This window comes from Rutidosis leptorrhynchoides, chromosome 1 (assembly GCF_046630445.1).
Source record: "Rutidosis leptorrhynchoides isolate AG116_Rl617_1_P2 chromosome 1, CSIRO_AGI_Rlap_v1, whole genome shotgun sequence".
NCBI classification, from domain to species: Eukaryota; Viridiplantae; Streptophyta; class Magnoliopsida; order Asterales; family Asteraceae; genus Rutidosis; species Rutidosis leptorrhynchoides.
Window position 1 is genome coordinate 50,377,899 of NC_092333.1, and position 72,089 is coordinate 50,449,987.

General features: G+C 33.6%; 3 protein-coding genes across 5 annotated transcripts; 1 reads left to right on the top strand and 2 right to left on the bottom strand.

Moving 5' to 3' along the window:
- Positions 1 to 29,130: 29,130 nt before the first annotated feature.
- On the top strand, positions 29,131 to 31,210 carry LOC139886434 (UBP1-associated protein 2A-like). Its single transcript, XM_071870256.1, has 2 exons — positions 29,131 to 30,612; positions 31,131 to 31,210. Exon 1 carries the CDS (start codon positions 29,263 to 29,265, stop codon positions 30,610 to 30,612), a length of 1,350 nt encoding a protein of 449 aa, XP_071726357.1. The 5' UTR covers positions 29,131 to 29,262; the 3' UTR covers positions 31,131 to 31,210.
- Positions 31,211 to 37,524: 6,314 nt separating this feature from the next.
- Positions 37,525 to 41,004, bottom strand: LOC139859769 (rhodanese-like/PpiC domain-containing protein 12, chloroplastic). The gene is made up of 8 exons (XM_071848544.1): positions 40,683 to 41,004; positions 40,026 to 40,142; positions 39,698 to 39,789; positions 39,211 to 39,311; positions 38,987 to 39,097; positions 38,649 to 38,757; positions 38,117 to 38,167; positions 37,525 to 37,859 (listed from the first exon to the last, which is right to left on the bottom strand). The coding sequence occupies exons 1-8, from the start codon at positions 40,933 to 40,935 to the stop codon at positions 37,779 to 37,781; spliced, it is 915 nt and encodes a 304-aa protein (XP_071704645.1). The 5' UTR covers positions 40,936 to 41,004; the 3' UTR covers positions 37,525 to 37,778.
- Positions 41,005 to 42,934: 1,930 nt separating this feature from the next.
- On the bottom strand, positions 42,935 to 52,048 carry LOC139859775 (rho GTPase-activating protein 7). Of its 3 annotated transcripts, none has more exons than XM_071848555.1 (22): positions 51,708 to 52,048; positions 51,331 to 51,367; positions 50,083 to 50,159; positions 48,950 to 49,020; positions 48,792 to 48,870; positions 48,530 to 48,674; positions 48,297 to 48,416; positions 48,138 to 48,215; positions 47,967 to 48,022; positions 47,643 to 47,712; positions 47,263 to 47,350; positions 46,751 to 46,994; positions 46,437 to 46,658; positions 45,987 to 46,316; positions 45,800 to 45,849; positions 45,560 to 45,620; positions 45,388 to 45,471; positions 44,759 to 44,872; positions 44,493 to 44,662; positions 43,953 to 44,022; positions 43,367 to 43,576; positions 42,935 to 43,203 (listed from the first exon to the last, which is right to left on the bottom strand). In XM_071848555.1, exons 1-22 carry the CDS (start codon positions 51,759 to 51,761, stop codon positions 43,027 to 43,029), a joined length of 2,607 nt encoding a protein of 868 aa, XP_071704656.1. In that variant the 5' UTR covers positions 51,762 to 52,048; the 3' UTR covers positions 42,935 to 43,026. The 3 variants fall into 3 exon arrangements, with proteins under 3 accessions (XP_071704656.1, XP_071704652.1, XP_071704662.1); XM_071848551.1 differs by having other exon boundaries at positions 43,334 to 43,576; XM_071848561.1 differs by lacking the exons at positions 51,331 to 51,367; positions 51,708 to 52,048 and adding an exon at positions 50,252 to 50,301 and having other exon boundaries at positions 43,334 to 43,576.
- Between the last annotated feature and the right edge of the window lie 20,041 nt (positions 52,049 to 72,089).

The following is a 72,089-nucleotide window of genomic DNA, read 5'->3' on the forward strand; positions in this document are numbered from 1 at the left end:
GATTCAAGATAATATTTATCGATTTATTTCTGTACATCTAACTGTGGACAACTAGTTGTAGGTTACTAACGAGGACAGCTGACTTAATAAACTTAAAACATCAAAATATATTAAAAGTGTTGTAAATATATTTTGAACATACTTTGATATATATGTATATATTGTTATAGGTTCGTGAATCAACCAGTGGCCAAGTCTTACTTCCCGACGAAGTAAAAATCTGTGAAAGTGAGTTATAGTCCCACTTTTAAAATCTAATATTTTTGGGATGAGAATACATGCAGGTTTTATAAATGATTTACAAAATAGACACAAGTACGTGAAACTACATTCTATGGTTGAATTATCGAAATCGAATATGCCCCTTTTTATTAAGTCTGGTAATCTAAGAATTAGGGAACAGACACCCTAATTGACGCGAATCCTAAAGATAGATCTATTGGGCCTAACAAACCCCATCCAAAGTACCGGATGCTTTAGTACTTCGAAATTTATATCATATCCGAAGGGTGTCCCGGAATGATGGGGATATTCTTATATATGCATCTTGTTAATGTCGGTTACCAGGTGTTCACCATATGAATGATTTTTATCTCTATGTATGGGATGTGTATTGAAATATGAAAAATCTTGTGGTCTATTATTATGATTTGATATATATAGGTTAAACCTATAACTCACCAACATTTTTGTTGACGTTTTAAGCATGTTTATTCTCAGGTGATTATTAAGAGCTTCCGCTATCGCATACTTAAATAAGGACGAGATTTGGAGTCCATGCTTGTATGATATTGTGTAAAAACTGCATTCAAGAAACTTATTTTATTGTAACATATTTGTATTGTAAACCATTATGTAATGGTCGTGTGTAAACAAGATATTTTAGATTATCATTATTTGATAATCTACGTAAAGCTTTTTAAACCTTTATTGATGAAATAAAGGTTATGGTTTGTTTTAAAATGAATGCAGTCTTTGAAAAACGTATCATATAGAGGTCAAAACCTCGCAACGAAATCAATTAATATGGAACGTTTTTAATCAATAAGAACGGGACATTTCATACTGTATCACTTGATACAAATATAGTTAGAATATATGATAGAAGATTTCTTAGGTTTATCCTTGGCGGTAGGATGTACAGAATGTCCATGTTGGACATGGCCAGGGCCTTACAGATATATACTCCTGGTGAGTTGCTACTACCCGATTGTACAAATTTGATTCATTATGGTGAAAGGTTAGATAGCAACTTTGACGCTGACGCCATTTGGAGGCGTATGTCACATTTTGATGTTTTTACACGAGCGGGAGGACACTCTGATAATGCTAAAAACGAACATATATTGCATAGCATTATTCCTCAAGAAAGACAAGCTTTTAGTTGCAATTGTTCTATTTACAAGTAATATTCGTTTAAAATAATAAAAGGTGAAGACAAAAGACAGATTCGACGAATTGAAGACGCAAACGACCAAAAAGCTCAAAAGTACAAAATACAATCAAAGAGGTTCCAATTATTGATAAGAAACGTCTCGAAATTACAAGAGTACAAGATTCAAAACGCAAAGTACAAGATATTAAATTATTCGCAAAGACGTTCGAAAATCCGGAACCGGGACCAGAGTCAACTCTTAACGCTCGACGCAACGGACTAAAAATTACAAGTTAACTATGTATATAAATATAATATAATATATAATTAATTATATAAATTATATATATATATTATATTTATATAATAATCCGTCGGCAAGAAAGGCTCCAAAATGGTGTGAGCTGTAAAATCGAACTCCGCGACTTGCGGAGTTCAAAGAGGGAAAAGGCCGCAACTCGCGGAGCTCACCTGGACTCAAATCCCTATAAAAGCAAACGCAGTTTGATCGCAAAAAGATCCAAAAAAAATCTCTCTATATATATGTATACGTAAATATATATAATTTATATTTTAATTTTAATTTTAATTTTAAATTCTAATAATAAGGGTATGTTAGCGAATGTTGTAAGGGTGTAAGTCAAAATTCTGTCCGTGTAATGCTACGCTATTTTTAATCATTGTAAGTTATGTTCAACCTTTTTAATTTAATGTCTCGTAGCTAAGTTATTATTATGCTTATTTAAAACGAAGTAATCATGATGTTGGGCTAATTACTAAAATTGGGTAATTGGGCTTTGTACCATAATTGGGGTTTGGACAAAAGAACGACACTTGTGGAAATTAGACTATGGGCTATTAATGGGCTTTATATTTGTTTAACTAAATGATAGTTTGTTAATTTTAATATAAAGATTTACAATTGGACGTCCCTATAAATAACCATATACACTCAATCGGACACGATGGGCGGGATATTTATATGTACGAATAATCGTTCATTTAACGGGACACGAGAATGGATTAATAGCCACTAGAATTATTAAAACAGGGGTGAAATTATGTACAAGGACACTTGGCATAATTGATAACAAAGTATTAAAACCTTGGGTTACACTCAGTCGACATCCTGATGTAATTATTAAACAAAGTATTAAAATCTTGTTACAGTTTAAGTCCCCAATTAGTTGGAATATTTGACTTCGGGTATAAGGATAATTTGACGAGGACACTCGCACTTTATATTTATGGCTGATGGACTGTTATGGACAAAAACCAGACGGACATATTAAATAATCCAGGACAAAGGACAATTAACCTATGGGCATAAAACTAAAATCAACACGTCAAACATCATGATTACGGAAGTTTAAATAAGCATAATTCTTTTATTTCATATTTAATTTCCTTTATTTTATATTTAATTGCACTTCTAATTATCGCACTTTTATTTATTGTTATTGTATTTAATTGCACTTCTAATTATCGCACTTTTATTTATTGCAATTTCATTATCGTTATTTACTTTACGCTTTAAATTAAGTCTTTTATTTATTTTTAATATTTTACATTTGGTTTTAACTGCGACTAAAGTTTTTAAAATTGACAAACCGGTCATTAAATGGTAAAAACCCCCCTTTATAATAATAATATTACTTATATATATATATATATTTGTATTTTTATAAATTTAAACTAATATAGCGTTAAGCTTTGTGAAAAAGATTTCCTGTGGAACGAACCGGACTTACTAAAAACTACACTACTGTACGATTAGGTACACTGCCTATAAGTATTGTAGCAAGGTTTAAGTATATCCATTCTATAAATAAATAAATATCTTGTGTAAAATTGTATCATATTTAATAGTATTTCCTTGTAAAATATAAGCTATTTTATATACACCTCGCATAACATCAAGTATTTTTAGCGCCGCTGCCGGAGAACTTAAACGCCGAAAGCGCAACGCTAATAAAAAGAGAAAAAAAATTATTTTTAGTTTGCTAATATAAAAAAAATACGCTTTTGTAAAAATACGTTTTAAATATTCAAAAATATAAAAAGAAAAACAAAAATATAAATATTTTAAGAGTTTGTTAAATATTTAAGTTTTATAAAGTTTCTTTATTTTTATTTTATAAAAAAATTATAAGTTTTATTTAAATATTTTGTTTTTATTAAAACATAAAAAAAACTGAAAAAAATATATATATATAAATCTAGTTTTAAGATTTTTATTTATAAAATTATAAAGTATTTTATTTCTATTTTAGTTTTTTAAGATAAGTTTTATTTAAATTATATAAATATATTAATTAAATTAAAAACAGAAGAAAAAAAATAATTACGTCGAAAAACTGAAACGAAACAGCGTGTCATCTGAAATTTCGATCACCGCGACTCGCGGAGTTTGTTGCCTGGAATACCGCAACTCGCGGAGCCGTCTGACACGGGTTACACAGAACCCTTATTTCGCATTAATTACGTAATTATTATTATTATTATTAATTAAAAACCCTAATTAGGTTTTAATTTTTAATTAATTAAGTTTAGTTTATTTATTTAATTTGTATATTTAGTTTAATTAATTTAAATAAATTATAAAATTAACACTCTTAATAAATAAATAATATAAAAATAATATTTTTATAAAAATTGTACTTTTTACAACTTTTAGTATATTTTTATATTTTGTCCCTTTTTAATTGTTTTAACGTAATATTTGTGTTTTTCGCTAGTTTTTAGTTTTAAACATAGTTTTTGCCATAGTTATTTTTACTTCTAGATTTTTAAGCTTTGCCGTAAAATCCCTTAAGTGCCTTTTCTTTAGACTAAGATTTAAGTGCTTTAGAATTTTGCGACGCCTTTTTAAGTTTTAGTTTCTTTTTAAGTTATTTCCATTTGGGATATAGTTTTACTTGTAAGCTTTAATATTTTTAGACGCCTTTTACCTATGTATCAATTATCATTCCAATTAGTAATCTCAATTTGCGATTATAATTTTAAGTTAGTGATAGTAATAAGGTTGGATTAGTCGAGTGTTTTTAAGTTCTATAAGTCATTTCTTTTTATTTCTTATTTTCCGACGCCTTTTATTTTTCAACCCTTTTCTTTTTCTTTTTCAACGCTCTCTTTTTCTTTCTTATTTCTCGCAATTCTAGTTTTAGGACATAGATTTTTATTCTACTTCTTATCTAAATTTCTTAAAATTGCAAAAATTTATTTTAATTGGTTAAATTGATAGACATCAAAATTTTCTGGTTCGTAGTAATAGTTGAATTTGTACGTGGACCGGGTTATTGGAGCCAAACAGTCCTCAATTATATTGAGACTAAACGAATCCTGCCCCTCTGCTGCATCTTTTGGCTATTCGAAACGTGGGCAAAATCAGAAAAGTCTATTAATTGGATAACTTATATAATTTTTTCTTCCCTTTTAAAAACTAATAGGATATTCAGTGAATGCACCGAGCAAGACGTTCACCACCTTTTGTACGTTCACCACCTGTAACTAGATCAAGACATCTAGCAAATATTACCGCCATTGATTTTCCTTTAGAATCGTCATCCAGTCGACCAAGTACTCCAATTCAAATTTCCGATAATCCATTTTTTGAACCCGACCTCACAATTGAGAATCCGGATAATATTCAGGGACAATTCATAGATCCTGAACCATTAAATTTTCCTCCGGAACCACCAATCATTCAAACAGAGATTGTTGAGGAACGAACCATTAAATCAGAATCCTCTAGTGATTCGGATTCAACAAATTCAATCATGGAAAATCTGGAACCTTTAAGTATGGAAGACCGAATGAGAGCTAAACGCACTGGCCAAGGTCACGCAATTACTCATCCAGACATTAATGCGCCAGATTATGAAATCAAAGGACAAATTCTACATATGGTGACTAATCAATGCCAATTTAGTGGTGCGCCGAAGGAAGATCCAAATGAACATCTTCGTACCTTTAATAGGATCTGCACTCTATTTAAAATAAGAGAAGTTGAGGATGAACAGATATATCTCATGTTATTTCCCTGGACTTTAAAGGGAGAAGCCAAAGATTGGTTGGAATCGTTACCTGAAGGGGCGATTGATACATGGGACGTTTTAGTTGAAAAATTTCTTAAACAATTCTTTCCGGCATCTAAAGCCGTAAGACTTCAAGGAGAAATTGTTACGTTCACACAGAAGCCAAATGAAACTCTATATGAGGCGTGGACAAGATTTGGAAAGTTATTAAGAGGATGTCCGCAACATGGTTTAGATACCTATCAAATAGTACAAATATTCTACCAAGGATGCGACATCACTACAAGGAAAGACATAGATATTGCAGCTGGTGGTTCCATTATGAAGAAAACCGAAACTGATGCTTACAAAATTATTGATAACACTGCTTCCCACTCACATGAGTGGCACCAAGAAAAAGATATCGTTAGGTCATCTAAAGCAGCTAGATCCGATTCTAGCCATGACTTAGATTCCATTTCAGCAAAGATAGATGCTGTCGAGAGACGAATGGAAAAGATGACTAAGGATATTCACTCAATACGAATTAGTTGTGAGCAGTGTGGAGGACCACATTTGACAAAAGATTGTCTCAGTATTGAATTAACAATGGAACAAAGAGAGAATATTTCATACATAAACCAAAGGCCTGGAAATAATTATCAGAATAATTATCAACCGCCAAGACCGATCTACAATCAAAACCAGAATTATAACAGAAATGTTCCATACAACAACCAACAAGGTCCTAGCAATCAACAAGTATCCAATAATACTTACAATCAGCAAAGACCTAATTTTCAAAACAAACCACCACAAACCGATGATAAAAAGCCAAATTTAGAAGATATTATGACGAAGCTAGTTGAAACTCAAACGCAGTTTTTCACATCTCAAAAATAAACTAATGAACAAAATGCTCAAGCATTTAGAAATCAACAAGCTTCTATTCAAAACTTGGAACAAGAAGTAAGTAACCTAGCAAGGTTAATAGGTGAAAGAAAACCGGAAAGTTTACCTAGTGATACAAATGCTAACCCCCGGAATGAAACAGCTAAAGCCATTACCACAAGAAGTGGTACAACACTTAAACCACCTGAAATACCTGTAACTTCTGATGAAGCTATTCCTACTCCACAAGAACCACAACCTGATCAATATAAGGAAAAAGAACCGGTAGTTGAAAAGGTTAATGAAGATAACACAGCTAAGGATAAACCTTATGTTAAACCATACCAACCACCACTTCCTTACCCGAGTAAAATGAAGAAAGAGAAACTTGAAGCCGAGCAATCCAAATTCTTGGATATGTTTAAACAGATAAATGTAAATCTTCCTTTCATTGATGTGATTTCAGGAATGCCTAGATATGCTAAATTCTTGAAAGATCTAATCACAAATAGAAAGAAAATGGAAGAACTCTCGGCCGTTACTATGAATGCTAATTGTTCAGCAGTGATGTTGAATAAGATACCAGAAAAATTATCTGATCCAGGAAGTTTCACAATTCCATGTTTTCTGGGTAGTCTTAGTTCAATAGAAGCATTGGCAGACTTAGGTGCTAGTATAAATTTAATGCCGTATTCACTATACGCTAAACTAGACCTTGGAGAATTGAAACCAACAAGAATAAGCATACAACTAGCCGATCGATCAATAAAATATCCTAGAGGGATAATGGAGAACATGCTAGTTAAAGTTGGTACTTTAGTATTTCCAGTAGATTTTGTTGTTCTAGACATGGAAGAAGATTCTCAAGTTCCTCTCATATTAGGAAGACCATTCTTAAACACGGCTAAAGCAATGATAGACGTGTTTGGTAAGAAACTGACCCTAAGTATAGAGGATGAGAGTGTTAACTTTTCAGTTGATAGAGCAATGCAACAACCGCAATCTGCAGATGATACATGTTATTATATTCAAACTATAGACTCACATGCAGAATTGTTAGAAGAATTTCCAGAATTACAAGGAACAGGAGAATGTTCTTTAGGAGAAGGTAATGAACCAATTGATGAAGCTGAAATGTTAGCTACACTAATAGCTAATGGATATGAACCAACAACAGAAGAAATTCAAATGCTAAAAGAAGAAGACAGATATCGATATAAATCATCGATAGAAGAACCACCGACATTAGAATTAAAACCACTTCCAAACCATTTGGAATACGCTTATTTACATGGTGAATCTGAATTACCTGTAATAATATCGTCTTCTCTTACTGAAAATGAGAAATCACAACTCATTTCTATGTTGAAAGCTCATAAACCAGCCATTGCATGGAAGATTCATGATATTAAAGGAATAAGTCCTTCGTATTGCACACATAAAATCCTTATGGAAGAAGGTCATAAAACGTATGTGCAACGCCAATGAAGACTAAATCCGAATATGCAAGATGTTGTTAAAAAGAAATAATTAAACTGCTAGATGCAGGTTTAATTTATCCAATTTCTGATAGTCCATGGGTAAGCCCAGTTCAATGCGTGCCTAAGAAGGGTGGCATGACTGTCATTACAAATAAAAAAAAATGAGCTTATTCCTACTAGGACTGTAACAGGATGGCGTGTATGTATTGATTATAGAAAATTAAATGACGCCACTAGAAAAGATCACTTTCCCTTACCTTTTATTGATCAAATGTTGGAAAGATTAGCCGGAAATAGTTATTATTGTTTTCTTGATGGATTTTCCGGATATTTTCAAATTCCAATAGCACCCGAAGATCAAGAGAAAACCACGTTCACGTGCCCTTATGGTACTTTTGCTTACAAACGCATGCCATTTGGACTTTGCAACGCCCCTGCAACCTTTCAAAGGGGTATGATGGCGATTTTTCACGACATGATAGAAGAATGCATGGAAGTTTTCATGGATGACTTTTCAGTCTTCGGTGATACTTTTGAAACATGTCTAGCTAATCTTGAACGAATGCTGATTAGTTGCGAACAATCAAATCTAGTTCTTAATTGGGAGAAATGCCATTTCATGGTTAAAGAAGGCATCGTTCTTGGACATAAAATTTCAAAAGAAGGAATTGAAGTGGATAGAGCGAAAGTAGATGTAATTGCTAAACTTCCACATCCCACCAATGTTAGAGGAGTTAGGAGTTTTCTAGGGCATGCCGGTTTTTACCGACGTTTCATAAAAGATTTTTCTAAAATTGCCACTCCTATGAATTAACTCCTAGAAAAAGATGCTCCATTCATCTTTTCAGATGAATGCATCAAATCTTTTAATATTCTTAAAGAGAAACTCACTAATGCACCGATCATGATAACACCAAATTGGAATCTACCGTTTAAACTAATGTGTGATGCAAGTGATTTTGCAATGGGAGCCGTTTTAGGACAAAGGATTGAAAAACGATTTCAACCTATATATTATGCTAGTAAGACATTACAAGGAGCACAAACTAATTACACAACTACTGAAAAAGAAATCCTTGCTATTGTCTTTGCTTTTGATAAATTTCGTTCATATCTCGTTCTAGAAAAAACGGTGGTCTATACAGACCATTCTGCTCTTAGATACCTATTTTCGAAACAAGATGCCAAACCAAGATTAATCCGTTGGATCTTACTCTTACAAGAGTTTGATATTGAAATCCGAGATAAAAAAGGAGCAGAAAATCTCGCCGCTGATCATCTTTCTCGTCTTGAAAATCCCGAATTAGAAGTTCTAAATGAATCGGCCATACAAGACAACTTTCCTGATGAATATCTATTGAAGATAGAATATAATGAAATTCCATGGTTTGCAGACTATGCAAACTATTTAGTATGTGGATTCCTTGAAAAAGGATTATCGTACCAAAAACGAAAGAAATTCTTCAGTGATATAAAACACTATTTCTGGAAAGATCCACATCTGTTTAAAAGTTGTCCAGATGAAATAATACGCCGATGTGTATTCAGAGATGAAGCTAGTAAAATTTTAAACCATTGTCACACAGGACCAACAGGAGGGCATTATGGGCCTCAACTAACATCAAGAAAAGTTTATGATGCTGGATTCTATTGGCCTACAATTTACAAAGACGCACACCTTCTTTGTAAATCCTGTGATGCATGTCAAAGAGCCGGAAAAATAAGTCAACGTGATGAAATGCCACAAAATGTCATTCAAGTATGTGAAGTATTTGACATTTGGGGTATTGACTTTATGTGTCCATTTCCAAAATCTCATAATAATCTCTATATTCTCGTAGCCATTGATTATGTATCTAAATGGGCGGAAGCACAAGCTCTCCCAACTAACGATGCACGAGTTGTAGTCAACTTTTTAAACGTCTTTTTGCAAGGTTTGGAACACCGAAAGCTTTAATAAGTGATCGGGGTACTCATTTCTGTAATAATCAACTTGAGAAAGTTCTCAAAAGATATGGAGTAACTCATAAAATCTCCACTGCTTATCATCCACAAACAAGTGGACAAGTTGAAAATACCAACCGAGCTTTAAAACGTATTCTAGAAAAAACCGTAGGATCAAATCCGAAGGAATGGTCCATTAAATTGGAGGATGCACTCTGGGCTTTTAGAACAGCCTACAAAACTCCAATTGGAACCACACCTTTTAGACTTGTTTATGGAAAAAAATGTCATCTTCCAGTAGAAATTGAACACAAAGCATTTTGGGCTTTGAAGACATGTAATCTTGATTTACATGAAACTGGACGTCTACGGTTAAGTCAACTAAACGAATTAGAAGAATTAAGACATGAAGCATACGAAAATTCGTTAATCTATAAGGAAAGAACGAAGAAATGGCATGATAAAAGAATCAGAAGTTTAAAAGAATTTAAAGAAGGAGACAGAGTTCTTCTTTTCAATTCACGATTCAAGCTATTTCCTGGAAAATTGAAATCAAGATGGTCTGGACCATTCATAGTCAAAAGAGTTTTCCCATACAGAACGATAGAATTAATAAATTCAAATGGGATTGAATTTAAGGTTAATGGTCACAGAGTTAAACATTACATAGATAGTCCAATGGAAGTTGACAATGAAGTTAATCACAATTTCGATACCACAGCTAACTAAGTGTGGGGAGAATCAAGTCTTTAAAGGATAATATGTATTTCTGTTAGAGTTAGATTTTCTGTTTTCGTGTAGTTCTCGAAAATGGAACCCGAATGGTCTTTCCCTAGCAGACCCTAAAGAACTAGTCTTTTCCCCCCATTCTGAATTTTTATTTTTGTTTAGGAAATGAAGACTTCCTGTGAACTAAACCATGGTCTAATGCTACACGCTTTGATCACTAAACGTAATAATGACACACTTCCGAGTGAAATAGTATCAGTAATCAGAGAAAGATTGGACGGAGTAAGAAAAGAATCCAGATGCGAAGATAATAAGTTACAATTTGGTAAAGGAAAATCAAAATCCGCAGCGAAAAGAAGAGCACGACACCTAGAAAGATGTCACAAATGCGGAAAATGGTCACATGGAGGTAAATGTTCAAATAATCAAACCTATTCAAACACCGAATTTGTTACTTTATGCAGAGACGGACCGTTCATATGTTTAGAAGAAAAAACACTGAATGCTCGAGGTTACGCCTTTGTAGCTATGGAAAACCAATTAAACCGACTATCTTATGAGTGGGATAGATCATATCACTAAGAATACTATCTCACAGGTAAGTCTGTACAGTTTTTATTTTTTTTATTTTCATTTTTAACCTTTTGATAATAAACGCTAATTTGTTCGCTATAAAGTATTAAATTGGTATTCGATAAAATTAGGTTTGGCGACCGAAATTATTGATATCATACAAAAATTTATTACATCACTGCGAAATTTAACGTTTATTCATAAGGTATAAATATCTTTAATCAATCAAACCAAAATATTTCAAAAATTTGTCATGAGTTAAATTAGGTCATGGAACCGAAATTACTTTACCGAAAAGAGGGGCGCATATTTTTGATAATATTTTATTGATTAAAGTGGGATAAAAGCCAAAAAGATTTTTAATTTTATTTTTACTTTGTTTTTAAAATTAATATTAAAATAATATTGTAAAATTTTTAAAATCAATATACTTAAAATTGTAAATATTTGAAAAATTAATATTTTTAATATAAGTTTGCATGTATAAAAACAAAAAAATAATTTAAGTTTGGTGTAAATTTATAATATTAATTTTTAAATTAAGTTTGGTGTGAATTTTTAATTTTTAAAATATGAATTTTTAATTTTATGCATTTTAAATTTAAGTGGTGTGAATTTAAAAACAAAAATTTACTTTATTTCGCTAAGTTAAAAATATGATTTTTAAAATTCGTCGTAAGTTGAAGACTAGGTCTTTAAACCGAAATTGCTTTACCCGAGGGAGGGACGAGAAATTTTATTATCATTATTTTTAATCTTATTGACTTAAAGTATGCCAAAAACATTTAAAAAACCCAAAAATCTTAGCATTTAAAACAATCGCTACAAAAAGACAAATTTTAAAATTTTGTCGAGGGACGAACTAGGACATCGATCCGAAACGACCTCGTCCTAAATAACAAGGGAAACAAAATTTTAAAATTAATTACTTAATTGTTTTATAAGTTATAGATAGTTAAAAAAAAAAAAAAATCAAACACCGCGACTCGCGGAGTTTGAAAGAGTCAAACACCGCAAGTCGCGGAGTTCCAAAAATACAGAAAAAAATAAAAGGGCCGAACAGATCAGTCTGCACACTACCACACACATAAAACTGCGAAAAATACCGAAAATCACCTCTAAAATCCGAATTTTTTCACCAAAAATCATCACATTTTTTACTAAAATCATGTTGAGAAGGATGCTATCAAGGAATTACTCAAGAAAAACGGTAAATTTCTACACCTAAACACCATTTAATCCGAAAATTAGTGTTCTTGAGCAATTTTTTACCCAATTCGATTTTGATACTTTTTAGTGTAATTATGCTTAAATTGCTTATGTATTATGCTTTTATAACCTAGATTGATGCTATTTAACATGATTAGAAGCCTTAAACTTCAAATTTTGAGTAATCTAGGTTTTGTGTTCTTGAGCAATTTGGGGCTTTTTGATATAAACAGGTTATGGCCAATTTTTGTCATGAATTATTGCTAAATTAAGTAGTGTAACATGTTTAGGTAGTTAAATGATCCAAACTTTGAGCCTAAACATGATTTTGAGAATTAAAGTGGACTTTTTCAAGTCTAAAATTTATGAACTTGATTTTTAAGAGATAATGCCATTTGAAACTTGTTTAATTGCTAGTAATGATTATTTTGACATGTTATTTAAGTTGAATGCTTATGAACTTGGCGAACATTTTCGTATATGCTTATTTGAAAAAGTGTAGATTTGATAAAAATATGAAAATGAGCTTAAGTTTGATATAAATTGAACATGTCATTGTAATTATTTTGATTGATGATTTTGCTGACACTAATGCATATTTGGATGCACAAAAATTGTGTTTGATGTGTTTTGCAGACTGAAAGGGGTGAATCTTCATTCCAAGCTCGCAATGCTCCTACTGAGAATGCGGAACAACAGGAGGTGGATAACTACTACAAACAAGATATACCTCATCCAGTCATGACATTTTCAGATATGCACTTGGAAGAGTTGCACCCGAACTTGAGATTTGACAGACGTTGGATAGATTATCCAAAATACCAAAGGGGTTTGCATACTCTTCATTCTAAAGCTGTTAAAGTACCTAGGGTAATAGAATGGGCACCGTTAGAAGCTGTAGAATTAGCCGAGCCAGTTAGAGAATTACTTACACGGAGGTATGGTAATTCTACTTTTAACGATTGGGTACGATTATTCAGCATACGTAGACCTGTATATAAAGTATGGTGTGAAGAATTATTGTGTAGTATAGAAATAAATGATCGGGTAGTTAGTTTAACCGATCGATCTTTTATTAGATTTTTGTTAGGAGGTTCGATGCGCCACATGTCTTTACTAGACATGGCTCAGGTCTTACGTATATATACGCCTGAGGAGTTAGCATCTGCCGATTGTAGAGGGTTGATATTAAATGGTAGAAAGATTGATGAAAATTTTGATACACATGGTGTATGGAGTCAAATGACTACCCATCACCGATTTAAAGGGGGAAATTACTCTTATTTGGATATAGATAGAGTAGAGTTAAGAGTAATTCATAGGTTTTTAGCTAATTCGATTACACAAAGAGGTAAGAATAAGGAAAAGGTAAATGAACATGATTTGTTTTACCATATGTGTATTCGAGACCCACAAAGCGCTGTAAGTATACCGTATTGTGTGAGTTATTATTTATCAGCTATGGTTAGAGGGATGAGACCGCACAGTATAATAGGAGGTGGTATATTTATTACTTTGATTGTTGAATATCTCGGTGTGGATATAAGTCGGGGGGGATTACTAATCGAAGAACCAGAACCCCACGATACAATTGGTTTAAATGTATACCATGGTGCTAAAGTTTTGAAGAGGCGAAATAACGCCGCAGTACGATATAATGGTAGACATCCACAGGTTGAGAGAAACCAACAGCCAGGTAATGTGGGAGGGGGAAATGAAATGACAGAAATGCAAAGGTTTATAGCTTCACAAGAGTACGAAAATGCTAGACATCGAGCATTTGAAGATTGGCAAGTTCATCAAAACCAAATCATAGCTTATTGCCAACAAATTGGTAGAAACTATATTCCTGCTCCATCGCCCGTATTTCCTCCCTGGTCTATAGAGATCCAACCACCGTATCCTACGTATAACCCAGCCGAAGCATTCTATAACACATACGGTTATGCATGGAACCCCTACTGGTATCAGTATCATCCCTAATCTACTTAGTTTTATTTATTTTATTATTTGTAATGTTGATACATTTAATACTTATGTTAATATTGTAATAGTTTTTATAATTTTCTAACTTTTATTATTAGATTTTAATAATTTTTGAATTTGGGTAATATACCAAACTTTAAAAAATATGTATATATGTTTGCAGTTTATCTTATGTACACAACAGGAAAAAACAACGCATTTTCAAAGACGGGCATTAAGTTCAGCAAAAGCAACTAATTTTGACGACAAGATGCAAAATATATGTGAAATAACAACAAGACGGAATGAACAAATAATATGCACCATTTATCATTCAGAAAACAAACGCCAATATGTTTGGAAACTTTGGTAAAATTTAATCATTTTTCTACGCTAATCACCCTCAATAATTTAAATTGTTACTGATTTCTTGCAAATGAGGGCATTGCAAGATCTTAAGTGTGGGAAGGGGTTAAATTCTTTCGGATTTTTATCTTAAACACTTGGTTACCATTAAAAATACTAGTAAAGCAGTAGTTGTATTAGAATCTAGTGCTCTCTGATAATAAAGAACAGCCCTAGTCTTATATACTGACTACCCAATTCTAGTAAAATTTTTCAAAATTTTCAATTAAATGAACTCAAAATCATGTTTATACATATTTATGAATGATAAAACTAGGTTTTAACACCAAAATTATTGTTACCTCGGAAAGGACATAAATTGAGAAACAAACCAAAATGTTAAAATTCATTTAAAATGGAATAGAGGACAATAAAAAGGAAAATAAAAGCCAAGTGTGGGAAAATTTACCAAGATATTTTAAACATATGTCACATATTTCTGTAACAAATAACTGAAAATACTTTTGCTTTGGACAAAACTAAACTGTTTTACCCGATGAAAGAAAAGAAGAGATGGATCTACACGATGAATCAATTCCATCATTAAAAGGAAGTAAAGTCTTCCGAAAAAGAAACGCGCTTCTTGATTTAGGTCAGGAAGTTGTCGTCCAGACCAGCTGTAGGTTGACGAAAAATCTAGAAAAGTCATCTCTAAAATCAGCAGGAAATCCACGGACCTCAGCATAAAACAGGGTCGCCAAGTGGTCAGATTTATCCTAACCATGAGAAGGATTTATCTCGTAAAATGGGGGGTACCGTGCAAATTAGCTGGATAAGACTAATGAATCAGATCCCCAGAAAGGATAATCTCCTTAAAGATCAAAAATCAGCTTTTAAGACTGATATTACTCAATCCTTGAGATTGACCTTAAAGATTGAGAATTCAAACTCATGGAATTCAATGATATCTAAACTCGAGCTTGAACGAGAAAATATTTTGATCAAATTATAAACCGATTTGTTTTCTGAAAACCCATTTTCAATGCGTTCATTACCTTTGAACGTAAAATTCTAGGAATTCACCTGGAATTCATTAGGTCACCTGAACCAAATCGGGTGTCAACCGTAAGAACGGTGGTTGCATAGCATGGTCAAAGACAGGACCTTGTGCCAGACCGAAAAATTATAAGGGTGAGCTTTACTATTACTCCTACAAAGGATAGTAATTGCGTCCGACACGTTATAGACCATAATTAAAAGCATGTCAGGGGACATTGCCTTAACAGTTGCTTGTTCAACGCTTTCCTTTACAACCGGACGGTAGTTTATCGAAAGGTAATATACGAAGCAAGTATACTGGACGTGTTGCTTTCCTAATACAAGGTTAGCAAGTGGGTGACACAAAACCGCAAGTTTTGAGCTAAAATTTTCAAATCTGAAACCCACCAAACCCACAAAAATATTTTGTAAACACCGGTGAAGGGTTATTCCGGAAAACTTATCTAGGGTAAAAGCTAGATTAAAATTTTCAAAAGATCAAATGTTTTCATAAAGATCCAATTTCCTTAAAGGATCTAAATTTTATAGTCATGTGGGACTGTAAACCATATCGTTACTACCATTGTTTATACCGCCGTATAGAAATCACTGATGTACAAAGTGTGAAGAATAAAGAAGTGATTCTAGTATTTCAAGACTATATTGCTTGAGGACAAGCAACGCTCAAGTGTGGGAATATTTGATAATGCTAAAAACGAACATATATTTCATAGCATTATTCCTCAAGAAAGACAAGCTTTTAGTTGCAATTGTTCTATTTACAAGTAATATTCGTTTAAAATAATAAAAGGTGAAGACAAAAGACAGATTCGACGAATTGAAGACGCAAACGACCATAAAGCTCAAAAGTACAAAATACAATCAAAGAGGTTCCAATTATTGATAACAAACGTCTCGAAATTACAAGAGTACAAGATTCAAAACACAAAGTACAAGATATTAAATTATTCGCAAAGACGTTCGAAAATCCGGAACCGGGACCAGAGTCAACTCTCAACGCTCGACGCAACGGACTAAAAATTACAAGTTAACTATGTATATAAATATAATATAATATATAATTAATTATATAAATTATATATATATTATGTTTATATAATAATCCGTCGGCAAGAAAGGCTCCAAAATGGTGTGAGCTGTAAAATCGAACTCCGCGACTTGCGGAGTTCAAAGAGGGAAAAGGCCGCGACTCGCAGAGCTCACCTGGACTCAAATCCCTATAAAAGCAAACACAGTTTGATCGCAAAAAGATCCAAAAAAAATCTCTCTATATATATGTATACGTAAATATATATAATTTATATTTTAATTTTAATTTTAAATTCTAATAATAAGGGTATGTTAGCGAATGTTGTAAGGGTGTAAGTCGAAATTCTGTCCGTGTAACGCTACGCTATTTTTAATCATTGTAAGTTATGTTCAACCTTTTTAATTTAATGTCTCGTAGCTAAGTTATTATTATGCTTATTTAAAACGAAGTAATCATGATGTTGGGCTAATTACTAAAATTGGGTGATTGGGCTTTGTACCATAATTGGGGTTTGGACAAAAGAACGATACTTGTGGAAATTAGACTATAGGCTATTAATGGGCTTTATATTTGTTTAACTAAATGATAGTTTGTTAATTTTAATATAAAGATTTACAATTGGACGTCCCTATAAATAACCATATACACTCAATCGGACACGATGGGCGGGATATTTATATGTACGAATAATCGTTCATTTAACCAGACACGGGAATGGATTAATAGCCACTAGAATTATTAAAACATGGGTGAAATTATGTACAAGGACACTTGGCATAATTAATAACAAAGTATTAAAACCTTGGGTTACACTCAGTCGACATCCTGGTGTAATTATTAAACAAAGTATTAAAATCTTGTTACATTTTAAGTCCCCAATTAGTTAGAATATTTGACTTCGGGTATAAGGATAATTTGACGAGGACACTCGCACTTTATATTTATGACTGATGGACTGTTATGGACAAAAACCAGACGGACATATTAAATAATCCAGGACAAAGGACAATTAACCCATGGGCATAAAACTAAAATCAACACGTCAAACATCATGATTACTGAAGTTTAAATAAGCATAATTCTTTTATTTCATATTTAATTTCCTTTATTTTATATTTAATTGCACTTCTAATTATCGCATTTTTATTTATTGTTATTGTATTTAATTGCACTTCTAATCATCGCACTTTTATTTATCGCAATTTCATTATCGTTATTTACTTTACGCTTTAAATTAAGTCTTTTATTTATTTTTAATATTTTACATTTGGTTTTAACTGCGACTAAAGTTTTTAAAATCGACAAACCGGTCATTAAACGGTAAAAACCCCCCTTTATAATAATAATATTACTTATATATATATATTTGTATTTTTATAAATTTAAACTAATATAGCGTTAAGCTTTGTGAAAAAGATTCTCTGTGGAACGAACCGGACTTACTAAAAACTACACTACTGTACGATTAGGTACACTGCCTATAAGTGTTGTAGCAAGGTTTAAGTATATCCATTCTATAAATAAATAAATATCTTGTGTAAAATTGTATCATATTTAATAGTATTTCCTTGTAAAATATAAGCTATTTTATATACACCTCGCATAACATCACACTCCTATACACATATTGACAGAGCCGGGCTTCGTATCATTCATAGATTTTTGGCTAACTCGATTACACAAAGAGGTAACAATAAAGAAAAAATAACCTTACATGATTTATTCTACCTAAAGTGTATTCGGGATCCTAAAAGCTTTGTCAATATCCCTTACTGTGTTGGTTTTTATTTATATAAAATGGTAGAAGGAATGCAGGACGGGAGTATAATAGGAGGAGGTATTTTCGTTACTCTCATTGGAGAGTATTTAGGTGTTGATAGGAACCAAGGGGGTCCATTACAGCTTTGTAGAGAACAGGTTGAGCCTTTAGGATTGAAAGTTTATGTGGGTGCTAAGGTATTGAAAAGTAGACGCAACCAGGCAGTACCCTATGAGGGCCCTCATCCACAGGTAGAAAGGGGCTCAGACGAGGAAATGGAGGAAGCGGAAGACATTAGGGATGTCTTTCGAGATGCTATTCTTGACGTCCACGTTCGTATAGATGAGGAATCAATGACGAACGCGGCCAGACATAGTATGTACGAGCAGTGGAACTCCGAGCGAGTATACGAGGATTATAGGCGACGCCAACACGATAGCTGGTTAGTTCATCAGCACTAAATCATGAGCCAGCTATCATATCACGTACCAAATAATTACGTGCCTACTCGACCTGCTCATTTTCCGCCACACAACCCCGACATTCGACCACCCTTTAACCGATATGACTATAACCAAGCATATCAGGACACCTATAATCAACAATGGAACCCACCTGACGAGATGAACTGGAACCTCTATCCAGACTGATTTAGTTCCATTGGTTATTTTTATGATTTTTATGTTTTTATCTTTTTACTTTTTCATGTTTAAACTTATGTTATTGGATATTTTTATGTAATTTTTATCATTTTTATTATTATTGTGTACTAATATTTCACATTTAGGATTTGAAAGTGGGATATTAAGTCCCATTTCAAATTGCCATACATGTTTATATTTGTATGTATGTATATTGTCGATTGTACAAGACAGGGTAAAACAGCGCATTTTCAAAGACTGGCATTAAGTTCAGCAAAAGCTAGTAATTTTGAAGACAAAACGAAAAACAAATGTGATGAAACAACAAGACGGAATGAACAAATGATGTGCATCATTTATCATTCAGCAAACAAACGACAATATGTTTGGAAACTTTGGTAAAATTTAATTATTTTTTCTACGCTAATCACCCGCAATAATTTAAATTGTTACTGATTTCTTGCAAATGAGGGCATTGCAAGATCTTAAGTGTGGGAAGGGGTTAAATTCTTTCGGATTTTAAAATTTTTAACTTATACACTTGGTTACCATTAAAAATACTAGTAACGCAGTAGTTGTATTAGAATCTAGTGCTCTCTGATAATAAAGAACAACCCTAGTCTTATATACTGACTACCCAATTCTAGTAATTTTTTTCAAAATTTTCAATTAAATGAACTCAAAATCATGTTTATACATATTTATGAATGATAAAACTAGGTGTTAACACCGAAATTATTGTTACCTCGGAAAGGACATAAATTGAGAAACAAACCAAAATGTTAGAATTCATTTAAAATGGAATAGAGGACAATAAAAAGGCAAATAAAAGAAAATAAAAGCCAAGTGTGGGAAAATTTACCAAGTTATCTTAAACATATGTCACATATTTTTGTAACAAATAATTGAAGATACTTTTGCTTTGGACTAAACTAAACAGTTTTACCCGATTTACTGTAAGAAAGATGGATCTACACGATGAATCAATTCCATCATTAAAAGGAAGTAAAGTCTTCCGAAAAAGAAACGCGCTTCTTGATTTAGGTCATGAAGTTGTCGTCCAGACCAGCTGTAGGTTGACGAAAAATCTAGAAAAGTCATCTCTAAAATCAGCAGGAAATCCACGGACCTCAGCATCAAACAGGGTCGCCAAGGGGTCAGACTTATCCTAACCATGAGATGATCTGTCTTGTAAAATGGGGAGGACGCCGTGCAAATTTATATGTACGAATAATCGTTCATTTAACCGGACACGGGAATGGATTAATAGTCTATGGAATTATTAAAACAGGGGTAAAATTATGCATAAGGACACTTGGCATAATTGATAACAAAGTATTAAAACCTTGGGTTACACGCAGTCGATATCCTGGTGTAATTATTAAACAAAGTATTAAGACCTTGTTACAGTTTAAGTCCCCAATTAGTTGGAATATTTGACTTCGGGTATAAGGATAATTTGACGAGGACACTCGCACTTTATATTTATGACTGATGGACTGTTATGGACAAAAACCAGACGGACCTATTAAATAATCCAGGACAAAGGACAATTAACCCATGGGCATAAAACTAAAATCAACACGTCAAACATCATGATTACGGAAGTTTAAATAAGCATAATTTCTTTATTTTCATATTTAATTGCACTTCTAATTATTGCACTTTTATTTATTGTTATTGTATTTAATTGCACTTTTATTTATTGTCATTCTATTTAATTGCACTTTTAATTTTCGTACTCTTTAATTATCGTAATTTAATTTTATCGCACTTTTATTATCGCAATTTTATTATCGTTATTTAGTTTATGCTTTAAATTAAGTCTTTTATTTATTTAATATTTTACATTAGGTTTTAACTGCAATTAAAGTTTTTAAAATCGACAAACCGGTCATTAAACGGTAAAAACTCCTTTTTTATAATAATAATATTACTTATATATATTTGTATTTTTATAAATTTAAAACTAATATAGCGTTAAGCTTTGTTTAAAAGATTTCCCTGTGGAACGAACCGGACTTACTAAAAACTACACTACTGTACGATTAGGTACACTGCCTATAAGTGTTGTAGCAAGGTTTAGGTATATCCATTCTATAAATAAATAAATATCTTGTGTAAAATTGTATCGTATTTAATAGTATTTCCTAGTAAAATATAAGCTATTTCATATACACCTCTACGCACATCAACTGTTAATGGTGAAAATATTTTAACGAGTAGGTAATAAACGAGGAATATTTAGATTTCACATTAATAAGTTACACTGTACATTTTTCGAATCTGATTCAACGGTCATTTACTATCCTACTTACATCCACCGATATACGTATTCGTTCACCACATAATAACCATTTTCATTCAAATTTCATATTTGGATTTTGACCTAACAGAATCCAACAAGTGGCATAATGAAGAAAACATTGGACAAAATAAAATTTGTTAGAAACAAACAAATTAACTATGAGAAATTTTGTTAAGAATCCACGCTAACTGTTCCTAGCTAACTGATTACATTTTATTTATCGCAATTTAATTATCGCAATTTAATTATCACAATTTTAATTCCTGCAATTTTATTTATCGTCATTTAATTTCTGTTATTTATTTTACGCACTTTATTTATTGTCATTTAAATTTCTGTTATTTATATTACGCACTTTAAATATCGGGACACGTATACAAGGTTTTGACATATCATATCGACGCATCTATATATATTATTTGGAATCACCATAGACACTCTATATGCAGTAATGCTGGAGTTAGCTATACAGGGTTGAGGTTGATTCTATAATAATATATATAATTTGAGTTGTGATCGAGTCCGAGGCATGTACACGGGTCACGATACGTATTAATTAATTCGAATATTATATATATAAATTATTGAATTGCTAACTGTGGACTATCAACTGTGGACTAATAACATTGGACAATTAAAATGAATTAAAATATTGATTATAACATATGAAACTAAACATTTCTTCAAGATTGCCACTTGATTTCATCTTAAACCCCATTTGTATCTTGACGATTACAATATGCGTTCAAACCTTTCATGATTCTTGAAAACACCTCAATCGATAGGATGAATCAACCGCACTTCATCTACGGAAGGAAAGATTTATGCATATAGTTATGCACCTGAGAAACTCTCGGCAACTGAGTAAAAGTTTAACACGTAGCCGCGTCAGATCCTTTGGCATTTATTAGCAAAAATAACTTTGCGATCCCTTTTCAAAGTAGCCAATTTTGTCACAGCTCCAGCAAGTCAACTTCGACTTTTCATTCGAATTAGCCTTACTATAATCCTGATATATACAATTACCCTTTTGATATCGGAGAATTCTTTTATATTCCACCATATTACCAGCAGACGTACCAGCAACCTCGTTGCTTTTTGGCTTAAATCTCTCTGACAAATCATTATATTTATTCATTGAAACCCTATCATATACTCATCCGCATCTTGTAACGAGAACTGCCATAACAATTACCGGGAATCAGCAATCAGTACTTTGAAAACTCACAGCATATTTACATCAACAGTTATATGTATGACATTTATCTCTTAGAATTATGATCCCTCATTCTGAATTTCTGAAAAGCACTCAGTCACAAATCAATACTCTGAATGTTGAAAAAGCTGAATGAAGCAGCAGAAACCATAAACAACCGTAAACGACCTTAATCATCGGAAGTTTGATGATAAAGAATAGTATGTTGAAAAAGCTCAGAAAAGTTGGAACTGGAAAACGGATTGAGCTAACCACGAAGGAGACTAAGGACAAATACAAGGACCATACTATATATTCAAAGAATCCAGGTAATTCTGGATCCGATGAAACCTTCAACGAATATCTTGCTCTGTACTCATGTTAAAATATTGCGGAAAATCTTTTTTTCATCAACCATCGAACTTAGAATTCCAAAATATCATCATAAATATCTTCGATATTTCTGAAGATATTTTCATAAAAAAAATATTCTCGTCCGAAATTATTTATCTCTTCGCGATATCAGTGTTACATCAGAAAGGAAACTGTTTTAGTTTCTAAATTCTGAGAAATTCGAATCTAAAATATGAATGTTTTTGAAGTAGTGTTGGGAACTGATGCATGAGTTAATGTAATATAATGACACTTGATCAACTTGATTATATTACAGTAAGTCATGCTGAGTTTCTAATGGAACGTGATGATTCACAGAACATACCGTCATCATGTGCCATTTACACGACTCTTACATTCTACCAAATCTCTAAACATATTAAGAACATATCTTATTGATAGTTCTATCTTTTTGGATATTCTGGTAAATTACCAAATTAAGATCGTGTCATTACGATTTCCTTCTTAGAACATTAACTATGTTCATTCTGAATTTCATATCTACAAATTCTGGACCAGTATTCACTTGACTCGAAGTCGGGAAGAGGAGACAAAAGTATAGAACTCTTGAATGTAAAAGAAAATATAAAGCTTGACAATAACACATAAATTACAAACCGTGTATATCAATACGTATTGCAACGTAAAGACACGGGAGAATTAAAAACATTATAATCCCAAGGAAATAATAGAAGTGAATAGATTCTTCTGGAGGCAGATGAAAGAGAAGAATGACAGATATGAAAGTAGAAGTATATCAAGAAGCAGAACGGGATGGAGCATTTTGAAGAATACTTTAAGGTATGAACTGAGGAAGAAAGAATAGAAGATGTGAGATATGGAAATAAGGAAGTGAAGGGGGTGGATTTATAGTAATATATCCGACAGATCAATCGAAGCAGATTATTGCATTTAATCAAAGAAAATCCTGATCTCCTAAATCGCCGAAGAACCAAATCTTATTACGAAGATTTTCTTTAAATCCCATGAATTCCGAAAATCAATCGTAACTACGTCATCGGTTGAAACGATTCTACATTTACTCATTTCACTCTTTTGCGATAGCTTCATTTATACTCTTCGCGTAATCAAATTGTTTTATCTATATTACTCAAGGATGATAAAACTCTATTATCAACTCATATTTGTCATGAAAACATTTTTATAGTTAGCCATGACGACCTCGATCAAATTTCGGGACGAAATTTCTTTAACGGGTAGGTACTGTGATGACCCGGAAATTTCCGATCAAATTTAAACCTTAATCTTTATATGTTTCCGACACGATAAGCAAAAATCTGTAATGTTGAGTCTCGAAAAGTTTGAAACTATATTCATTTGACCTTTGACCAATTCCGACGATTCACGAACAACTAATTTTAAATAGATATGTAATTATATATATATATATATATATATATATATATGTATGTATGTATATATATTATAATCTGAAATATATTAATAAAATGTTATACGGTTTGGTTGTTGAAATTAAATAGTTTATGATTTAAAAAATAGAAACTTGTTAAGTAATAAATATATACATAATATTTCAAATTTATATGAAAAACTATGAACACAGTGTTTAGAAATACTAGTTTTATTTTCTCAACAAACTTAATAACGAATAAATATATATTAACAATGGTAAATTGGTATATATAATATATATATACATGGTTTCTATACATAATTATTATTATGTGTATATCATCATACTTATAAAATGTAGAAATATTAAATATTCAATATATAGAGTTATTATATAATGTATGATATTAAATACAAGTTACAATATAGTTGCTATAATAATATTATCATTACTTTCATTAATATTTGTAACATTAATATTATTATGTAAGGTATATATATATATATATATATATATATATATATATATATATATATATATATATATATATATATATATATATATATATATATATATATATATATATTTGATAAGTTTAAGATGTTATATTATTATTGTTAATATTATGATGATCAATAAAATTAATATTATTATAACTGATAAAATTATTAGTACCATTAATATTATTAATATTTTCATTATCATTAGTAATATTATTATTATTATTATTATTATTATTATTATTATTATTATTATTATTATTATTATATTTGTATTACTTTTATATATAACATTAAGAGTATTATTATTATTATATTTATTAATAAAATTAACTATAAATAAATAAATAAATAAATAAATAATAATAATAATAATAAATATATGGATATAATAAATATACAACCTTGGATATAAATTCAGGTCTACGAAAATCAGTATTGCAGGTTATATACAAATGCATACACATTTACAGAATCCAGATTTATATATAAATATAGATATATGAACATATATACATAAACATGATAAATACAGATAAATGAAAAGTGAAGTCCAAAATCTGTTGCACATCGTCATCTAACTGTATTTGATTGTTGACTCTGTCCCTAGGCTCGTACTAATCACTGTTCAATCACAAGTATAATCCAAGAATCAGTTTAACATATCTATCACTCTTATTTTTTTTTATATTTATATCTGTCCTTGAAGAATAATCTTTGCCGATCAAATTGACTATATGATAAACGAGTTGTTCGATGTTTTTGATTAACACATTCAATACTTTTATTATCATCATCAATTAAAAACCCTAAACACATCACCATATCCTGCAACCCTCTTCACTATCATATCGCATATATATATACAAGAGTGTTTTCGGTTTATTTGCAGCCCTATTCGAACTCAAATCCAAACACCACCATCGAACCTCTAGGATCATAATAAACCACCATGAGGTTCCATTGCACTGTTGCTTTGTTGTTTCCCATCTCTGATCGAACAAATGTTAGAAGTCGTTGATCGTGATATATGATGATGGTAACGGAGGAGATATACAACGAAGATGATGAAGTCCTTGTACCCCTACTGTTGTCGCAAGTTACCGAACACAAAACACATTTTTTTTTCTCTTAGCGAACTACTTTTATTGTTAAATCAAAATCGAAACCTTCACAATCCATTGTATCTCGACTCGTTCTGCTGCAAAAGTGCAGCCTATACGCCACGTTAAAACCAACCCACTTCATCTTCTACGAAAATCCTCACCACCTCAAGCCTTCGAACTGTTTATTTCTGCAAAGCTTTCATTTTTTTATAAACCAAATGCCATTTACAAAACACCTTGCAAACCAGCTGTCTTTATATTTGTTTTTCACCAACTTTCAAATACATAATCCACTTGAGATAATAAATGGAAATATGAGCTGTAAAGGAAGAAACATGGCATTAGATAATGCAACTAATAATGTTTAGTAAAGAAAGAATTAGTGACTACTGATGGGATCCTAATCGGACGAACCCCACCTTTCAAAAAGAAAAATATCCAGCGAACTCCATAAAAACATTCTGTGATGGATTGTTTTTCCCTTGGGCCTTGTTTACGAATCCATTAAAACATGTTGTTGGGCTCCTTTCAAATTTAATACAATTTGGGCTTAGTGAATTTAATAGGCTTTTAGAATTGGGCCACTCGAATTGAGATATATTACTGGTAACGCGAGTTCATACAGAAAAACTGAAATGGGGTGTTGGTTAGAGGAGGTATCGGGTTAGCGGGAGGTCTCAGGTTCGAGCCCCAGTGTGGGCTATTCTTTTTAGCAAAGACTCCTAAGGGTTCGTGAATCCGAGGCCGACCTTGCATTGTTCAGTTCCGTCGTATGCATATTTTTACTACAAAATATCGTATTGTGAGTTCATTTGCTCCCTTTTACTCTTTATATTTTTGGGACTGAGAATACATGCGCTGTTTTTACAACTGCTTTATTAAATATTTTTGAAATATATTTTGAACTGCGAATACATGAAATGCTTTTATAAATGTTTGACGAGATAGACACAAGCAAAACATTCCTCGAATGAATTATTATGCAGACAGAAGTTCTGCGGATTATTATTGAATTATGCGGACATGATAATTGCCACCATTGAATTATGTGGACATGATAATTGCCACCATTGAATTATGTGGACATGATAATTGCCACCATTGAATTATGTGGGCATGTTAATTGCCACCAATTGATGTGAATGTTATGTATCGAGAGAATGATTTTTATACACAGGTTATGTGTATTATATTTTGTACACGAGATATGTGTACGGTTACTAAGATTTATGAAAAAGGATTTCGTACACAAGAAAGGTGTACTGTATTTAAAAGATATCGCATGTACATTACATGTGGGCATAGGATTCGGGCCCATTTGTACCATGCAGCATTTAAATCTTGTGGTCTATCAAAATGATGAATTTTATTGTTTTATGATAAACCTATGAACTCACCAACCTTTTGGTTGACACTTGAAAGCATGTTTATTCTCAGGTATGAAAGAAATCATCCGCTGTGCATTTGCTCATTTTAAAAGACATCATTTGGAGTCGATCATCGCAATGTGACCAGATGTTGGTGACTTCGTCCAGATGAATTAGGACGGGGTATGACATTTATTGGGACTCAAACTAAATGGATCAAAGCTTTGGTTGATGGTGTAAGAATATTGTTGGCGAGATGAAATTTAAGTACAGATTTTGGTATTCTATTGTTGGTCAAACTGGAATAATGATTGGGCCAAAGTGGTGGTCATGGTGGAATATATGGTTAGATGGTAAAGAAAATGAATGGTTTTATCTTAGTAGAAGACTCGGTTGGGAATTAAGGTTTGATTTTGACCAGAAAAGTCAAAATTACCTACTTCTGTTTATATTTTAACCTACCACTTTTTATCATTTATGACAATTTATTTGGGATTTGGAATTTCATTTAAACTACAACTAACAAGACCATGCCCATTGCAATCACAAAAGCGCCAGCGAAGAATCAAAAGAAACAGGAGTAACGCAACAAACAACAAACCCATCATCTTCTGCAGCTTTTGCAACTACAATCATATAAACTTATGTATTCTCCTCTGCAACTTTATGTAGACTTATGTAAAGTTTGGTAAACTTTTGTATGTTCCTGTGTAAACCCATGTACCAACTTTTGCACTTACCATAAGTAAATTTATATAAAATTATGTACTTTTTTCTATGTAAATTTATGCATTATCGTATGAACATATCCTTTCATAAACCACTAAAAGAAACAACCGCCAAAAGCTTGTTTATGTATATCTTAAACCAACAATAAAATCATAAAAAATATATTTTTTGTGGGACAGAGTAGTATAATTGGACGAATTACTATTACTATATTAACTATTAGACAAAAATGATGAATAGTACCGAGAGTATTTTGGACTTTTCACTTTTTCCCCCCCTCATTTTAACCAATTTTCAATTCACCACAAACACCCTCAAACTTTGTTCAAAAATTAAAATCGACCCCCAAAACAGGGGGTAAAGTGTCAAAACAACATTTTCATAAAAAATCTTAAATAAACTCCACTCAAATATTCAACGAGACATATCTTCTCGCTCGCAACGAGTTAAATTTTTCCGACACCATCGTTAAACTCGAAAAAAAATTACGAACACAATGTCACTAACTATACGCAAAACGGACACTTTTTAAAAAACGCTAAATATTTGAGGTACTTTTCATACACGTTGATTTTTCACTCGCATGCTCCATAACTATTTTCATCTATTAACAACAAACACATATGGGTCTTATTATTATTTTTTAATAATTTAGTTAGTTTTTAGATATATCTCAGTAAATCTTCTATTCTTAAATCATACGAAGTGTTAATATAAGATAACGACTTAATTGCGTTATATTTTGAAAAGTCAACAATTACATAGCGAAACGCGGAGATGCACATATATTGTTATTTTAAAATAACATTTAAATCTTTGACGGGTTATACCTTTTAGTTCGACTCGAGTTGCGCTTCAACGACATGATCGTTAGCCACTAAATAATTTTACAAACTAAACACAATAAAATACATTGAAAACTGAACCCCGACGCGAATCGATGGTTCGAAAACTAGTTTACCCCTGAATAGAGGTTATATTACTCCTTACTAATTTTAATTTCTTGTTATTTATTTACTCGTATTATTTATATTTATATTTATATTATATTATATATTATTTATTATTTATTTCTTAAACTTAAAAAACAGAGGACGATACTTGTAGGCGGCGTAAAAACACGTGACTACCGATCACAAAAATCACCCCCAATTTATTATAACCCTAATTTCACAATCCATATCTCCTACCCCTTTCAAACCCTAGCCTCCACTCATCCATTTGTATCTCCATATCTATATCCCCAAATTACCCGTACAAACCCTAATTTTCATGGCGAAAAAGCGAAAGTCTCGAACTCCACAACCAGCCGTCGAAGAACAACAAGCAGTTCCAATGGAAGAACCTAAAATTAACGAACCACAAATCGAAGAACAACAACAACAACAAGAACAAACAGATGAATTAGATCAAGATGAGCAAGAAGAAGAGATCGAAGAAGAAGTTGAAGAAGAAGAAGAAGAAGAAGAAAATGATGATGATGAAACAGAAACCGAAACGAAAGCTGAATCTAACGGCGCCGGTGAACCGGAGGATTCGGAATTGGACGATGAACCGGTTGAGAAGCTTCTAGAACCTTTTACAAAAGAACAATTAATTATATTACTAAAAGAAGCTGTTTCCAAACACCCTGAGTTTATCGAAAGCGTTTCGAAGATTGCGGATGCTGATCCTGCTCACAGGAAGATATTTGTTCACGGGTTAGGGTGGGACACAAACGCTGACGTTTTGATTAGTGAATTTGGGAAGTATGGTGAGATTGAAGATTGTAAAGCTGTCGTTGATAAAGTTTCAGGTAAATCGAAAGGTTATGCATTTATTCTGTTTAAACATAGAGCTGGTTGTCAGAAGGCATTAAAAGAGCCTCAAAAGAAAATTGGAAATCGAATGACGTCGTGTCAGTTGGCGTCTGCGGGTCCAGTCCCTGCACCGCCACCGACTGCGGCGGCTCCTGTTTCGGAGTATACTCAAAGGAAGATATTTGTTAGTAATGTGGCTGCTGATATTGATCCAAATAAGTTGTTGGAGTTCTTTTCGAAGTTTGGGGAGATTGATGATGGGCCGCTAGGGTTGGATAAACAAACTGGGAAGCCTAGGGGGTTTGCTTTGTTTGTTTATAAGAGTGTTGAGAGTGCGAAAAAGGCGTTGGAGGAGCCACATAAGATGTTTGAAGGACATACTTTGCATTGTCAGAAAGCAGTTGATGGTCCGAAAGCGACTGGTAAGGGGTTTTTTGGACAGGGTGGTGGGCACCCTGGGCAGTTTGGTGGTGGTGCTGGTGGGCATCATCATCCTTCGAAGAAGGGTAAGTTTTCGAATGCAGGTGGTGGACATGGGCATGGTGGTCATATGATGGCACCGGCTGGACCGTCCATGGGGTATAATCCTGGCGGGGTGGCTCCGGCTTTGACACCTGCTTTGGGACAGGCGTTGACTGCGTTGCTTGCTACTCAGGGAGGTCAACTTGGGAATCTTTTAGGACTTGGTGGTCAAGGTGGAATGGCACCAGGTGGGTATGGAAATCAAGGAGGGGGAGGCTATGGTGGTCAAGGTGGGTACCCAAATCAACAAGGAGGTAATAGGCCGCAGGGTGGTCCACCTTATATGGGTCGTGGTCACTAGGTGAGAAATCTATTTTTTCAAATTTTATGTTTGAATTTGTGGTGTTGTGCATTCATGCGTATATTATGTTTTTTGTGTGTGTGTGTGCGTGCGCGCGCGCACTCGCGTGCGCACCTGCTTGTGTGTGTTATCTTTAAGGTGTATTTGTATGGCGGACTACTTCGATGCAGGCCATCTTGGCACCTGTGAAACTTTTTACGTGCGTTTCTTTTATCTTGGTTTAGCTGTTCACATATGCTTGTGTGATTTTTGATCATTTTATATATACATGACATACAAAGTATCTTCTTTAGTTGTGGATACAATTTTTTCATTAACCATTTTTTTTAATTTTTTATTTTTAAGATCGTTTGTCAACTTTCTTAGATGAATCTTTGGTAAGTGTATTATATGTAACAAATTTGTTCTTTAAACTCACGGACTTTGGTTTTTCAGCTTCAGTTGGCAAACTCTTTTCAGGTGGGAATCTTGTTTTTGAATTAGTTTATATAATATACATATTTTTATTCATTGTGCAGATCCCATCATGTTTTAGTTTTTGGACTCATGCTGAATCTTCTCTGAGCAAGTTATGCAAATGAAGTCTTTATTAGCAAAACCTAACCATTTGCCTAAAGAGCAGATTTGTAAACAATATTTCCGTATTTTCAGTCACTTGTTTTCTTGAACTCTTTTTAAACAATGTAGTATTTTGACTTTATTATGTTTTCAAAAAATGTTCGAGTTGGTAGATGTTGCTATGACTTAAACTTTAATAATTTAAGTACTCACTTATGATGATTGTACTTTTAATGTCGTCTATAGTTTTTGTATCATACAAGTTTTGTGATGAGGTTTTCATTATTGTGAGTGCATGTTATTTTGACTTACATCTATCAGCTAGTGTTATTTATGCTTGTGTTTTAGAATGAGCTTGGCATGCAACTGGCATGTGGCATTTGTGCTGCTCATAAGGTCCTCTGCACCGGTGGCTGTTATCAGGTATTTTCCCTGTTACATGACGTCAATAACCATCGCGAGTCGCGGTTTCTTTTAAAAGGGTTTAGTATAACCATATGCTTCACAATTTTTTTATAATTATGTTTGAAAACGCAGGAGCTTTAGGTTGTTTTTTACAGTGTGAATGAAATGGTTTTGAAATTTTCATTTTGGTTCAGACCCTTTATATAAATGACTTTGATCGCTAATGCATTTCTTCACATATTTTGAAGAGAAAGGAAGATAAGTGGAAAGAAATTTTAAAAATTTAGTGTTAACATTTTTTCTAAAGGAAAAGAAGTTGATATATGATTATAATGTAATTTTCATTGCTATTTTTTAAATCCAAATTGGAAAGATCTTATTTTATTTTGTATTCTCTCATTCTATCTTCATTTCAATTATTCTTCTTGCTTTATTTAGAACACTCAGTAACTCAAGTTAATACCCTGTTTACCCTAATCAGTACCCTTCGAACAGTCAGGGTAATTCGATTATTCAAATCAGTCTGTTTACATTCAAATGTGTCAAGTTTGTCATCTTTAATACCTTTTGAAATTTGATTACTGTTTAATATTCTGCCTGAGTGTGTTAACTGATCTTTTTTACTTTTGGAAATGCAAATTACAAACTTTGTTGTTGGTAAAAAGTCCATAAAATAAAGTGATCTGGTATGATGGCTATTTTGTGCAGTACCCTTTTACTAGTTGGTACTTTTAAAAAAACTCTCTTAAAAGTCTTGGTTGTAGTCTTACTTTTAAATGAATGGGCCTCTCACGATGTAATTTTGTTAGTGTGTCGAATTTACTTATTTTCTTTTGAGTGTGTATTAAGTCATCTTTCTAGTTTGTAAATGGAAAAAACAAACTTTGTTGGTGGTGTCCAAAAAGGTGAACTTTTGATCAAGTGTCGCGAAGGCTGTTTTGTGCATGGTTGCTAAAAAGATGATGTGCACATTTTCTATTAACCAAAGTGCGTTTTTTAGAGTTTTGTAGTATATTGGTTGATCAGTTGATCTTAAGCTTACAATGGGTAGGTATGAAATTTCTGTTGATTTACAAAAGGACTTTCTTTTTTATCTGATTTCTTGAGTGGTTAATCTATAGTTGAAAAAGATGCCAGGTTCTTATGGCAGGTTCAAAGCTAATATATAAAATTATCCCTAAAAAGTTTTGGCCATAGGCTTTTTCTGTACACAATAATTACATACTTGGCCTCTTTTCGAACTGAAATTTTGGTATATTTTGTTGAAGAGGGTTTTGTTATGTGATCTTTCTACTTTTGGAAATCTAGAATACAAACTTTGCAGTTGGTGAAAGTTTTAAAACTGGAAGCTGGGTTGATATGAGTAATCACAATGATTCGCACATTTTTTATTAACTTCAGTGTCATTTTTAGGGTCCCGTGGTATAATGGTTGGTCTTAAGCTTACAATGGTGATGAACGATATTGTCTCTTCATTTTTCGATGGTCTCTTCCCTTTTCTAAACAATTTTTTAGTGTGGTTGTTATCTGACCTGAAAAATACTTACTCTACAAGTTTTGGTCGTATCTCACTACGCAATCAATTAAACCGGGAAAGGATTTTCATATACTGTGTCGAAGCTACGTGAATGAGTCTGTGGGTTGGCGGTAACAACCCATAGACACATTAATTTGGAGACTGTGGGTTGTGACTTTAATATGGAGATGCAAGAATCTGCGAAGAAGAGAGGTATGTTTACGTTCTTGTAGCCGCGTTGCTACCTTTCCAATCTGTACACGGTGTGTCTACCAGTGCTGACCATTTCCTATTGTTTCTTTTTATAATTTACTTCGACTAAAGCTTTACCGTGCTCTATTATTTCCAAGTTTTGTCAAAGCTAGTCTTTTAAAATGTTCTCCATTATGTCAAAGTTTTGCCAAAGCTATCTTTATTTTTTTGCTTGGTTTCCTTGTATAATTTGATTTTTGAGTGATGGTGGTGGTTGGTGAATTGGAAATGGACTTCTCATGTTGTGTTTCTCGATCTTACCTAAACTGGTTTATTTGGTAAATGCACCTCTAAGGCCTAAGCCTTACTAGTAAGTATAGAGATTTTGCTTTTGAATAATTATTTGATTGATGATTCCCACTGATTAGTCAGAGGAGAATAATTTTATTCAACCCTTCCCTTTGTATTTCACAACTTCGAACTAACAATAATACGGAGTACTAGATAAACCATTTTTTAAAACCCTTGTGAACTTTTTGTGTTTGATTTCAATAATCTAATGTCGATTTCAGAAAGTCTTTACCCAATTCTTCTAAATTTCTGATTGTCCGATGTTGGACTGCGGAGATCTGATCTTTTAGGGGTGTAGTGTAGATGTCGACGCGTTAATATTAATATGTACAGTACGTTATATGATGTAATAAAATATTTATCACTTTTATGAAGTTTCTGTTTTTTTGCCAAAAAAAAAAAAAGATTTATCACTTAAAATAATACTTTAATGTATGTATATAAATGAAAGGCTTGCTTAGGCATCAAACTTGTTAGTTCTCGATATTAGAAGTTTGAGTTAAAGCTTGCTTACTTGACTTTTCAAAATATGATTTAAGTAGTTTGAGTTAAAGTTTTTTTACTTAACTTTTCAAAATATGTTTTAAGTTTGGGTTTGAGCTTATTATAACTCTGCTTGGATTCAGCATTAATAAGTTGGCCTCGATTTGGGCATCGTGAAATAGCAAGTAGCTCGGATAACACTTAGTTTTTTAGTGTCTTTTTTTTATTGGTGTTCAAGTGATATGTTAAGGTAGCTGAAGAATTGGTTGTGGCATGTGGTGTCATGGGGAGCTCCACTTGATAAGATTTCATGTGGATATTTGCTATTACGCCATACGGCAAGATGGAGTATGAATTTCTATCAAGGCTTTGCTTGTATTGAGAGTGTGAAATTGGGGGTTGCAAGATTAGCAAACTGAATTAGCAAATTTTATTTATGAGGAAGAAATCTACGGCAGTTGTGTTATTTACAAATATTCTTTGTTATATAATACAACTATATAATATATAATATAAATATATTAATAAAGAAATAGATATGTGTATACAATATTATTGATAAAAAAATTACTCGGCAATAGTATCAAGGATTTTATTAATGACAATCCTAATGACTGTTGATTTGAACATGCTTAATTTGCTTGTAAATTCAAAAAAGTCAACCAACTTTCTGCAAATAACTTCTTAGAACTGTCAATGTTGTTAACATGTTATGCATACTATTAATTCTTAATGATATTAATATATACTACGTAGTTTCTATTGATATATATATATAATGACTTAATGCACAGTTTTTAGAGTTGTCATTAGAAAAATTCTAATATTAAATAGCATATACGCATATTAAATAATACTAAAATGTTATGTGGAACTGAAATCAAATTTTATTAAGACTCTGTATGTGAGTAGTAATTTTAAATGAAACAAATTTCATTAACATTGTAGTAATAAGAGTTTTACAAGACTTTAAAAAGTTTACTTTTAAATTTGAAGCGACATTTTTTTTGAAAATATAACAAACTCGTATAGTAACGAGAATGTAAAAGGAAAAAAAAAAAAACGAATTCCATCGAAACACAAATCGAAAGGTTCGAACCTAGAAAGCGTAACTAGCCAAACTAAAAACTATTTATTACCGAGTCTCCAAATAACAAAAAATTCATCCGAACCAATCAACTAACAACTATATCGACAAGGAACCAAACCAAAAAACTCAACGAAATAAAACAACTCACAAATCCCCTTAGCTAACAACCTTCATCTTTCCGTCAGTGGTCTCCCGGTCGATTCTTTTACCATTCCGGTTAACGATCCTATAAGTCAAAACATCTGATAAACCGTCACCGACTAGGATAGCTTTAGATGGGATGGTGATTCCACGATCTTCCAAATCTTGAAAGAAACCTCTCGTAACCGGTTGATGGTGACATTTTAGATGGATTAGTTCTCTATAAATTGATAGTATTTGAGATGACTGTCAAATGGTGTACCACGAACAATGTTGAAAATGATTGAATTCGTATTTAACCAATGTTTACAAATGCTGCCTTGATGAGTTTTTTTTTCCAACCGATGATTACTTTTAAATGGCATTTATTCTCTCGGTGGTGGTGTTAAGATTTTATATAAAATACATGTACTGGTACAATGTAAGGGTTCGAGTACAATTAAATTAGATCAGATAAATTTCTATATCAGTACAAAGTTATAAAATGAATATAGAAATGGTAAAGCAAAGTTACGAGATACAAATTGAGAACACAATTTTTCATTACTTTTAAATGACATTTGTTCTCTCGGTGCTGTTAGAATTTTGTGTAAAATACATATACTAGTACAATTTAAGGGTCCGAGTATAATTAAATAGGATCGGATAGATTTCTATATCAATACAAAGTAATGAGATTACATATAGAAATAGTAAAGCAAAGCAAAGTTACGAGATGCAAATTAATAACACAATTTTTAAAATGCACTCGAGATCTTTAAACACGCCTTTAATATTACATTAATGATATTTTATAAGGTTGAGAGAGAAGTGTGTGTGCTTCATATCTCTCGGTTGGGTACCTTTTATAGACGAATTCGAATGGTGTATTACATCGAATATTATGACACCATAATTATAAAAGCATACATGACCTGACTCAGGTATATCATCTGCATTCTTGTATTGACATATTGGTACATTACTACACATTATTACACACCAATTATTTCAACCCCAATGATTAATATTAAAGTACTCCACCACACTTCACGAGAATGCTTTAATAATTATGGTGTCATAACATCGATGAAATACACAATTTGAATTGGTCTACAAAAGATACCCACTCAAGAGGTATGAAGCACATACACTTCTCTCTTAACCTTGTAAAAAAATATCATTAATGCAATATTAAATGTTTAAATGAGCAATTTGTATTTGCTCTTTATTCCTAGAACTCGAAAGAGAACAAGATTCTCAATAAGACAAAGAGGTGTTCCAAGACAACTTTAATCTCAAGAATAGATAGATGTCATAAAAAGATGGTACAAATACGCTTTATCTCAATAAACGCTCTAGTAATTTAGATGAGCAAATGCGTTATACACCCATTGCCAAGTTTACAATTTGATAAGAGCACAAGGTATCCGTAGTTCATAGGGTCCATTTCGGTGTTCAAAATAGACCTCGAAATTATGACTGTGATATAAGTGGAGGTGTCCAAAGTGTCCATTTTGATATCCAATTTCATATTTTATGATTTATTTTTATTTTTTAATATCTTTTTATTATTAATTATTATTTTTATTTTTATTGGTTGTGGAAAATAAAAAACTTTTCATTAATAAATATTTAAAACCTTTTCATTAATAAATATTTACAGTATTTTTACAACAAAATATAAATATAAAATGTTGTTTTATTAAAAACTGAAATATGGAAACAAGTGGGGACCACCATACCAAACACATTGCCTTTTTATCTTCTTCTTCCTTTATCACTTCTAAAACCCATTAAAACTTCAATTTTTTTTATTTCAATTTTTTCTTTCAAAATTCATATTATGAAAAAAAGAAAAGAAAAAGTATAAAAAAAACAGTTCCAACGACTACAAATTTGAATTTTGAACCCCACTAAAACCATTGTCTGTGGCTCAACCCTAGAAACCAACGGCGGAATCGACGTCGTGCCAGTGTCGACTGATGGCGGAATCGACACCGTGCCGGTGTCGACCGGCGGTCGATCGCGGCGCCGGTAGGTGATGGACAAAGGCAAAAGACTGGGGACACCCAGTGCTCTAAATTTAAGTTGTATAGTTAGCAAAATTCAAGTTGTATAGTTAGCAAATCCAAAAACTTCAACGGCTTACAAGCCTACCATACTAAAATTGATCATATTTATCAAAATCTTTAGATAAATAAAATAAAAAATCCAGCATTATAATCAAGATCCCTGTAACAAAAGCTTTCCGATATCTTCAATAGCAAGTTATGTCACTACTAGGGATGTATATGAAACTGAATCCACATATTTCCTACATTTTTTTCTTTTTAAATATCCTGCTGTATAACTTGTTGACATTCTTACTCGTGAGCTAAAAGCTCGGAGAAATGCAATTGTTACATTGTACAAAAAAGAGAATTACAAAATGTGTAATCTGCTCAGTGCTCAGTATGTGGGTATCGAAGAATCAGCCTTGAGTGCGTATGCATGGATTCCGCCAGCAACGTTGTATATTTTTCTAAACCCCTGTGTCATAGACATTCAGACCATGATTAGTAAAATATAAAGGATTTATCAGTAGAAGCATAACATAATAAAGAGATGATCTAGTAAGTTGTGACTTGGTGTTTATGATAATGTAATTTCTAACGGTCACCAAACTTAATTGGACAGAAGAGATAAATATATATCATTAGATTGGCTTAAGTTATGTAAAATTATAACAACTATAGTTTGGATACAGACAGATAGAGGTGAGGAAACTATAGAAATCACAATGTTACCTGTGTCTGCAACCATTTGGCTACTTGCAATGACCGCATTCCATGATGACACTAAAAAACCACACAAGTGACGATCAGTAATACAGAGACAAATGTGTCGTGGAACACATAAAAATATGTACTTGTGTTGCTGCCAAAGGACTCGGACGGGAAGTTCTATAAAAATATATTTCACATCCAAAACAAATTATTGTTAAAATAAAGGGGATCTTAAATGAATCTTTTCTGCATGACACACCTAAAATCTTCGAGAATTATAACAAAGTGCCGTTAACCACCCTTGTCTTCTACAAAAAGGGGAAATTAGACCCATTACTCAGTTTTAATATGGGCTGATTTAGGTTATATGTCCTATCCAGAGGGTAAAAAAATGTAAGACTTGGCCAAAAATGGGAATTTCATATTTTTGATCAAAACAACTATTGCTAGAAGTACCACCCTCCTCCTAATAAATTAAAATTAGTATTAAGAAGTTGAGTATCATTTAATAGCAGTCATTGTATTTATATGATCAAATAGATAAGATACATACCAAAACGTAAGTATCCTTTTGAGGATCTAGTTTGGTAGTGATTTCTGGTCCCCAGCTTCCAAACTGCTGCAGAGGAAGAACTTGAAATCCCGATAGAGAGGCTCGCTCCCTGTTTAACAATACATTCTTCTATTTTATTAATGAAATGTAGATTTTTTAATATGAATAGTTTAGGTCTAATTTTAAGTCCATTTTGTAGGAACAATTGAGTAGAAAACTCTTTATTCTTATCCATAAAGATGGATGGTTCTTCTGTTACAAGTGTGAACGATATAACGAAACTCGTATAGTTCATGTGAATCTTTTGATAACCATTAGGAAATGAAAGATGGACTTACACTTCGTGTGGTTCTCGAACATCAATAAATTGAGCATCTTCAAGGAACTCGGGATCTTGCAGTTTTGCGTGAAGCTCTTCAGGTTGAATGTCTTCGAGTAATGATTCTTCCCTGTAATTAAGTTTAAGTAAAATCCAAAACCCGTCTGAGGTAAACAATGCAAGCTCAAAGGAGAATAGAATACAATACCATACAAGAAGATTAAATAACAGAGTAACGTATACCTCTCTGACAGAACTTGCAATAAATGCAATCCAAATTGAGTTTTACATTTAACCACTTTGTTCAATGGAGCGTTAAATGCAGCTTCCTCAAACTCTGGCACCTACAACAATTCACCATGTAACAGAGGACCAATTAATATCATATAAATGGGTAAAAAAATAAGTAACTGCAAAAAAGTGGGCCAAGTGGTCCAAAATTTGCCTAAAGTGTGCATTAAGATGTTAATAAACTCCAAACATTTTGATAACCAATGTTAGATTCCCTAACAATATAGCTTTTAGAATAAATTTACAACATAACCATTCATATAACTAAACAAAGGCCAAAAGCGTTGACTGGCTAGCCCAACGGAGCGGCACCAGTATTGACCTATTAATCCTATTATAACGGCATAACCCATTACAAGCCAGCACAGCCCGCCTGCCTGTTCTGCTATCGCTAGAATGGTCGAATGTATAACACACAGGTCAAAAATGAGGTTCATACCATTTGCCCCTTTTTCACCCAACCAAGCATGCCGCCTTCTGCCTTGGATGGACAAATTGAGTATTCCACTGCCAAGTCGCTTAAATCCTCCCCTGTAGGTAAAAAAGGAGAGTTTTGACGATTAGCTTTCAATTAACTTGCATCCATATATTAATCCACCCCCCCCCCCCCCCCCCCCCCCCCCCCCCCCCAAAAACAAAAAAAAAAAAAAAAAACTCGCATCCGTATACTTCGGGATATAAAAATGATAATAGACAAAGTTATCAGATAAAGATAGAGATTGAAGTGTAAGTCAGACATGAAAATATACATCAACACTACAACTAACCTCGTATAATTCTCTTCTGTAGGTCATACAAAAGTTCACTATCCTCCTCTTTCACGAGTAAGTGCTGCACCAACAGTTCTCTACCCACGTCATGAGTATTTTCAGTACTATACGATGCTGATAAGATCATAAGAAGAATAACATATAGTAAATATTTAATGTTGGAAGTAGAAAGTTTATTAGTTCGATTACAACAAAATAAAAAACAAGCAAGAGTTTATTATACACACAAGGTGTCATCATGATATGGTGGTATATCATTGTGCTCCACTACCTGGTTGTAAAAAATCTTGTTAAGAGGTATAAAAAAAGACACACATATACCTATACACACATATATTCCATTATTTTTGTACTAATAACATTGATTGTTTTAATAGTGTCTAAGCTTAATATTTCAAGTGGTTACTGCTAAGCACCGTTAAACTGTTTGAATATCTGCTGCTGCCAGTTTAGTTTATTTCAGATGAAAAAAAAAAAAAAAAACTGTTTGTTAGGCCAGTGGAGTGGTGCTAGACTATCCATAGTCCAAAATTTTAATTTGAAGTACTTAAGATAAAATTAGGCACTCGGCGAATTAATATTCCAATTCATATATTCATACAAAATATGTATAAACAAATAGATATAGAAAGAAGACATACACAAGAATGGTACCTGAAGAAGCTCTTGGCATCATGTGCAAGACTCTTTTAAAATTAGAAAAAGATGAAGACTTTGTGGAAGAAATTAGGGTTTGGGATATGAGGGGTGGAGCATATGTTCTATAAGAAGAAACTGAAGATGAAGATGAAGATGAAAATGGAAGAGAAACTGTGAGAGCAGAAATTGAGGTAATAGCTGCTGGTGAAGAAGCTGCTATTATAATTGATGGTATGCTACAACAGCAAGATGATGAAGCTCTCAACATTCTTATTTTAAATTTGGGGTTTAGGGTTTACTTTTTAATTTCAATTTGCAGAAGATTTGGGGAGAATGTGATTCCAAGGATTGCAAGTTTAAGTGCAGAAGATTTACTAATGTGCAGGTTACACCCTCTAACTTTCAATGTATACCGTTGTGAAATGTAACCAGTGGTTCACAAAGTTAGGGTCTTTATATTCATTTCACTTGGAATGAAATTGAATGACATAATTTAGCACTAGACTAGATATTGAACTTTTAAGTATCAACCATAATCTGACAAATGATATATATGACAGAAAAGTTGATAACCGGCAACTTCGACCGGTTCACAATTGACTGCTAATTTCATAATGTGGGGCATACCTGACTCACTCAGCGAATCAATGGTTGTAGCGATGATTATGACAAATGATATTGAACAACAAGAAAAGGTTGTGACTATGATTGTGACAAATGATATTAAACGACAAGAAAAGTGTATTGAACTATTTTTTACTTAAATGTGCGCGGCCTATCCAGGTATCTGTGAGTATGTTTAGGACCTTTTTTCTGGTCACCCCATGATATGCAGTGAGATTTAAACCGAAAATCTCTAGAGAATAACTTATAACCCCAACCACATGACTATACTATAATGTTTGATATTATATCAAATAATTAAGTTATTTTATTTATTCATAATATAAAAAGTTAATACAATTATTTCACATTATTTTGGATGTTCTTTAGAGCACAGTGAGTGGACAGCGTTTTTCACCGTCGACGAAATCCGACGTCGGGGACGTCGACCACCTCCACGACGTCGAGGACCGCCGTTTTCAGCTACCATCGCCCCATTGATGCTGAACAATCAACCTTTTTTGTTTCTTTTTCCTTTTTCCTTTTATTTTCTTTGCTTACTTTTTTATTTTTGTTCTTGTTTTTGCAGGTGCAGGAAGAAGACGAGCGATGTATACTGAGTATTTTAGGTTAAAAAGTAGGCTAAAAATTTTCAAAAATGGGCCGATTATTTTAAAAAAGTTGGGTTAAATTTCTTTTATATATTTGTTATTAAATAAATTAAATAATAGATAAAATAATAAAATAATTTTTATTGAATGAAATATAATAATTGAATAAAATATAATAAAAACATTAAAAATAATTAAATAATAAATTAGAGACTGAAATTGAACACTGAACGATTTCTCATGTTTTGACTTCAGTGTTAAATGTATTGGAAGACACTGCAATTGAACCGAGTTTGGTGTCCCGACACTCTGTGCTCTTAGAATGACTTAAACGAGTTATTATCTTTCCAAATCAAATTCATAATTTTAGAATTCAGATTTGAACCATGGGCTAATTATTTTACTAAAGATGATCTTAAATTCCATAAAATGCAACTTTTATAATTTCAGAAATAAAACAAAAACACTATATACTTGCACAATCTAATATTCCCAAATCAGATATATTATTTAATGTGTTTGTATAAAATCTTACCTATGGTTTTTCTACTTATTTTATCTTGGTTGTTGCAAACACCTATGAATCATGCATATACACTAACATAAGATCAAAGTAAAGAACAAGAAGCAGATTTCTAAAATATACCAATAAAACTGTTTTAAAGTCCTCCCTGGAGACAATTCTTGTATTGGCAGAACTATATTGACCATAGAAGGTATAACTATATAAACAACAAACTCGTAAGAAGTAAATTAAAAACTATTTCATCGAAACCATACAAAATCTGAAGTAAAAACACATCAAAAGGAGGAGAGGAATATATGACACATAAAACACTGATTAAGTGATTGTGTCAAAAAAGGCACAATATTCATTACATTATCGAATAGCAGGAATATATGATCATGGCACATAACAGTTTATGACGAACAGATATACTACCATATGTCCATATCCACTACACCTGACAAAACAAATCATTTTTTTCTGGACACCAAATGAGAAGGAAATGGAAGACGCAAAACGAAAATTCCAAATAAATAAAAAAAGAAAAGAAAAAAAATAGCGAGACTACATAAATCATCTATACTCCAAAAAAGAACAAGGGATATACACATGGAGAGCTTCAGGCGATTAAGTTGTTTTAGCGAGGGGACGACGGTTTATACATAAAATCTTGTGAAGATGTCCCATAGTTAAAATCAAGGTTATGAAGTTGTTCCATAAGTTGAGAACGTCGTTCCTTGAAGAAATCGAGACGGGTTGTTAACTCTACCAAAGTTGAAGATGCAGCTGACGGGTGCCGTGGATAATCACCAACCTATTAAAAATACACACCTTCAGGATCACAATATATGTGCTGTTCTATATTTTATTTTTGTTCTTGAAAAACATAAAAATTCGCTCAAACTGATTTATAAACCAGATGCCACCTCGTTGGTATAACTAACCTCAGTTAGTTTGTATGAAGTATAAGAACTAACCTCGGTTGGTCTGGAAGAAGATGGGAGGCTTGCAGAATCAACGGCCCCAAAATCATCGATGGATAGACTTGTAGACGCCTCTGTACTTCTAGAGTCACTCAAGCTTGCCGAGTCTAAGATCGGCTGCTTGCGTGTAGGTTGCCGACTACTGTTACCAGAATTTAACGTTTGTCCTTTATTGTTTCTCAGCTCCGTTCCCAGTGAATTTTCCTGTATATAGAATTATAAAAAAATTAAATTAACCAAATAACAGCATTAAAGAAAAGTAAATTATCTTTGTGTCCAAATAATTAGATCCAGGGGAATTCAAAGTGGTGAGATTGATCATTTAGTAGATAATAAATAAAAAACAAAATTCCTTTTGTTCAGTTTTTTAATCATCTGATTCATAGAAAATGAAATGTGTCATGGAAATTGTCTCTTGAAGATTGCTAACTATATTCAATTAGTACTATCTGATACGTCATTTTTGAATATCTTATTTTGCACTTCAGTCAACCGCTTTAGAAACATAACAGAAGACGTATAAACAATTAAACATTAAGCACAATTACTAATTAAGCATAACACTGTAGCTGTTTGTTACCTCCGTTCTTTGTTTCCTTTCATGGTTGATAAAAGCAAGTGTAGTATCAAAATCTTGCTGAAAAAATCTCCTGTTCAAGACAAAAACATAGATCATAAGAACAGGTATCGTGTATTGACCGAACTGGAACATGACTATGTAAAGAACTAAAATAGTCATCTACCCCGTAATTTACATCAAATACATTTCTTAAAAGCCATGCATATGTACTTGTTTTTCATTCCATCATACAAGAAAAGCATGAATATCATGATTGGAGGTGGAAATTTCGACTCATTTACCTATTACTGGATTGATTAGGATCATGTTAAATCTAAAACGGGTCAAAAGTCACCCAATATGAACTTGTAAAAAAACCACCTAAATAGTTTTTATTCAGAAACTAAACTATTATTGAAATAATAAAAGTATTGTAGTAGTCATATTTGACATGCTAACTGCTTATAAAAATATAAAGATGTTGAACAAACATGTTTTTAGTTAACCTGGCCTGCCCCATTTTTAACCATACAAAATTACTTGTGTTGACAATTTACTCACGGTTGAGAATTATGGTTATGGACATGTTGGTATCTGTCAGGAGCATTGGAGATAGCACCATAATGATGCTGGCGTTGTTGATTGAGTTGATGATGCAACTCTGCAACCTTTTGCTTCAATCTTGCCACATCAGCTTCAGCAAGAGCAATCTCCTCCAGCTCAGCCCTTGTCTTCATTCATATTCATAAACAAAACTATTAGAAAATGGCCACAAAGATTGTTTTATTACTTATATTTGATAAAGAAGAACAAGAGAAGAGTATAACCTTTGAATCCATATTGCGTGATCCAGAAACCTGTCCTGAAGACATACTTAGCCCAACTTCTAAAGCAGCCCGTAAATCTCTCTCGGCTTGTAACTGCTCCTGAAGTCTTGAAACCTAAGAAAACGATCAAGTGATTTTAGGACAAGTTCGATTTAACATTAGAGGTGGCATTTCAATCCATAACCTAAGAAAGGGTCAATGTAGATTTATGTTATCTCCAACGGTCAATATGAACATTTCAGAATCCTGGCTAAAAATGAGATAACTAAAACAGGACAGTATTCGGCCAGAGTGATATATATACTCTCACAACCTCCTGGATAAATCTATTAAAAACGAGTTATTTAATTATTTTAATGGTATGATTTGTGTAATCACATTTAGTATACTCATTACAACAACAACAACAACAACAACAACAACAAAACCCAATCACACATAAGTAGTATACTTATTACTTATTGTGCATAAAAGAAAATAATCATCAAGTGAACAAAACAAACCCAACTGAAACGTTTGTACCACTTTGACCCATTACCCAGCTCGTCCATCGTTTCACCTCAGGTTAACATACACATAGAAAAAATATGAAATATAGATTGCATTCAACTTTGAAAAGGAGAGTATACATCTTGCTCAAGCGCCAACCGACGTTCATGCAGTGCTTGCTTCCTTCTTTCCAGGCTAGCTTGAAGTATTGCGTTCCCTCTAGCCTATTATTTACAAAATTTATATACCATCAGCATAATCGTCATAATTGCATGACATCCACACAAAAAACAACTTAATATCTAAAATCACCTCTTTTGCTATTCTTTGCTTCAAGTCATTTTTGGTTAGCTCGAGCCTTTGTATAGCAAGTCTGGAAACATATAATATTATGATCATGCATACGAGATCCAAAAAAATAAATAACAATTATTTGAACCAAAGTTGATATGATTGTAAACCAATACCACACTATATTACAATTAAAAGATAATGCACACATATAACAGCTATTATAACAACTAATTGGAAAATAGAAGTTTATAGCCTTACTCTTCTTCTCCTGACGAATCAACTGATTCCACCGATGGACTCTTCCTTCCCTATTAAATTACAATAGCAGAAACAGTCATCAGGCCCCTAAGTTTATTATTTCAGCATTCAGATAACATTTTTCTAACATGCAATAATATAAAAAAAATCAATACACTAAGTTTATATTAGTTCAAACAAGACTTACGTTTTTGCGTCCCCAAAATGTGGAACGCTTTGTATTACTATTGGAGCCTGCATACTTGCTAGCTGGAGTCTCAGTTGATGACTTGGCAGCAGATAGTCCCCCTTGATCCATAGATGAAATCATTGTCCCTACCGATCGATGAGACTCGCTTCTCGACAATATACCGTGAGTGCCCATCTCGTGTCCCGTTTCCTTGTATCGATGAGTTTGTCCCTCGTTAAAATGCGAATTAGAATTTTCAACACGGTGAGACTCCAATAGATTAGAATTTGGTTGTGGGTTAACATTGTTCCTTGGAGATAAAACTTCTGATTCATCAGCTCCATACGCCTAAAGTCAAAAAAGGTATGCTTCCCATCAGTAAATCGCCAATATCGGAAGCTCATGGATAAATAAATAAAATAATGACAATAGGCAACCATTTAAAGTACAGGGAGAGTAACTAAAAACCTTGTAGTCGTAGAGATCACTGCAAGCATACCCACTACTTTCACTCAACTTTCCACTGAGTACGCGCTCGGGATCCTCGTCGGTTTCATGATCGCCGTCGTTTTCAGCATCATGGTAACCATTTTCCTTGCTTTCTATATTTTCATCATCCATTGAATCTTCACTATAACTATTACCCAACCGAGAATCTGCTGACATGCAGCTTTTGAGCATAGCGTCATCCTGAGAAAAGGACGAACCACCATAACTTTAACTCTGCAGTTACAGACTTTTTACCGAGAACAATATAGTGACAAAAACAAAAAACAGCTTACGTCGAAGATATTGTCATACTCCTCAAGTAGAGTTGTTATAATAGCTTGAGCATTATTAGCAGCGTTTGCAGCAGCAAGTAACTGTGCAGAATTGTCACCGTTATTATCGAAATCGTCCTCCAATTCGCATTCACCGGCTAGAAGAGGGCGCAAGAGTAATGGCGCCATACAAGCAGCAACCGCTGATGGAGTCATTCGATTTTCGAAAGTATGCGAAGAAATAGTGTGCATCATCTTCAGGATCCTGCAGGTGAAATTTTATATACATGATAACGTTATTAATTAAAAACTTGATTAAAAAAAATTGCCAGTAATAGTCACTGAAGAAGATAACAGGTTATTGACACAGAAGATAACACCGTTTGTTGAAGATGTAGTAAATACACTTCAATAAAATCAGAATAGATCTTTACTCAAACATACAAAACAGAAATAGCAAGAGGACATCAAATGATTTTTTACAAAAAGAGCTATCAAACATAAAATAGAGAGTAAGAAAAGGAAAAACTTACCGTTGTAACAAACGCCTATTAGGTTCAGGAAATGTTTCCGAAATTGCAGCACGCATGGCATTTACTCGAGCTTCCTTGCGATCAATTCCTTGTTCAACCAACACAAAGAAAACAAAATCAGCATAAATATACCAAATGTATGTATGTGTGCAATTATGTATGATGACATATGTGAGAAATTAAGTGCAGTACCAAGCAACAAATGTACACATCAGTGACTCAGACCAACTCTTAGTGATGCTAATTTTATTTTTTAGTAGCATTTTCAATCGAACAGATTTATAAAATCATGCAAGATACATGAGATTTTTGTGATATTTTAGCAACAAAGAAAACTAAATACATTGATCCTAGAAGAAAGCGGGGAGAGATGAACTCACTATGTGCTTCCAGTAACGCAGTGCAGCATGATGCAGGAACAGGGGAAGAAGGTAGCTCTCGAAGAACATGCTGCAGATGAAAAGGCGTCAGTAATTGATAACCAAGCCATGATATAAAGCTTAATCTTTTTCTTGTATATGTTTTCCTTATTAATTACATTGATCCAATAACAGCCATGATATAAAGCTTAATCATTTTCCCGTACTTTTTCCTATTTATTTATATCGATCTAACAAGGGGAACCATGGTATAAAGCTTCAGATTTCCCCTTTTTCTTTTTCTCAAAAAATTTAAATTTGTCTTGATTTAAATCATGCATGCACCTTGACACAGTCACCAACGACATGAGCATCCTCATCAGAAGAAAATTCAGTCTTCCCTGAAATATATATAGAGCAAACTTTAGTATTCTTGCAAAATGGTTGTTGTAGACAACTGACTTAATAGTAGCTCCTGGCATCATGATTGAGTAATAATTAATGAATTTTGTTTACCTGTTTCATAGTCCTGAACTCTACGATCTACTTCCTCGACATCTGCAGACTGTCTCAAGATTCCTTCCACTTTGGTTCCTATAAATATCAAACTTATAGAATATTTATTTATCACTAAAGATTTCGAAGGAGTTTCGTCGTATTTAGATAGAAATTTACCATGCTTCTCAAGGAATCTAAGAGCTTTTTCTAGGAAAGATGGGCCTCCATCAATGTCTTCGAGTGCTAGCAATATTGGACGACCAACAACTAAAGATTTGATGGGTCGTTTATCCCTCCCTACATAAAAATATATAAAATAAAAAATAATAATTCCGCTGACAAATTAAAATTAATTGACCAATAAATGGTTTAAAAGCATGCAGTGAAAACGAAAATTAAAGTTCACAAACATTGATGAAATGGTCCTTCAATTGAATCGGTAGTATCATTGCGAAAGATCCCGTTATGTCCCATAACAAGAGCTGCACTTGGTGCTTGAGCAAGAGCAAGTTCCAAAGCTGTCTTCCATTCATACAAATCCTCTGATGTCTCAGCCTGCAATTTTATGTACAAGTAAATACAAGGGAAAAAAAAAATCTAAAATGAAGATCCACATATGCCATCTATGCAGATGAGCAACCAAAGAATAACTTGAATTGGTCACGCAAATACCTTAAGAGTAAATGCACGCCCATCACGCCCATCGGGGAACAGAACAGTTAACAGCTTTTTGTCCTCTCTTACAACGACACTACAAAGTACAATCAAGACAAATATTTGCGCGACAAATAATATTTAAAATTACTTAAAAACATCAGAACCATCATTACCTTCCTGAATTATTCAAGTCAATCCCGCCCAATGTCAGATTTACTTCACCGCCTCTCTGAGGAATTGCACTCTGTATAATCAATTATACACCACAAATTTAATAAAAGAAGGAACCATAAGTGAAAATCTTCAAAACAAAATAAAATAAAGTCAAATCTATTGCATCCTGATAATTCTGTCAGGTTCTAATACAATCAATGAAATATTGGTCACCAGTCAAGGTTATGAATTACAGGGAATACTAATTTACAGTACGGCTTGACCATTCAATGATTGGACTTAACATAGCATGTCTATTTGTGTGACTTGGGTTGACAAGACTGGATGAGATATTAGGCTTAGAAGTGACAAAGTTGGAGGGTTAGGTAGAGGGTCAAAATGGGTCAGGTTGGAGAAACAAGTTTTTATCCAAAAACTTCTCACTTATACAAAAATAAATTGTGTGTATACACTTGATTATATCAATAAAAGTAGAGGTTTTTTAATTATATTATTTTGTAGTTTACCTGTTAAAGATATAACTTAACCTGTATCAACCCATTCGTAAGTAAACGGATCGAGGTTACCAGTATAAGCTGATAATATTAGTACACCTAAGCTATTCAACGGATGGAACAACTATTCAAGTTGTTTCTCCCGTGTTCATGTATTTCCACTGGAGCCAATTGATAGCTCTTAGCTAGTCAAGTTGTCCCACCCGAGAGACAATATTTATGTAAATATATATATATATATATATATATATATATATATATATATATATATATATATATATATATATATATATAAAGACCAAATTTTATAATAAATTACATATATATAGAAATAGTGGTCACAATATGACAATTGTTTCCGAATTCAGAAGATATGTTACATTTAATTTCAGCTGTTGTCGCTTAGTGGTACAAAATGAGTCAAAATGGTAGTGAACAATTCACCAAGCTACGGGAGATCAACATATAACATGAATAAACTATCATTATGAACTTCTTAATAGTGTGCACTGTACATCCTTTTATTTCGTAATGTTAAGCTAAATAAGGATAGCATGGCATATGAATCAGACGGAGACAGTATTAATAAAAGACCTAGTCGGCATTCTTAAAATATATATACTGAAAAGATCACTAACGGGATCATTTTTAAAGAACACCAAAGATGTGCGTGTGAGAATAAACCATCGCTTCTTCCATGACTTCCAACCTAACCCTGTGGCAGCAAAAGAGTTGGTGTGAAAACAGACAATAAGACCGAGTAAATATAAAAAGATATACATATAAGGCCCAAACTAATATAATTACATAAAGTGGCACATGTATCCTTATGCAACATAAGCTTAATTTTCTGTTGATAAAACTAAACAGTCTTCTTAGATAATAAATTAACCAGAGAGAACAGACAAATGAATATTCATGTATAGGCATATGAACTTGCAAATAAATAAATTTTGACCAATAATTTTAACAGGTCCATAAAATCACACATTTACAGATAAGTAATCGGCCTGTTTTAGCAACCTTCAATATCAACAAAGCTAATATATCATAAATATATAGAGGATTCAAAAGCTTTCTAACTTTTCAAATATCTAGTCAACCCTAGAATTAAAGCTCTTGGATCTTGAGGAGCCCACCATACCCTAAAAATATCTGGATATTATACACTACAGCTCAGAACCCATCAAATGTGCTGTGCTTGCACTTTGCATCCTTCATACATGGGGCTTCACTACCTATAGCTCTCCTGTTTGTCTTGGACATAATTCTCAATTCACTAACTAATTTTTTATTGTGGTAATTTCGGTCAGAAGATAAATATATAACATAGAATTAGTTACAAGCGTCTACCTAAGTTACTGTTTTAACTATAAACAAGTTATTATAATTTTTTCAAAATGGCAAAAAATCATATAGTGAAACTGTGAAAGCCCAACTAATGGTCGAGACTCGCGATCAACCTCAATTAAGTTGATCATTGAAGTTCTCACCTAGCCATACTATCTTGGACATCAACAAATATGGGAGCATACCTAATGGCTAATACAGAGGCACACATCCAACGTTATATTAATCTGGTGACGTGTCCAGAAACTAAAATTACACACAAAAAATACATATACCTCCAGATTCCACAAACACCAAAATAAAGGAAACATGAAGTAGCATGATTCTTAAAAGATGCGGTTATTCATAAAATTATAACAGTGTTGCATGGAATGTATTTTAGATCATACATCATATGTTTAAAAAAAGGTCAATCCTTAGTTACCAGTGCAATAACTATATGTAGCAGATCAATGCACAAACTCAAACATACCCATTGAACATTAACCAAACAGCTTGTACTCACAAATTGATACAAAAGGAACAACTTTACTCACCTTTTGAAGATATAAACAACGGCCCACTTTTAAAAACCTGTAAATAATTCCACAAATCATAGAAAAGTTACAAACTTTACAACCACAAATACATCATCCATTGATCCCAATCTAATTACAACATATATCATTATCATATAAATACTAAAACAAAAATAAATATAATTTAAGTTATTTGTAATTACAGAACACTACATTTTTCATAAGGGGTTTAACACTTTCTTATACAAATTAAACCTACATTATACTAAAACCCAAACCCAAATCAAAACCCTAGTTAAATTCGAATTAGGGAACGTATACATAAACAAAAAGATCAATTTAATCGATGAACAAAACAAAAAGATCAATTTAATCGATGAACAAAACAAACGAACCGTATTTGTAGCTCCAATTCTGGGACGCTCAAACGGCGTCAATGAGGCAGACATACTTGTAAAACAACTACATTAAAGAAATTAAACAATTTACGAAGTGGGTATGAATAATCATCCAAAAGAAGCAAGACCCAGATCGAAAAATGTAAACTTGAAGGGAGGCGAGATCCAATTAAAGTAGGGTTTCAAATAGAAGACGATGAAAAAAGCAACAAACTTGTTTTGTTACTGGTGTGTATGTAAATGTATATATGTATGTATAAATGAAAATGTAAGATTAGGTAATAGTGGTTGCTTTTCACCTACTTTTGGATGTGTAATAGATTAATGTGTTGTGTGTGTGTGTGTGTGTGTGTGTGTGTTGTGTGTTGATGAAAAGCAAGAGGGAAAGAGATGAAAGCCAAGTCAAGTTGTGGGTGGAATTTGGTTTTTTATGGGGAGACTATTTCACCCGTGATTCTTGGGCACCCAGGTAATACTTACTGCTGTTATATTGTGATTGTGTTTTACAAATTACTGAGTTACCGAGTACCATTAATCATTATTCATTCATTCATCAATTTTTTTAACATTCACAGCCTAACCAAAAAAAAATTCACCGGAAGATAAAAAAATTCAAAAGTGTAGCAATTTTTTTCACAAAAATATGGAAGATTTTGAACATAATATGAAGATTTTTGGTAAAACATATAGACTTTTGGACAAAATATAAATACTTTTGGCAAAAAAAATCCATCGACGGCAAATAAAAAAAAATCCATAATTTTTGCACTAAAAATTTCAAATCCATTGGGGGCGGGTGCCCCCTGGTCCCCAACTAGTTTTGCCCCTGCATCCACATACACATCGACATTCACATCCACTGTATAATAATACTGAGTACTAGTTGAAAGACCGGTTAACTCATGAATTTGTTGAAAAAAATTCTTTAAATAATACACGCTTAGTTACTATTACAATCGTTGTTATAGAGATACATGATTTAATATGAGAGAAACTGTTGGTCTAAACAAATTTCTAATAAAAAAATTCAATATAAATAAGATATCTCTATTATTATTTAAAAAGTCAAATTATAAACAAGATATAGATATTCTCCATGTGTTTAAAAACCCAACAGCATTAGGCCAAAAATATATACCCTGATAGAGGAGTTTGTAAAGAATCATTGGCTCAAAAAAAAGTATAATGTAGATTATTGTTGAACTTAAGAGAGTGAAAACGTTAGAAATATTGTAGATTATTGTGAACTTTATACTGTAAAATAATATATATATCAAGCAGGATGTAATTAAAAATAAGTAACTGTATATCGAATTATACTGTAAAATAATTTTTGCTAAAAGATGATGATAAAAGATAGATTGAGAATAGAACAAATCAAACATGATCAAAGATAAAAATCTGAATATAAATCCATTTTAATATAATAAAACTTCTACAATTGTGATGAATTCATGTTCTTATATCTGATTTTATTTTAATACAAAAAATCTAATATCAATTTAATTTACATTTATTTAACGAATATAATAAAACTTTTAACATATATGAACATAGATAATAATACTTTATTTTTGTGGTGGATTAGTTCCTTTTCATAAGATTAATATCATCTGCTTAAAGAATAAAAGTATAATTGCGTAGTTCTTTATAAAGAATTTAAAATATAACAATTGAAATGTCACTGGTGAGTCCCCTACAGAATTAAGGATTTAATCATGACAAAACATGTGTAACACCCCAATTCCGAACGAGGAACATGAGGTCACGTTTGTTAAAATATTAATGTCTTGAAATGATTATTAACCGTACATATTATCTTTTTAAAAAAATATTATATTCGTTTAACCTGATATAAGTTCAACTAATAAGTAAATGTAAGTCTCTAAGGCATCTTCAACTTTGAAAGCTCTCACACTCATTCCAGATTTCCCTGAATACCTGCCGCAGGAGAAGAAAATGCGGTTGAGCTAATTGCTCAGTATGCGGATGATGACATATATAAATAAAATAATAACACTTTCATTTTAGCACTATAAGAGTGAAAGGAATATAAATAATTTATACTTTAATTTCAAAATCTCCATCGAATATCACCACAACACCAGAGTCCAAAAAATAAGGGCCAGAGTAAAGAAGGGTCAGTCCATACCGTGTACACCTAACAGAACAGAATATCAAAATCGCACACACCGGTGCCAGAATATCAGTATCGCACATCATGTATCACATATCACAATCACACACTTGTCGCGATTCCAGGTGTCATCCTAATCGGAAGGTGTGTATGGCACTACATCACACGACCGTCTACAGAATCATATCATAACATATCATAGCCTAGGATGCATCCATACGCCTCCACAATAAATCAAAACGCTCTCCCGCGAGCAATAATCACATATCATAACAGAACGCTCTCCTACGAGCAATAACAGAATGGAGACGCCGTGACGAATCACACAGTCACGGTAAGTGCGAAGTCATTGGTACCACAATGACCACCCTGTGGTAACCTCCACATGAAGTTGACTCGGTATACCTATCTCCTGTCTACAAGCTAGGGTTCTATGGTAGTACAGTGAACATACCAACTGTAACGACCCTGGTTTTTCCAACGTTATTTATTAATAATTATTATTATTAATACGCTTGATTAAACGAATGTATGTTATTACATTTACATGTTGCTTTAATTGCCCGTACTTGAACTTTAAATGCCCGAAACGTCTTTGTGACACCCGGAACTTGCACGAATAATATTTTAAGATATTATTTACATCCATGATTAATTTTATTAATCATTTTAATTAACTAAGGTGATTAGTTAAGTACTTGGGCTTTAATTGGATTTAATTGTTAAACTACTTGCACTTGGGCTTTATTAGTATAATGGACTCTTGACTTGGGCTTCTAAGCCCACCCTACTTATATTATGGATTAACTAGCCCAAGTTAATACTTGTAAGTATCATTTAGCAAGTAACTAGTTAGTTTTAACAATTAGAATCTTGTTAGCTTGTTATCCCCATGAAAACCACCCTTTTAACCAACTTTTGAAGGCTTTACTTGCAATTACATGATGAACTTTCCCTCTCCCCCTCCTTGGCTCCAAACCAACGGCCAAGCTCCTCTTTAGGAGTGTTTTTGTTTCAATTTTGCATTACTACACTTATTAGAATCCTCTCTCAAAAACACACACACAAAACTCTTCAAACTTACAACTTACTTTCTCTCTTTTTTTCTCTCTCTTTACTTGTAAGAATTATCAACAACTTCTTCTTCTTTTCTTTTTGTTTAAAACCAAAATCTACATTCATCATCATCATTCTTTTGTTTACTTGCTACTAGTCTTTGATTACTTGTTTGTTATTATTACTTACTTACCTTGTTGTTGTTATTTACTTACATGCTTCAAGAATCTAACTCTCTAGTTTTGATTCTTCTATTATCTTGTATTTTCAAAAACACAAGAACATAAACTCACTAGTTTATGATTCTACTTCAATTGTTTCAAAAGTTACAAGTTCCATGTGTTGATTAAAGACATACTTGAAGCTCATGAAGTAAACTTTAAAGTTTACTTTCTAAAGATCAAACTTTGGTTTGAATCTTTAAAGTATGAACAACCATGAACCTTTTCTTGTTTATTTAGGTTACTACTTCATTTATGCACTTTAAATTTCATGTTGTTAGTTTAAATGGTCAAGTATTACAAGTTAATCTTGATCTTATACTTCTTGAAACTTAAGGTTAACTTTATTAAGTTTCAAGAACATGGAAGTATAACTCTTTAGTTATAACTTCACATACTTGTAATGGATCTAAGTTTTATAGCTTATGATCTACATGTTTTGTTATAAACAAGAGCTTTAAAGCTTACATACACCTTACTAGTTAATGATCTAAGTTTGTAACTTGTTTTTACTCTTAAAGTTCATGTAAGTGTTAGAACTAAGACTTTGATGTAACCTTGGTTCATCAAAACACTTACAACACTTGCACTTGAGTTATGATGGACAAACCTTGGTCAAAATGATGTTAACACATCAACGAGTTGTACACTATAAGCTATACGCATCAAGGATGAGAACCGTGATGAACATCAAGCACCGAGACAACCGGAACTCTCCAAAACCCACTGTTTCTGTCCAAAAGGGTCTGTTCAGCTGTTTCTGGACCAGACCAGTAGGTCTGGGCTGATCCCATCTTGATTTTTGGATAGAAATTTTAGAGTAGATAATTTTTCATTTAGGACTCGTCTTCATCCGAGTTACGGTTTAGGATTTATGGCCCTCCGATCGTCACTATGTCCGTTTAACGTTGTGCAGAAATTTCAGACCTACTCGCACTTATACCGCTGCCACGGTCAAACGAAGACGAGTTAGCTTCTGTAAATTTAACCACACTTAAGCGACTCATATACGGAGCCATAGCCACTGGCCTCACCTCTGTTCGGTTTGTGTAGAGGCCGTGGTGACTGACCGAAGTCAGCCTTTGTTTTAAACAACTTTCATAAACGAGTCTTACTTGTTACCTTTTGTTTAATGATGATTGATGATGACCCTTATGACCTTAATTACGTACTTGTAAACCTTTTGAGACGACTTATTGACTTAGTGCTATTTGACTTAGGTTGAGGACGTTTGGACCGTTACTTGCACACCACTTTCCGACTACTACCTTACCGTTACTACTAATCATTGTGAGTTATAGCATTCCCTTTTTACTTTAACTTATTTTGGGAACTGAGAATACATGCGGATTTTATGTTTTACATACTAGGCACGAGTACTTAAACTTATATATGTGTGGGTTATATAACGGCAGAAACATTCCCTTTAGCTCGGTAACGTTTAATCATTGGTTTTTGAACCGTGAACGCGAATCTTAGATATGGATCCATAGGGTTTGACATCCCCACTCGGGCTAGTAGCGCTAGCATTTAACGAGTGTTTAATACTTCGAGGTTATACGCACTTGCCAAGTGCACTTTAAGGGGGTACATTAAACGTTAAGTTAGTTACCGGGTGCCCACGGTTAAGCATATACTTTTACATACTTTTGAAACGCTCGTTGTAGCACTGAAATCTTGTGGCCTACTTACATTACTGTTATACTTAAACTATAGCTCACCAACCTTTGTGTTGACCTTTTTAAGCATGTATTTTCTCAGGTGCTTGAAGTCGCTTCCGCTATCATACTTGTTGTGCTGTAGAACCCGCTGCCTAGAGTTGTATTCGCATGACTACTTATCTTGCATTCAAACTTTTTACTTATGAACTTATGTTATGTAACGACCATTATGGTCACGTACACTTATTTAATGCTTCTACTTAGTGAAGCATACTTTGATTTGTAAAACAATTGACGTATGTTATGACGTCACTTTTATTAATGAATGCAAACTCTGTTTTGAAAACGCATATAGTACTTAACCTTGTAATGATCCTGTTGATGATGGTCCGTACATGATGATTTAGTACGGGGCGTCACATTTGGTATCAGAGCATTGGTTGTAGGGAATTAGGATGCATTAGTGAGTCTAAGACCGACCCGAGTAGGATTCACTAATAGGGCTAATCTACAACTTGTTAGTTTACTTGTTTCCGCTGAACTTACTGCATGCTGCTGCTTACTGTTACTGCTATATGCCGTATGCTACTACGTGATATCACTACTGCATGCTATTACTTGCTTTCGATTGCATGCTAGTTTCGTACGATTACTGATATTGCCATGCTACTTATTGTTATACATGATTTAAACTGTTGGCCTATTATTTGCTTGCTTTATGACATACTGACATGGAAAATTTATTTTTCCTTGTTCAGATGTCGGACGTTCCACCTGCTGACATCCCGAGCGGCTCAGGCCCCGTTGTTCCACCCACTGCTGCACCTGTTGCTGCTGCTGCTGCCGACATTCCGGCCCCGACACCCACTGGCGACCCCGGCGCCTCTAGTTCTGGAGCTAGCTCTAGTGTGCCTATCCCGGCGTCTTCTTCCAGACCCCCGAGGCAACTGGCTCGCATTGGTGGCATGGAGATCCCCGCGGAGTTCGGGGAAGGTCCCTTCCGTAATCACTGGCGCACACCTTGCCGACGCACTGCCGACGGCCGCTTAGCCGTGATTACGCCAGGCCGACACCGACAGATGTTGGCCGCTTTCGGATATGTTGAGCCACCCGCGCCACCACCGCATGATTCAGACGACGGTTCTTCCACCGATGCTTCTTCAGACGACACCTCATCTGACGACTCCAGTGATGAGGAGGATCCCGCTGACCGACCGATTCAGGCACCTTCTACCCCGACGAAGAAGCGGTATCGCTTCGCTGGCATAATTCCTGGTCGTACTGTCACTGACGCTTATGGTCGGCGTCGTAGGATCACTGCTCGTAAACGGCTGGTGCCGTACCCCGCCGACCCACAGATATTACCGTCTCCACCCAGAGCCGGACCATCCACTTCAGCACCACCGGCTCCACCTGCACCGCCAGCACCACCTGCCCCACCATCTTCCTCTAATGAGGAAATGAGGCGGGAGATTGAGATTCTCCAGACTCGAGTTACTGAGCTCGAGGAGCAGTTGGCTCATGTTTTGGACATCTTGTACCCACCATCGCCGTAGGACTTTGTACTAGATTCTGTATTGTAATCTCTTTTGTAATTTCATATTTCACTTATGTAATGTACGAACTTATTGTAAGGTATGAACTTATTATCATTAATGAATGGAATTTGTGTTGCTTACTTCTTGCGCAAGTGTTCTATTTACGTTATCATCTCATGGTTTTGTGGTACTTATATCTGCTTGCGTTATTTAATCAACATGTGTTGTGCTGTTTTCATGTTGGTTGTTATATAATGTACTATTATTATTTGCATAATGGATTTTGACTTGAGTCAAAATGTTTGTATAGAACATCATGGCCAACGGGAGATCTATCCCCACCGCGGCACAAATTGAGGAAATGATTAACGAGCGAGTCGCTGCTGCACTAGCTGAAAGACAACCCCAAGCTCCACCACCACCGCCTGTCAATCCACCTGTCGTCCGAGATGGGTGTACTTACAAGGAATTTCAAAGCTGCAAGCCACACTACTTCAGTGGCACTGAGGGACCCGTCGGTCTCACCAGATGGTTCGAAAAGTTGGAATCGGTATTCAGGGTTAGCAATTGTTCTGAGGCTAACAAAACGAAATTTGCATCTTGCAAACTTTCTGATGGCGCGCTTACATGGTGGAATACCATGGCCCAAGCGCAAGGAATTGATGAGGCGTATGCTACGCCTTGGGAAGAATTTAAATGTGCTATGATCGAGGAATACTGTCCGAGAACCGAGATTCAAAAGATGGAAATCGAATTTATGCAATTGAAAACCGTAGGGAACGACCTTAACAACTACAACCGTAGGTTTTTGGAATTGGCTCTTATGTGTCCAACCATGGTCACCCCCGAATTTAAGCGTTTGGAGAAATACTTCTCGGGACTTCCTAAGTCCATCAAGGGTAATGTTACCTCATCCAAGCCACCAAGTGTTCCCGAAGCAATGCACATGGCGCATACTCTCTCGAATCAAATCATCCTTGACGAGCCGGAGAAGGCTAAGTTTGAAACTGTTAGTGGTGAAAAGAGGAAATGGGACAACAACCACAACAACAACAGGGGTAGGAACTATGATCAAAACCCGGCAAAACGACATGAAGGGTTCAGGCAAAACAACAACATGCACAACAACAACACCAACCCCAACAACAACAACCGCACCAATCCGAACTACAAAGGAACCTTACCACAATGCAATAGGTGCTACAAGCACCACACTGGGTATTGCAATGTTATCTGTGAGAAGTGCCAACGATCTGGACATGTTGGCAAGGATTGCAAGGTTACCACTTTGAATGTGAAGCCAAACCACAACAACAATGGGCCTAAGAAGTGTTATGAATGTGGAAAGACGGGCCATTTCAGAAACGAGTGTCCTAACAAGCGTAAGGATGGCGGACCACCACGTGCTAGAGCCTTCAATGTTAATGCAAGAGATGCACGCGACAACCCCGACTTGGTAACAGGTATATTCAAAATCAACAATCTTTTAGCTTCTGTCCTATTCGATACTGGTGCCGATAGGAGCTATGTGTGTAGACATTTTTGTGATAAGTTAGATTGGTCGTTAGTTCCCTTAAAGGAAAGTATGCTTGTCGAGGTAGCCAACGGAAAACTTGAAAAAGTGGACCAAATTGGCCGAGGGGCTATTATCAACATAGTCGGTGTAGACTTTGAGATAGACTTGATTCCCATTAAGTTGGGAAGTTTTGATGTTATTATTGGTATGGATTGGTTGACTAAGATTAGAGCCGAGATTATTTGTGGAGACAAAGCTCTTCGTATACCCCAAGGAGACGGTGAGCCACTAACCATTTATGGCGAGAGATGTACCTCACAACTAAACCTCATTAGTTGCGTGAAAGCGCAAAAGATAATGAAGAAGGGACGCCTTGCTGTCCTAGCTCATGTGAAAACTGTAGGAACCGAGGAGAAGAAAGTGGAAGATGTGCGTATTGTGAACGAGTTTTCCGATGTCTTTCCCGAAGAACTGCCTGGATTACCGCCACCGAGGGCAGTAGAGTTTCAGATTGACTTAGTGCCAGGAGCTGCACCTGTAGCTCGCGCACCCTATAGACTTGCACCTTCCGAGATGCAAGAATTGCAAAGCCAACTACAAGAGTTACTTGATCGAGGGTTTATTCAACCAAGTTCTTCGCCGTGGGGCGCACCTGTATTGTTTGTGAAGAAGAAGGATGGATCCTTCCGAATGTGTATCGACTACCGTGAGCTTAACAAATTAACAATCAAGAATCGGTATCCTCTTCCACGGATTGACGATCTTTTTGACCAACTGCAAGGATCGTGTGTTTACTCAAAGATCGATTTGCGATCGGGCTATCACCAGTTGAGGGTGAAAGAAAGCGACGTGATGAAAACTGCATTTAGAACCCGCTATGGTCATTATGAGTTTCTTGTAATGCCATTCGGTCTAACCAATGCACCTGCTGTATTTATGGACCTTATGAACCGTGTTTGCAAGCCGTACTTGGACAAGTTTGTTATAGTCTTCATTGATGATATCCTCATCTACTCTAAGAGCGAGGAAGAACACGAGCATCATCTCCGATTAGTACTTGAGCTCTTGAGACGAGAGCAACTCTACGCAAAGTTTTCTAAGTGTGAATTCTGGTTGAAGGAAGTTCAGTTTTTGGGTCATGTTGTGAGTGACCAGGGCATCAAAGTTGATCCCGCCAAGATAGAAGCGATCAGCAAGTGGGAGACCCCCACTACTCCGACTCACATCCGCCAATTTTTGGGTCTTGCCGGTTACTACCGAAGGTTTATCGAAGGTTTCTCTCTGATTTCACGTCCGTTAACCGCACTCACTCACAAAGGAAAGAAATTTGTTTAGGGAGACGAACAAGAGAAGGCATTTCAATTCTTGAAACAGAAGTTAACCACCGCACCAATCTTATCACTTCCTGAGGGTAATGACGATTTTGTTGTTTACTGCGACGCCTCGAAAACTGGTTATGGTTGTGTACTGATGCAACGCATGAAGGTCATCGCCTATGCTTCTCGTCAACTTAAGATCCACGAACGAAACTATACCACACACGATCTTGAACTTGGAGCCGTTGTCTTCGCACTCAAATTGTGGAGGCACTATCTGTATGAGACTAAATGCACTATCTTCACCGATCACAAGAGTCTCCAGCATATATTCGATCAGAAACATTTGAATATGAGACAACGAAGATGGATTGAGACACTAAATGATTACAAGTGTGAACTTCGCTACCATCCGGGTAAAGCCAACGTTGTTGCTGACGCATTAAGCCGAAAGGAGAGATCGGCACCTCTTCGTGTTCGAGCATTGAACATCACGATTCATTCCAATCTTCAGAACCAAATCCGAGCAGCCCAAGAACAGGCTCTCATAGAGAAGAACTTGCGGTATGAGTATTTGAACATTCTCGTCTCTAAATTCGAAGTTAGGGAATCCGGACTCCGATGTTATGCCGGAAGAATTTGGGTACCACGTTATGGAGATCTACGAAGCCTCATACTTGATGAAGCTCACAAGTCTAGATATTCGATTCATCCCGGAGCGGGCAAGATGTATCATGATATTAAAGAACAGTATTGGTGGCCCAATCTCAAGAAAGATGTTGCATCTTATGTTAGTAAGTGTTTGACTTGCTCAAAAGTTAAAGCCGAGCATCAAAAACCTTCTGGGTTACTTCAACAACCGGAAATCCCACAATGGAAGTGGGAGATGATAACTATGGACTTTATCACCAAGCTACCAAAGACGGTGGGCGGATATGATACCATTTGGGTTATTGTTGATCGTCTTACAAAATCTGCACACTTCTTAGCAATGAAAGAGACCGATACAATGGAGAGGCTTGCTCAACTTTATATCAAAGAGGTCGTATCACGACACGGTATACCTATATCAATCATCTCCGATCGCGACCCTCGTTTTGCTTCTAGATTTTGGCGTTCTCTACAAGAAGCCATGGGAACTCGTCTCGACATGAGCACTGCATATCACCCTCAGACTGACGGGCAAAGTGAACGAACAATTCAAACCTTGGAGGACATGCTACGTGCATGTGTTATTGATTTTGGAAAGGCCTGGGAAAGGCATTTGCCACTCGCCGAATTCTCGTACAACAACAGTTATCACTCGAGCATTAAAGCTGCACCTTTTGAAGCGTTGTATGGCCGCAAGTGCCGTTCTCCTCTTTGTTGGGCCGAGCTAGGTGAAGTGCAACTCACCGGGCCCGAGATAGTCCATGAAACCTCGGAAAAGATTGCTCAGATTCAAAACAGACTCAAGGTAGCCCGTGATCGCCAAAAGAGTTATGCTGATCTTAAACGTAAAGACTTTGAATTCAACGTTGGTGATCGTGTTATGTTGAAGGTTGCACCTTGGAAGGGTGTGATTCGTTTTGGGAAACGCGGAAAGTTAAACACGCGGTACATTGGTCCATTTGAAATTTTGGAACGTGTTGGACCCGTTGCTTATCGTCTTGATCTTCCAGCACAATTGAGCTCAGTTCATCCTACCTTCCATGTATAAAACTTGAAGAAGTGTCTTGCTCCACCTGAACTTATCATACCATTGGAGGAACTTACTATCGATGACAAACTCCACTTTGTGGAAGAGCCCGTTGAAATCATGGAAAAAGAAGTCAAGGAGTTGAAACACAATAGGATTCCGATCGTCCGAGTTCGATGGAATTCCAAACGAGGACCTGAGTTTACTTGGGAACGAGAGGACCGCATGAGACAGAAGTATCCTCACCTTTTCCCACCTCCTCCATCACCTTCAGATTCAGCTTAAAATTTCGGGACGAAATTTTCTTTAACAGGTGGGTAATGTAACGACCCTGGTTTTTCCAACGTTATTTATTAATAATTATTATTATTAATACGCTTGATTAAACGAATGTATGTTATTACATTTACATGTTGCTTTAATTGCCCGTACTTGAACTTTAAATGCCCGAAACGTCTTTGTGACACCCGGAACTTGCACGAATAATATTTTAAGATATTATTTACATCCATGATTAATTTTATTAATCATTTTAATTAACTAAGGTGATTAGTTAAGTACTTGGGCTTTAATTGGATTTAATTGTTAAACTACTTGCACTTGGGCTTTATTAGTATAATGGACTCTTGACTTGGGCTTCTAAGCCCACCCTACTTATATTATGGATTAACTAGCCCAAGTTAATACTTGTAAGTATCATTTAGCAAGTAACTAGTTAGTTTTAACAATTAGAATCTTGTTAGCTTGTTATCCCCATGAAAACCACCCTTTTAACCAACTTTTGAAGGCTTTACTTGCAATTACATGATGAACTTTCCCTCTCCCCCTCCTTGGCTCCAAACCAACAGCCAAGCTCCTCTTTAGGAGTGTTTTTGTTTCAATTTTGCATTACTACACTTATTAGAATCCTCTCTCAAAAACACACACACAAAACTCTTCAAACTTACAACTTACTTTCTCTCTTTTTTTCTCTCTCTTTACTTGTAAGAATTATCAACAACTTCTTCTTCTTTTCTTTTTGTTTAAAACCAAAATCTACATTCATCATCATCATTCTTTTGTTTACTTGCTACTAGTCTTTGATTACTTGTTTGTTATTATTACTTACTTACCTTGTTGTTGTTATTTACTTACATGCTTCAAGAATCTAACTCTCTAGTTTTGATTCTTCTATTATCTTGTATTTTCAAAAACACAAGAACATAAACTCACTAGTTTATGATTCTACTTCAATTGTTTCAAAAGTTACAAGTTCCATGTGTTGATTAAAGACATACTTGAAGCTCATGAAGTAAACTTTAAAGTTTACTTTCTAAAGATCAAACTTTGGTTTGAATCTTTAAAGTATGAACAACCATGAACCTTTTCTTGTTTATTTAGGTTACTACTTCATTTATGCACTTTAAATTTCATGTTGTTAGTTTAAATGGTCAAGTATTACAAGTTAATCTTGATCTTATACTTCTTGAAACTTAAGGTTAACTTTATTAAGTTTCAAGAACATGGAAGTATAACTCTTTAGTTATAACTTCACATACTTGTAATGGATCTAAGTTTTATAGCTTATGATCTACATGTTTTGTTATAAACAAGAGCTTTAAAGCTTACATACACCTTACTAGTTAATGATCTAAGTTTGTAACTTGTTTTTACTCTTAAAGTTCATGTAAGTGTTAGAACTAAGACTTTGATGTAACCTTGGTTCATCAAAACACTTACAACACTTGCACTTGAGTTATGATGGACAAACCTTGGTCAAAATGATGTTAACACATCAACGAGTTGTACACTATAAGCTATACGCATCAAGGATGAGAACCGTGATGAACATCAAGCACCGAGACAACCGGAACTCTCCAAAACCCACTGTTTCTGTCCAAAAGGGTCTGTTCAGCTGTTTCTGGACCAGACCAGTAGGTCTGGGCTGATCCCATCTTGATTTTTGGATAGAACTTTTCGAGTAGATAATTTTTCATTTAGGACTCGTCTTCATCCGAGTTACGGTTTAGGATTTATGGCCCTCCGATCGTCACTATGTCCGTTTAACGTTGTGCAGAAATTTCAGACCTACTCGCACTTATACCGCTGCCACGGTCAAACGAAGACGAGTTAGCTTCTGTAAATTTAACCACACTTAAGAGACTCATATACGGAGCCATATCCACTGGCCTCACCTCTTTTCGGTTTGTGTAGAGGCCCTGGTGACTGACCGAAGTCAGCCTTTGTTTTAAACAACTTTCATAAACGAGTCTTACTTGTTACCTTTTGTTTAATGATGATTGATGATGACCCTTATGACCTTAATTATGTACTTGTAAACCTTTTGAGACGACTTATTGACTTAGTGCTATTTGACTTAGGTTGAGGACGTTTGGACTGTTACTTGCACACCACTTTCCGACTACTACCTTACCGTTACTACTAATCATTGTGAGTTATAGCATTCCCTTTTTACTTTAACTTATTTTGGGAACTGAGAATACATGCGGATTTTATGTTTTACATACTAGGCACGAGTACTTAAACTTATATATGTGTGGGTTATATAACGGCAGAAACATTCCCTTTAGCTCGGTAACGTTTAATCATTGGTTTTTGAACCGTGAACGCGAATCTTAGATATGGATCCATAGGGTTTGACATCCCCACTCGGGCTAGTAGCGCTAGCATTTAACGAGTGTTTAATACTTCGAGGTTATACGCACTTGCCAAGTGCACTTTAAGGGGGTACATTAAACGTTAAGTTAGTTACCGGGTGCCCACGGTTAAGCATATACTTTTACATACTTTTGAAACGCTCGTTGTAGCACTGAAATCTCGTGGCCTACTTACATTACTGTTATACTTAAACTATAGCTCACCAACCTTTGTGTTGACCTTTTTAAGCATGTATTTTCTCAGGTGCTTGAAGTCGCTTCCGCTATCATACTTGTTGTGCTGTAGAACCCGCTGCCTAGAGTTGTATTCGCATGACTACTTATCTTGCATTCAAACTTTTTACTTATGAACTTATGTTATGTAACGACCATTATGGTCACGTACACTTATTTAATGCTTCTACTTAGTGAAGCATACTTTGATTTGTAAAACAATTGACGTATGTTATGACGTCACTTTTATTAATGAATGCAAACTCTATTTTGAAAACGCATATAGTACTTAACCTTGTAATGATCCTGTTGATGATGGTCCGTACATGATGATTTAGTACGGGGCGTCACACCAACCAACACCAAAACTATGTTCACCGTACATATGGAACCTAATCAAATGAATGCGCTATCGCTCGAATAATAAGTTCACAAAGTTTTCCAAAAATCAATTAGTTTCACATAAAGGTTTTCTCAAAAACCATTTTGATCAAAGTTCTCGTAAATCATTTGTCCCACAAATATTTTCTTAAAAGTATTCACAATAATTTAGGTCTCGCAAAATTTCATAGAATCATTTCTCGCTATTACAAAAGTTCAGGTCTTTCAAACTTTCTCAAAATCATTTCTTACACACATATTTTTCTCCAAAGTTTCTCCAAAATCAGATCTCGCGAAGTTTCTAAAGATTATTTTCCACAAAAAGGTTTTCCCAAAAGTTATCACAAAATATAAAATATCAATTTCTCAGTTCAACTCAAATAGATAGTTTAGATCAATAGATAGTTTAACTCAAATACAGTTTAACTCAACAAATAGTTCAACCCTAATTATATATATATAAAATCTGAACACGCAAGCATGGACGAATGATAGAGATAACAAGATAATCACGATTGAGATAACGCTGAAAGAAAGTACAGACATCCGTACCTGGATAGGCGTATAAAACTCACAAGATCAAAAGAATACTCCAAAATCCTCAAAAGTCTACATAATCAATAATTTAACTAACTTTATAATCTTAACTCTAATCTCCTAATTCTTATTTTGTCAAAATCTAAAGTTTTACGTTTCATTAATTTTAATCCTTTTGTCTTTGTCTTTTCTTAGCCTAATGATGTATTAAAAGCAATTAGGTTATACATTGGGTTCATACAGATTATGTATTAAGTCACTAATTAGGTTCTATTATAGATTATGTATTAAGTCACCATATTTTAGTCATTCACCCAAATTATTATTATTATTATTATTAATTTTTCACGTGCAACTTGTAGAACTAATACTCTTTTGTAGGGTTCATATTTATATACTTCTCATGCCGCCAACAACTTATATAACCCGCTATTTGTTGTTGTTTAAGGTTCGGCATTTCATATATACCTACTACACATATATACGTATTATATTGTATTGGTAATAAACTAATAATACATATAGTTATAGGGTTAACCGAGAGAGGTTAAACCCTTCTTCCGTTCAAACACACATACCATTTTCTATATTCAGTTCTGGTCATAATTTGATTTTTTTAGCCCCATAACCCACCTAGGTTTAAAATACTCCATTTCTAAACATATGACTATTTAATTCTAAGATCTATATAAAAAGAAATACTCATTCGTAGTCAAAATCTTATCATTTCATAAATATAATATTTTATGTGATATGTAATCACTCTAACTCGTAAGTTGAATAAGTAGATTAAGAAATTAATATAACTAAGTTTTAATATAATAACAAGAGCTTTGATTAGTAGTTACCTCCGATAGGCGTATGTGAATCGTAACTAGTGAAATGTCCCGTTCTTATTGATTAAAAACGTTCCATATTAATTGATTTCGTAGCGAGGTTTTGACCTCTATATGAGACGTTTTTCAAAGACTGCATTCATTTTAAAACAAACCATAACCTTTATTTCATCAATAAAGGTTTAAAAGCTTTATGTAGATTATCAAATAATGATAATCTAAAATATCTTGTTTACACACGACTATTACATAATGGTTTACAATACAAATATGTTACAACAAAATAAGTTTCTTGAATGCAGTTTTTACACAATATCATACAAGCATGGACTCCAAATCTTGTCCTTATTTAAGTAAGCGACAGCGGAAGCTCTTAATAATCACCTGAGAATAAACATGCTTAAAACGTCAACAACAAAAAAATGTTGGTGAGTTATAGGTTTAACCTATATATATCAAATCGTAACAATAGACCACAAGATTTCATATTTCATTATACATCTCATACATAGAGATAAAAATCATTCATATGGTGAACACCTGGTAACCGACATTAACAAGATGCATATATAAGAATATCCCCATCATTCCGGGACACCCTTCGGATATGATATAAATTTCGAAGTACTAAAGCATCTGGTACTTTGGATGGGGTTTGTTAGGCTCAATAGATCTATCTTTAGGATTCGCGTCAATTAGGGTGTCTGTTCCCTAATTCTTAGATTACCAGACTTAATAAAAAGGGGCATATTCGATTTCGATAATTCAACCATAGAATGTAGTTTCACGTACTTGTGTCTATTTTGAAAATCATTTATAAAACCTGTATGTATTCTCATCCCAAAAATATTAGATTTTAAAAGTGGGACTATAACTCACTTTCACAAATTTTTACTTCGTCGGGAAGTAAGACTTGGCCACTGGTCGATTCACAAACCTATAACAAATATGTACATATATATCAAAGTATATTCAAAATATATTTACAACACTTTTAATACATTTTGATGTTTTAAGTTTATTAAGTCAACTGTCATCGTTAGTAACCTACAACTAGTTGTCCAAAGTTAGATGTACAGAAAAAAATTGATATATATTATCTTGAATCAATCCACGACCCAGTGTATACACGTCTCAGGCTAGATCACAACTCAAAGTATATATATTTTTGGAATCAACCTCAACCCTGTATAGCTAACTCCCACATTACTGCATATAGAGTGTCTATGGTTGTTCCAAATAATATATACACATGGGTCGATATGATATGTCAAAACATTTGCATACTTGTCTATGGTATCCCAAGATTACATAATATATTATAATACATGTATAATACAATATAAGTTAGCTAGGATATGATTAATATAGATTTGTTACCAATTTTCACGTTGCTACAACAAGAAAAATTATCCAATCTTGTTTTACCCATAACTTCTTCATTTTAAATCCGTTTTGAGTGAATCAAATTGCTATGGTTTCATATTGAACTATATTTTATGAATCTAAACAGAAAAAGTATAGATTTATAGTCGAAAATATAAGTTACAAGTCATTTTTGTAAAGGTAGTCATTTCAGTCGAAAGAACGACGTCTAGATGACCATTTTAGAAAACATACTTCCACTTTGAGTTTAACCATGATTTTTGGATATAGTTTCATGTTCATAAGAAAAATCATTTTCCCAGAGAACAACTTTTAAATCAAAGTTTATCATAGTTTTTAATTAACTAACCCAAAACAGCCCGCGGTGTTACTACGACGGCGTATGTCCGGTTTTACAGTGTTCTTCGTGTTTCCAGGTTTTAAATCATTAAGTTAGCATATCATATAGATATATAACATGTGTTTAGTTTATTTTGAAAGTCAAGTTAGAAGGATATATTTTGTTTGCGAACAAGTTTAGAATTAACTAAACTATGTTTTAGTGATTACAAGTTTAAACCTTCGAATAAGATAGCTTTATATGTATGAATCGAATGATGTTATGAACATCATCACTACCTCAAGTTTTATGGATAAAGCTACTGGAAATGAGAAAAATGGATCTAGCTTCAAAGGATCCTTGGATGGCTTGAAAGTTCTTGAAGCAGAATCATGACACGAAAACAAGTTCAAGTAAGATTTTCACTCGAAATAAGATTGTTATAGTTATAGAAATTGAATCAAAGTTTGAATATGAGTATTACCTTGTATTAGAAAGATATCTTACTGTAAATAATAAAGATTTATTGAGGTTGGATGGTCACTCTACAAGATTGGAAGTAAGCTAGCAAACTTGGAAGTATTCTTGATTTTATGAAACTAGAACTTGTAGAATTTATGAAGAACACTTAGAACTTGAAGATAGAACTTGAGAGAGATCAATTAGATGAAGAAAATCGATGAATGAAAGTGTTTATAGGTATTTTTGGTCGTTGGTGTATGGATTAGATATAAAGGATATGTAATTTTGTTTTCATGTAAATAAGTCATGAATGATTACTCATATTTTTGTAATTTTATGAGATATTTCATGCTAGTTGCCAAATGATGGTTCCCACATGTGTTAGGTGACTCACATGGGCTGCTAAGAGCAGATCATTGGAGTGTATATACCAATAGTACATACATCTAAAAGCTGTGCATTGTATGAGTACGAATACGGGTGCATACGAGTAGAATTGTTGATGAAACTGAACGAGGATGTAATTGTAAGCATTTTTGTTAAGTAGAAGTATTTTGATAAGTGTCTTGAAGTCTTTCAAAAGTTTATGAATACATATTAAAACACTACATGTATATACATTTTAACTGAGTCGTTAAGTCATCGTTAGTCGTTACATGTAAGTGTTGTTTTGAAACCTTTAGGTTAACGATCTTGTTAAATGTTGTTAACCCAATGTTTATAATATCAAATGATATTTTAAATTATTATATTATCATGATATTATGATGTACGAATATCTCTTAATATGATATATATACATTAAATGTTGTTACAACGATAATCGTTACATATATGTCTCGTTTCAAAATCATTAAGTTAGTAGTCTTGTTTTTACATATGTAGTTCATTGTTAATATACTTAACGATATTTTTACTTATCATAATACCATGTTAACTATATATATAACCATATATATGTCATCATATAGTTTTTACAAGTTTTAACGTTCGTGAATCACCGGTCAACTTGGGTGGTCAATTGTCTATATGAAACCTATTTCAATTAATCAAGTCTTAACAAGTTTGATTGCTTAACATGTTGGAAATACTTAATCATGTAAATAACAATTTCATTTTATATATATAAACATGGAAAAGTTTGGGTCACTACAACTAGACCCGTAAAAAAAATTTAGTCTCCTTTAAATTCTGTACCTTCTCCTTATTTCTGTCTTTATTTTGTTGGGTTGTAGTAAATAAAATAGTTATCAAGTTGGTGCATATCACTTTTGATTCAACTGTATATATAGTTGGTTTTAACTAAGAGAGTGTCAACTAATGATACTCATGGAGAATATATATATATGATTTATTGCTATCTCCTTTTTTTTTAATTTATAATTGTTGGCCTACAAATCCCACTCAACCGACCGAGTGCTATTTCTCTACTTTCAATTACAATTGTATATTACTTTCTTTATTTGATGTAAAGTTAATGGCAAATGACTAGTCACGTTCAATGTTATATTAATATATACTTCAATAATTAACTTATATATAATTTATTCATTTCTAATAATTTTATTGTTGGTTTCCACTTTCCACTAGTTTATATTTAGTTAAATTATTGATGACGATTTCTCTTATTAATATTAGTTGTAGTGCCAAATACTAGTGTTTAGTATTTTATTTATTAATTTTAATTGTGTTGTAATTATGAATATAACTAACCCAGTTCATCAACTTAAACCATTCAAGAACTTATGCATCAAAATTTATTTTGGGTTATTATAACACATCCCACTTAAAATGATTTCGTCCCCGAAATCGATAAAAAACAAAATTTTGGTCATGTCATCTAAATTTCCGGTTATTACAACATTACCTCCTTAAAATGATTTCGTTCCAGAAATCGATAAAAATATAATAGGTTTACTAGTTAGTGATTATTCTAGGTTCTTACAACATATTTATCTATAAATAATTTCATCCCTCAAATTTACAAAAATAAAGTTCTAACGATTAAAAAAAATCTCGGCGTTGTAACCTATCTTGCTAAAATGATGGCATTCACAAATCTACGAATATCAAAACCTATCCATTAATCAAATATGTATAGTATCAAAAAGCTTACTAGTTACTAGAGCATACGGTGTTCAACAAATTTTGATTTAATAACTAGGAGATTAGGATGTCTACAGACGCTTTTATATTAACTAAGTAATTCAAGAAAGTTTGGTGAGAAAAGTTTTTTTTTTTACACTATTTATAAAACTCTTTTTTTTTATAAAACAATATATTATTATAAATAATTCAATGCTTTGAACCAAATTGTACCCTACAATATTACTATCGTCAATTTCCGAGTGAATGTCATAAATTTAAAGTTAGTCGCTATTTAAAAATATTACTTTTTACTCTTATCCACCTAACGAGTAAATACACCGTACTTAATTATACATGATGCATGTATTATACGATCA

Excerpts from the sequence above, each read along its gene's own strand:
- LOC139859769 (XM_071848544.1), bottom strand. The coding sequence starts at position 40,935 with ATGTTGAGAGCTTCATCATCTTGCTGTTGTAGCATACCATCAATTATA. Across the intron at positions 39,790-40,025 it reads ACAGAAGAGAATTATACGAG|GGGAGGATTTAAGCGACTTG; the intron begins GTTAGTTGTAGT and ends TTTTACCTACAG. Across the intron at positions 39,098-39,210 it reads TTGCAAGTTCTGTCAGAGAG|GGAAGAATCATTACTCGAAG; the intron begins GTATACGTTACT and ends ACTTAATTACAG.
- LOC139859775 (XM_071848551.1), bottom strand. The coding sequence starts at position 51,761 with ATGTCTGCCTCATTGACGCCGTTTGAGCGTCCCAGAATTGGAGCTACA. Across the intron at positions 49,021-50,082 it reads TGTTCTTTAAAAATGATCCC|AGTGCAATTCCTCAGAGAGG; the intron begins GTTAGTGATCTT and ends TTGATTATACAG. Across the intron at positions 48,023-48,137 it reads AGTTCAGGACTATGAAACAG|GGAAGACTGAATTTTCTTCT; the intron begins GTAAACAAAATT and ends TATATATTTCAG.
- LOC139886434 (XM_071870256.1), top strand. The coding sequence starts at position 29,263 with ATGGCGAAAAAGCGAAAGTCTCGAACTCCACAACCAGCCGTCGAAGAA.